Source organism: Neltuma alba, unplaced genomic scaffold, assembly GCF_004799145.2.
Source record: "Neltuma alba isolate B1F8T4 unplaced genomic scaffold, ASM479914v2 tig00010183_pilon, whole genome shotgun sequence".
Lineage (NCBI taxonomy): Eukaryota > Viridiplantae > Streptophyta > Magnoliopsida > Fabales > Fabaceae > Neltuma > Neltuma alba.
Genome location: NW_021635124.1, coordinates 110,439 through 182,527, shown reverse-complemented (window position 1 = coordinate 182,527; position 72,089 = coordinate 110,439). Strand labels below are relative to the sequence as shown.

Here is a 72,089-nt window from a genome sequence, read left to right as displayed (position 1 = left end):
GAACTGAAAATGGAAACTAAGAACATAATTGCTAAGCTTAATAAAAGGAAAAAGTTTAACGAGGACAATTGGGACATATAGTACTGAAAGGTCCAATACATCTTGGAGGAATAAGATGCTGTTGAACCTCTAACCACTGTAATGGTCAAACTTGAAGCTGGGAATATAGCCCAACATAGGAGAGACCAAGAGGCTTACCAAGTTTAGAAGAAGAAAAACAACATGGCAAGAATCACGCTTCTGAGTGTGCAATGGCTGATGACATAATGTTCGAATTCGAGAGGCACAAAACTGCACAAGCTATGTGGATAACATTGAAGGATAAGTTTGGTGGTACTTCTATCACTAAACTTAGAAGGTTAACGATTAAGTTCGATACCTACAAACTTAAGCCAAACAATCCTATGAAACAACATTTGAAAGAAATGGCCAACATGATCAGAGAACTTAAGGAAGCTGGACACATTTTGTCTGATGAACAGTAGGTGCAGGCTGTTATCAGATCATTCCCTGCTAGCTACGAGCACATGAAGGTTAACCTGACCCATAATGAAAACATCATTGCTTTAAACGATGTAGCTAAGCACTTAGATCTAGAGGATGAGCGTTTAAAGGCTTACAAGACCTTTGGACAAGCTTATTACATTGAGGATGCTGGCAGTTCCCAATCAAGACCCGATTCCAAGAAGGGCAAGAAGTTCCAAAAGAAAAGGAAGAATGGCGGTCCTCAACCCAAAAAGGAAAAGAAGCAATTTAAGAAGAAGGGAAAGAAAGGTGGGAAAAAGAAACTAGACCTGAAGATGGTCAAATGCTTTGCTTGTCAGAGAATGGGCCATTTTGCACGTGACTATTCAAAACAAGCTAAGAGCGAAAAGGTATTAGTGAATTATGTGAATTCACATGTTTCATATGTTTCTAGTATTGTTTTTCTAACAAAACCTATTTCTTCTTCTTGGATTATGGACTCAGGCTCCACAGACCACATAACTAGGGATCGAGGATCCTTTATCGAGTACCATCAGTTGCCGTATCAAAGCAAGTGGCTTTATGTTGGGAACAATATGAGAATCAACGTTAAAGGTTTTGACACCTGCAAATTTACTTTGCATAGTGGAAAGACCTTGATACTCTATGATGTGCTTTATGCTCCAGACATCTGGCAGAACTTGGTTTTTGTTTTATGTCTTTTAGATTTGGGTTTGATGTAAACTTTCACAGTAAAGTTACAGACATTTTGAGCAACTCAGTCCTTTATGGTTCAGCTTTTTTATTTAAAAAGTTCTTTGTTTCGGATATTGTTGGTAATTTTAATCATAATGAATGCTTTGTTATTTCTTCGAATAATGTTGACATAAACACCTGGCATGTTAGACTAGGACATATTAATCAAAATAGAATGATTAAATTAGCCAAAGAAAGGTTGTTAGGTGCTATTCTGAATATGGAAATGTCCTTATGTGAAAATTGTCTAGCTAGTAAGGCAACAAGAAAACCTTTCGGGAAGGGAACAAAAACTGAACATCTATTGCAATTAATCCATTCTGACATATGTGGTCCAATTAGTGTGAGGGTGAAACACGGAGTTTGGTATTTTATTACCTTCATTGATGATTTTTCATGATATGGTCATGTCTATTTGATCTCATATAAGTCTGAAGCTCTTGAGTGCTTCAAGTGATAAATGAAGTTGAGAATCAAATGGATAATAAAATTTAAGCATTACGCACTGATTGAGGTCATGAATATTTATTTGAACAATTCAAATAGCTCTGTGAAGAGAAAGAGATAATTAGACAACTGGATATCCCTAGCACTCCATAATAAAATGGAGTTGCCGAAAGAAGAAACAGAACTCTTCTAGACATGGTTAAGTCTATGATAGCACAAGTAAACCTGTCAATTTCATATTGGAGCGATGCTTTGTTAATAGCAACCTTCATACTTAACTGTGTGTGTAACATCCTAATTTTTAATCTCTAAGACTTAAGTAAATATGTGAGTAAATATTTATTGACATCACTTTAATAGTGGTTAATTATATATGCAAACAATTAAAATATTTATGATCATATGTGTGTGTATATATAACTATTTATATATGAACCGATAAATAAAACAAAAAGATTAAGAAGTTCCACATCGACTAAATGATATGAAGATATGACTCTATAAGCCTATAAATAGGTTGTAGTAGGAAAGAATTAAAAATAAATTAAATATTTTTGCACAAAACTGAGACTGTCTCAGTAAAGTGCCATGTGCAAGTTCGTAAACTGTTGGATCGGGCCGAAATTTGGTCTTCCAGTCTGAGACATCTATTTTGTTAATTTCAACAGTTGGATTAGTGATTCAATATCTGAGATATGATATTTGGTTTGACGATCCCAAGTTTAGGGTCTTAATCTTTAACTTGTAAGCACTTGTTAGACAACAGGTAACGTGAATTCTTACTTGTTTTCTCCTATCAGTTCCTCTAATAGGAGTTTTTAATTAAATTGAACCCTTTAGGATAGGCTTGAATAATATGGAATAGGAAAGCTATTTTGAAACTATCAGAAAACTTTATAGACATTTGGAAGTTGCTTGACGGGAGTGATTTGTAAAAAATGAATGCATTGCTACAACTTTGAGACTGGATAGGAGCCTGATGAGTGATTTTTGGATGAAATTGTGGACTTAGGATGTATTGTGTAGTCTGTTGTGGTGAAAGGTTATTTGTTCACCAAGGCGATTTATCCAAGCTGCTATTTTATTTGATTGTGTTTTATATGTTAGCATGAGCTTTTGGAATGATATGTTTATGCTCTTGATTATCTAAGAATGCTATTGCATGGTATGATATTAAGTATCTTATATGGTTAATATATGTTTTGAATCTCTTAAGATACATGTTCTTGAGATACCTGAGGAGAATTTAGAACTGTCATGACTGTGATTAATTCGTTTAATATTCGAGGAGAGGTGTGGTGATGGAGCCTGATATACACATATTACCACGTGGTTTGCCTCTATAGTGCGCACTATGGTTGGCCTATTAGAGAGGGCAGTATCCCCTCATTTGCGACACCTAAGGAGTATCCCAAGGCAGTATTCCCTGAGGGCAACATCCCTGTCAGGATACTGGGCAGTAAACCCATTGGGGTAGAATCCCCCTTTTCTGGAGGAACCCATGGCCCGCGTGTGCTCTGCTGACTTTGGCCGGTCTGCATCACACGCGTGGAAAGCTCGTGAGAGTCATCAGTCACATGATTAAGAATTAGCCCATGGGTTCAAGTTGGTGGGTATAAGGAGGATATAAGGCAGGAATCGAATGATGAATAATGATAATGAATGATGAGTAAAGCAAGCACATATGTTGATATTTTCCTTTAGCTTATATGTTTATGATATATGGTATCTGTTATGTGATAGTAACATATTTAATGATTATCTTAATTGTTAGTCCCACTTGGGGCTCTTAGGGATGCTGGTAGGAGAGATGGGTTGGAGTTTTTGTTACTGAGACGGTAATCTCATTCCGTTACATCTACAATTTTCAGGTAAGCGTAACAGAGGAGCTGCGGCGGCGAAGGAACCGAAGGTGTGAGGTCACCTTCATTGGTGATCACACCCCGATCTCTGGTTATGTTTAGTCATTAATTATTTGCCACCTAGGATATCCTTATGCTCCTCTTTTTATATTATCAATGTTGAAACATTTATGATTATACATTTATGAGGATGTCTTCGAAATGAGTTAAACTTAATTTTGTTAGATTAATTGTGACAAAATGTGTCAATCAGGTATATGAAAGGCTTTTTATAATCATGTTAGGGGTATAATCCTTTCCTAACATGGTTATGCATAATGGGTAAGTATAAACCTTTTATAACCATGATATGTTATATTGCTAACTGTATGTCTTATTCTTTTATATCATGGTTATGTCATAATGAGTAAGAAAATTTTGAAATAAAGTTTGTAACTTGTTTTCTTTAATTACCATAGTAATGGTGTTGACATTCCTATATTGTATTAAGTATGGCAAGTTTCTAGATAGGGTGTTACATTTTGGTATCAAAGCCTGGTTCAACTCTACGACTTATGTTGTTGTTGATTGCTGTATTGTATTCGTTTAGGATGGTGGCAAATAAACATGAACAAACATAACTTCCCGCTAACTCCTTTTATTTTCCCTTTATTGTCCCTTGTTTGCTTTCTGATATGTTTCATCCCTGTTAGTTTTCCTCCTTAGATAAGGAGGATGGCTAGACTATTATGAACCGGTACTACGAGCACCACTCCAAGGCATAGGTAGTTGTTTTCATTATTAAATGTTTAGGTGCTACAAAATAGTTCAAGTTTAGGGAAAATAAGAGAAATAATGTTAAACTTATTTGAAAAACTCAAATGTTAGGGACAAAAAAAAATGGAATGACAAGTCAGAGACATAATAAAGTATGAGTATCTTTTGTACTAAATGTGATAGTTAAGCTTCATAGTAATTTTAACGACAAGGTTGTATGGGGAGTGTGCCTTCAATATTAAGGTAGGACTATTGATGTAAATAGATCAAGTATTAACAAAAATGTAAACAATTGTTTATAAGAGACGTTATGTTCTAAATTAGATTATTCATAAGACAAGTAATAAATATATTCCTCATTGTAGGTTCTCCTCGTTACTTCTTAGAAAACTATTTCATTATAAAAAGCTATTAAAAACACATTATCTAATATTTTCTTACTTTTGAGGAGAAAATTTTTTGGAGCTCTATGATCACAAAATAAATGTGTACGTATAAATATATATATATATATTTTGTGATGATGTGAAATTTAAAAAAATCTTTGAGTTGTTTTAGGCCACAAAAAAAAATAGCATCGAAAATATACATGTAATGAGAAACTTAAGGAACCAAGAATTTAGCTGCAATTAAAGCAACTTTGTAGCATAATGAGTAATTTAAAATTATCTTCTCTCCTATGTGTTGGTGCATTCTACTTGCAATTGTAAATCGTGTGTTGTTGTCTAAGACATGGCTATACCTTCCCCTTTTTCTTTAACATAATTGATCAAAAAGAGAAAGGGGGAGAGGGAGAGGAATTGAAGTGAGTAAAAAGGTATAGGTTAACTAATAAAAATAATGGCAAATGAGAGGAACAATCTTGTAAATAGAACTTAAGGAATAGGCATGGGAGGGTAAGTAGTTTGACTTAAACACAAGACCAAGATTGATAGCAAAATCATTGTGTTATTATTGAATAATGAGTATTTTAAGTGAATAGAAAGTTGTTCTATGCATGTATTTAATTGTGTTTCTCATGAAGAACCTTTTTTTATTTATTTAAAGTTTACACAAGATTATGCTGATAAGCCAAACCATTGTGTGAATGATAATTTTATTTTTTTATTGTGTTTCAAATTTTTATATTAAAATAATAATAACAATAACATATAAATGTTTTTGAAGAAATAGTTTGAAAACCTAACAAATAGGAAAATGTTCCTATTAAATAAATTCTTAAAGCTAGATATGAAAGGTGTTTTTTTTCATATAAATCAAGTGATGTTATTTCATATGTTTTATACTGAGCAGATTTATCTACGTTTTGAAGGGAATAATTGTCAAACACTTTATTTAAAAAAAATTGTGTTTTCTCTTTTTATTTTTTATTTATTTTTAAATAAGGTATGCAAGTTTTTAAATAAGTACAAAATTATGAAATATATTTTTGCACTGAAATGAGTTTATTAATGAGACAGAATATGAGTTGCAAATACTTATAAATTCTGTACTCAATTAAAAAGTGTTATGAACAAGTGACTTTGAAAAAAAAAAAAGATTATTTTGGGTAGTTAATAATATGGAAGCATTATTTTTGTGTTTGAGGTAGTTGCCTTAGATGAAAGTTTTTATTTTTTATTTTTATGCTTGAGTAACCATTTTGATTAGTATTTAGATATAAAAGTATTACTATTAGTGTTAATTTTGGATATCAACTATACCTGAAAGTTGCCAAGCATGATTTTGGAGGATCATTGAGCTAATTGTTAGATGTTTTCTTTTTCTTTGGTTTTCTCAAAAGCTTATTGCTTGTCTTTGTATCTCCAAAAAAAAAAAAAAGTGTTATGATTGGTAGTGATAGGTCATGATAAATTTAATAAAGTTACTACACCTTTTACGAACTTTAAAAAAAATAAAAAAAAGACATACACCGACTTAAAAGATTTGTCAATTTTCATGATAAATTACCTTTATTTTCATTCTTGTTTTGAAGGATGACTTTGTAATAAAAAAAAATTCATAATTTTTCGTATGCATGTATGTGTATTTAATATATAGTTGAAAGCAGGTTAACTTGAGGTTTTGCTAATCTTAGGCTTAAGTGTATTGTTCCCATCAATTAACATGACAATAAACATGTAAAATCAATAATTCAAGGCATACTGTCTATAGTTTTTTAGTCCCACGTCATAGCTGTATTTTTTTATTAAAAAAAACAACTTCAATATTAGGTGATGAGTGAAATATACAGGTATGAATGAATTGATTCTTTTAATGATAAATATCATGTTAGAAGTTAGAGACCAGAGAAAATAAAATAACATATGTTGATGGCTCATAAGATAATGTTAAGTTATATTTCTTGAAAATATGTGTCTATATCTTATAAACTTAGTAGTAATTCTACACACATCTTATATGTTTAAAGTATTATGAGAATTTACTAAATATTAGAATCAAATAAGGATTTTCAATCCTTTAGGATGCCTTGAAAAAAAAAAAAGGTAACCTAGAAAATTTCTGTAAGATTGAAAGGAAGTACATCTTTAGATATAAAATTATTTAATTATTTTTCTATGTATGATCTCTATCCTTCAAGGAATCTTTAATTGTGAAGGTTATAAGAAATTATTTTTAGATACTTAACAACAAAGGTATTAAAAAAAAAACAGAGAGAAAGAAGATAGAGAATCATAATGAGTACGAGTTAATTATAGTATATATATTTTTTAATTTAAAATAGAGAAGAGGGGAAAAAAAAGAAATATAAAAATAATATGGTTAATGGATTCTCTTTATAAAAACTACTTTTCTATTCACTTCGTGTTCCTAAATGGTGAGGTACTCTTTTGTCTAGGAAAAATATCCTATTATATGATTGGGAGTTAGTTGTTGATTTTGACTTTCATAAAATATTTTAACAAATGAATTGGTAGTTATTTTTATTCCTTTAATAACCTTAGTGAAAGTTGAATTGGAAGAAAATTTTATAGTAATAACTACCTACTTCTTATAATTTTTTTTTGGAATAGTAATATATAGAGTATTAAAGTGAAATACTTGGATTAAAGGATAAGGATTATTCAAGACCGTAGTGAACGACTATGATTGAGTGTGGGTGGTAGCTTCCACAAAATATTGATATGAGTTTATAGATTAACTCTTAAACTAGAAAAATTTATGAAGAAAGAATTTTAGTATTTGGATAAATGCTTTCTTCCTTATTCCTCACCGATAATGAGTATGTGTAAGGCTCAGTTACAATATATGATGGTAATAACCCTGGTTGTTATAAACTATTATGTTAAATGCAGGGGACAAAAAAGAAAAAGAAAAAGAAAAAAAAAGAGAGTGAGAGAGACATTATTATTTAGGAAGGAATATTTACATCTAAATGTTTATGACTTTTGTCATTCTGTGTGTGGATGTGAAACTTTTCTTTTTACATGAAATTAACATAAATAAGTTGAAAAAGGCAAAGTAATTTGGTTGAGATTTTTGGCAGATTAGTTGAGAATAGCGCATTGAAATTGTGATTCCAAAGTTATGCGAAATATATATGTATATAACAAATATATATGATCATGTCAAATGAGAAAAATTGAAGGAGATTATATACGATAAAGCCAGAAAAAAAAAACAAAGGGAGATTGAGAATGGTATGACAAGCTTATTTGGGAGCTAAATTTTGGGGACATAATTTCTTTTTGGAGGGAAGAATTGTAACATCCTAATTTTTAATCTCTAAGACTTAAGTAAATCTGTGAATAAATATTTATTGACATCACTTTAATAGTGGTTAATTATATATGCAAACAATTAAAATATTTATGATCATATGTGTGTATATATATAACTATTTATATATGAACCGATAAATAAAACAAAAAGATTAAGAAGTCCCACATCGACTAAATGATATGAAGATGGGACTCTATAAGCCTATAAATAGATGGTAGTAGGAAAGAATTAAAAATAAATTAAATATTTTCGCACAAAACTGAAACTATCTGAGTAAAGTGCCATGTGCAAGTTCGTAAACTGTTGGATCGGGCCGAAATTTGGTCTTCCAGTCCGAGACATCTATTTTGTTAATTTCAACAGTTGGATTAGTGATTCAATATCTAAGATATGATATTTGGTTTGACGATCCCAAGTTTAGGGTCTTAATCTTTAACTTGTAAGCACTTGTTGGACAACAGGTAACGTGAATTCTTACTTGTTTTCTCCTATCGGTTCCTCTAAGAGGAGTTTGTAATTAAATTGAACCCTTTAGGATAGGCTTGAATAATATGGAATAGGAAAGCTATTTTGAAACTATCAGAAAACTTTATAGACATTTGGAAGTTGCTTGATTGGAGTGATTTGTAAAAAATGAATGAATTGCTACAACTTTGAGACTGGATAGGAGCCTGATGAGTGATTTTTGGATGAACTTATGGACTTAGGATGTATTGTGTAATCTGTTGTGGTGAAAGGTTATTTGTTCACCAAGGCGATTTATCCAAGCTGCTATTTTATTTGATTGTGTTTTATATGTTAACATGAACTTCTGGAATGATATGTTTATGCTCTTGATTATCTAAGAATGCTATTGTATGGTATGATATTAAGTATCTTATATTGTTAATGTATGTTTTGAATCTCTTAAGATACATGCCCTTGAGATACCTGAGGAGAATTTAGAACTGTCATGACTGTGATTAATTCGTTTAATCACTACAACAAAATGTGTTATTTACCTCTCTCGTTTATGTCTGTTTTGCAAAACAGAAGAGACTTCATGTCTGTTTTAAACAAAACAGACGTGAATTCACGTCCGTTGACCCAAAACAGACGTGAATTCACGTCCGTTTACCCAAAACAGACGTTACTTCACGTCTGTTTCTCTATAACAGACGTGAAGGGGCTTCATTTTTAAAAAAAATTTGCCCGCAGCAGCTCGCATCAGTTATCTATCAGATTTGCATGTACCGCGCGCGAAGAACTCCAGCTCGCAGCTATCTCGCGCCCAACTTTCATTTTCGGTCTCTCCCTCTCATTTTCCTCTTGTTCGTGAAGTAGCCGTGAGCTATTTCAACTTGTTTCGGTCTCTCCTTCTGGTTTCAGCTCTTCAAGGCCGTAGCCCTCCCTCCATTGCGTCGCGCGTTCTGCAGTAGCCGTGTTGCAGCAGCTCGCCGTTGAAGCCGTGAAGATCTGCGTGTACCGTGAAGAACCTCCAGCTCGCAGCTATCTCGCCGTTGAAGCCGTGAAGCTCACACGCACTGTAGGCCGTTGATTTGAAGGCACGCCCGAACAGTGAAGGTAAGTTTATTCAACCATTGCATTGTGGGTTTAGTGTGTTGTATGATGGGTTTGAGTAGCTTGAGGAGTTTTGAATTGGTTTCTGAGGTTGCTGTTTAAATTTTTACTGAAGAATTGTGTTTAGATAGTTTTAAATTTGTATATATTGATTGGGTAGAAATTTTAATGATTTCAAGCTTGTTAATCTTGTTAGAAAAATAATGCATACAAGGTGTTTGTCAAAATGCCTAAGAGGGATTGCATTAGATAGTTTGCTATATGTGTTGAATTTAGATTAAGGATTGGGTATACATTAAATGATTAATGAAAAAATTGCATTTAGATAAGTTAAAATTTGTTTACATTGATTGGGTAATAGATTTGAAGTTTGAAATCATTTGCTTGGAATTGGCATGATTTATGTTGTAATTGGAATGAATCGGATTCAATTGATATCATTAGTTTTGAATTTGGTTAATGTTTATTGGGACTGTGCTGAATGGAATTAAATTGTTTATAATTCCTTAGGTAGTAACGGAATGGATCATAATTGGATGAATGCTTTGAGAACAAGTGATAAATATGAGAACGGAGTAGAACGATTTATTGAATCTTTTTTTTTAAAAAAAACAGAGTACATTCACGTCTGTTCAGCGAAAAACAGACGTGAATTCAGGTCTGTTTCACAAAAAACAGACGTTAATTCACGTCTGTTTCTTTTAAAACAGACGTGAATTTACGTCTGTTTTTTTGAGAAACAGACGTGAATTTACGTCTATTTTACACATGATTAAGACTTAGTCCATAGGTTCAAGTTGGTGGGTATAAGGAGGATATAAGGCAGGAATCGAATGATGAATAATGATAATGAATAATGAGTAAAGCACGCACATATGTTGATATTTTCCTTTAGCTTATATGTTTATGATATATGGTATCTGTTATGTGATAGTAACATATTTAACGATTATCTTAATTATTAGTCCCACTTGGCACCTCTTAGGGGTGCTGGTAGGTAAGGTAGGTAGGAGTTTTTGTTACTGAGACGGTAATCTCATTCCGGTACATCTACAATTTTCAGGTAAGCGTAACAGAGGAGTTGCGGCGGGGAAGGAACCAGAGGTGTGAGGTCACCTTCATTGGTGATCACACCCCAAACTCTGGTTATGTTTAGTCATTAATTATTTGCCACCTAGGATATCTTCATGCATCTCTTTTTATATTATTAATGTTGAAACATTTATGATTATACATTTATGAGGATGTCTTCAAAATGAGTTAAACTTAATTTTGTTAGATTAATTGTAACAAACTGTGTCAATCAGGTATATGAAAGGCTTTTTATAACCATGTTAGGGGTATAATCCTTTCCTAACATTGTTATGCATAATGGGTAAGTATAAACCTTTTATAACCATGATATGTTATATTGCTAACTGTATGTCTTATTCTTTTATATCATGGTTATGTCATAATGAGTAAGAAAATTTTGAAATAAAGTTTGTAACTTGTTTTCTTTAATTACCATGGTGATGGTGTTGACATTCCTATATTGTATTAAGTATGGCAAGTTTCTAGATAGGGTGTTACAGTTTGCCCTCAAAATTAGTCACTTCCACACCCTACGAGTTATGGACAAAATGTAAACCAGATCTAAGCACCTTAAGATCCTGGGGTTAGGGGTGCATATCCATGACAGTTCCCACAAGTATGAGAAATTGGATCATAGAGGAAAAAATGTATCTTCACAAGGTACTCTGAACAATCGAAGGGATACGTTTTCATAGGTGAAAACGAAGATAGAACGGTGACTGAAATAAAATCAAGGGATGCAACATTCATTGAGGCTGAATTTCCTAATAGAAGAGATGTTGATGGTATTGTTTCTCTTTATGAGACATAGGAACAAGATAGTACAGAACAAATTGGTAAACCAGAGTTGTCTAGGTGTGTCAATCTGAGTGGAAGCTAAGAAAGGTCAACACCGAGACTTGAACAAAGAAAGAAAGATAAACAAATAGCTCCTGTCAGAAGGAGTAATAGGTTAAGTATTCCCAAAAGGCGCTTTCAAATAGAAGGCGAATCTTTCTTAGTTACTCCAAAAGGCGATGATGAGCCCTGTTTTGTACTAGAAGCCTTGTCAAGTCCTGCCAAGGAGGAATGGAAGAAAGCGATGGAAGAAGAAATGGACTCGATGCGAAAGAACTAAGTTTGGGTGTTAGTTAATCTTCCAAAAGGGCATAAAGCCATTGGGAACAAGTAGGTTCTCAATATTAAAAGAAAAGTGGATGGATCAATTGACAAATATAAGGCTCGATTAGTGGCAAAGGGATACACACAACAAGAAAGAATAGATTATGAAGATAGGTTCTCACCTGTTGTGCATTTCAACTCTATTAGACTTATTCTGACAATAGTAAACAGTTTAGACCTGGAATTACATCAGATGGATGTAAAAACCACATTCCCAAATGGTGACCTAGATGAAAGGAGAACAAAGTTTGTAAACTTAAAAGGTCCATTTATGGATTGAAACAATCATCCAGACAGTGGTATTTGAGGTTTCACAAAGCAATAACCTCATATGACTTCCAGTTGATAGAGGAAGACAACTGTGTCTACATTAAGCGGTTTGAGGATAATTTTGTTATATTATCCTTATATGTAGAGGATATACTATTGGTCGGAAATAGTCTAGATTCAGTGGTGGCTATTAAAAAATGGCTTTCATCAAATTTTGAAATGAAAGATATGGGTGAAGCAGAGTACATACTTGGAGTTAACATCTAAAGAAATCATTCAAAACGAATCCTCTCTCTTTCACATAAGAGAATTACATCAACAAGATGCTTGAGCGATTTAACATGAAAGATTATAATCCTATGAGTACTCCTGTTGCTATTGGAGGGGCTTTGAGTCCTGACATGTGTCCCAAAACCGAGTCTGACAAAAAGAAGATGGAAAGAGTTCCATATACCAGTGCTGTTGGTAGTCTGATGTACACAATGATGTGTACAAGATCAGATATCTTCTATGTAGTGAGATTGGTAAGCAGATTCCAGTCTAACCCCGGTGAAACACATTGGAAACAGTGAAGAGGATCTTGAGACACTTAAAGGGCACTTCTAATTATGCATTGTTCTATGATGGAAGCGATTTGTGTCTTGTTAGGTACTCTGATGCTGATATAGGTAGAGATGAAGAAGAATGAAGGTCAACTTCAGGTTATACCTTCTTGATAAACAATGGCGCCATATGTTGGAGCAACAAGAAGCAAACGTGCATTGCCTTACATTCAATGGAAGTTGAGTTTATGGCATGCACTGTTACGATACAAGAGGCTTTATGGCTGAAGAGATTTATAGAACACCTTGGATTTGGAAACGAGAGTACCAATATGGTGTTAGTATACTGTGACAAAACTGCAGCCATCGCCTATACCAAAGATCTCAAGTATCACAGCAAGACCAAGCATATTGACATCAAATATAATTTTGTTAGAGATTATATAGCATAAAAGATTGTTACTATACAATACATTTCAACCAAATGTATGGTAGCAAATCCCTTGACAAAACCAATAAGTGAAAAAGTTTTTAAGGAACATGTGTAAGCCCTTGGCATGCGTAAAGTGTAATGTGTAAACCTAATGTAATACGCTTTATGTTTAGTGAAATTATAATTTTCAATCATTACTTTATATGTCTGTATGAAAGTATACAATGTCTAGTATGTCGTACAGGCTGAAAAGATTAGCTCTCTCACACGGGCAACGGCCTTGCCACTCAGATGGAGTGAGTAAAGATGAGACATTTGTGTTCATCAATAAAGCAGCAAAGAATGCTAATATGGTAGGGAAGAAACACAAACTATATGTCGCCTTGACTGAAGTGTAGCAAGTCAAGATGAGATCCATATAAATAAAGTCAGATCGAAGCTTGGAATCCCACTTCCATAATACCTGTAGCCAGATGACAAACTTTTCAATGTTGACGTCATAGAGATCAGTAAAGTTGAAGAATTTCAGTTTAGATACTGAATGTGTCTGGACTTAAGTCTGTACGATGTTAATGATAAGTACAAAACAACATACGCTCTTATGGTAAAAGAGTAACACCGTAGCATGTATTTCATACCATATGTGCTAGGAGAACCGTAAAAAGGGAAGCAAGTGAAAGATCCCTGCTTCATTGCTGTGTGAGTCCCAGGGAGGAAAAATCCCCCCATTGGTATCCTTTGACTTTGAAAATATCATGAAGATGTGTTTCAGTAACTGCTACTTTAGCATGTGTCCTACGATCATGATAGATGCAATCTAAGGTATTATGCTGGGAAAGTGACTGATTCATATCAAAGTGATATTTAGGCGAAAGAAAGATTAACTGCAATATACACACCTATGCTAGTGTCTATGACATGTGCCTTGTAACATCCTGAGTTTTATCGGGTTCTTAATAGCCTCTTTTAGGTTGATTTTGAGGATAGATTAGCAATTTAATCTTGATCTAGGTGTTTGGGTTGAATTTGAGGTTTGTTGAAGGAATAGGTGAACGTACCCCTCTCAGGGTATGTTCGCCGCGGCGCACCGGGAGTCTTGGGGACGCCGCGGCGAAGTTGTTCAGGTGAGCGAGGCTTTCCTTTCGGGAAGGTTTCGCCGCGGCGAAGGTAGGGGTATGCCGCGGTGAATGTTTTCTGGGCGAGCGAGAGTTTCCTCTCGGGAAGCTTTCGCCGCGGCGAAGTCGGGTTTTCAGGCGAGTAATTCCTCTTCGAGATTAGTTCGTCACGGCGAAAGGTCCGGAATCTATATATTCGCGGGAGGAGTACAGCGTGCGGAAATTAGAAAAATCTGAGGTAGAGAGAGAGGCTCTGTTAGGGTTTCGGTATTTTGGCTTGGAGGGGGCATTTCTAAGGATCCATTACCTCAAGTAAGTGATTTTAACCTCTAATCTTCTTTCTTTTTTGGAATTTCTTGGAATTTCTAAGGATTTTTGGTGGAACCCTAGGATTTTCTAGGTTGTGTTGGAGCTGAGGTTTTTGACCGATTGTTTTGAGTTTAATTGATTGCATTGGGTTAGTTTAAGTATTTAATCGGTGTAGTTTTCTTAGATTTAAAGAATCTTGAATTTTTGGAGTTAGGGTTTATGGAAATAGGTGATTTGGGATTGAGGATGACAATGTAGAGGTTGATTCTGAGTTTTGTTAATTGGGTTATGTTAAGGAGGGTTAAATTGGATGTTTAATCGGTTTAGAGTTGTTGTTGGAACCTTAATTGCTCAAATGGGATGTTTGGGTGTAGAATTCCTATAGTGGGTCCTTGAGGTTGTGAATTTTAATTGATGTTTGGAAAGGAATTAAGGTTTTAATGGATTGGTATGACTTTGGAGTGTTGCCTTGATAGATATACCCTTTGAGTTGGGTAGAGTTTTGATGGGAGATAGGAATTTTGTGTCCCCAAGTGTTGTTTTGGCCACATTATTAGTTTGAAAGCTAATATATGATGGTTGTGTGTTTGTGTGCTTGTGTAGACCAGTTGTGAGTCGTGGTAGTGCACGGGGCCACATTGTTGGTTTGTTATTCCTTACTCAAGCGAGAGGTAACCACTTTCCAATCCTTAGTACCTGCTTCTGTGGTATTGTGAGTAGATTTATGTTTTGTGCTCTAAGTAGTAATTATGTTCAAATTGTATGTTGTGTATAAAAAGGAAAACCGTCTTGTGGGGTTTCGACTAATGATGAATGAATTTTTGAATTGTGAAAGATATGCCACTGAATGAGGTTAATTGTGAAATGATTATTACTCTTTGATTTTGATTTGAGCATGATGCATTAATTGGGAATTGGTGAGAGTTTTGTCTGTTACTACCACGTGGTAAGGCCTCCATTAATGTATGATGGTTGTCTTAGTACGTCCCCCATAGTGGGCCTTTTTGGCTCCCTACGTCCCCCAGAGTGAGGGATAGGCCTTTTATTGCTCCTTACATCCCCCATAGTGAGGGATAGGCCAGGTTCAGCTCTTGAAAATCCCCCAAAGTGAGGGATAGGGTTGATGGGAATTGCATCGTTTCACTCGCATGAATTGTTGTGGCTATCTTGTTATTATATTATTTGTGAACTGCCCCCACTTGACACCTCATGAGCACCTATTTAGTAGTACCTAGTATTGGAAAGGTTGGTTACTGGGACTCCGTCTCACCCCGTGGTTTACAATGTTTTCAGGTGAAGGTTCCGGGCGTGGGCCATCGGGAAGAGACGCAGAGGCTTGAGCTTGGTTAGCTTTAGGCCTCTAGCATTTGTATATGTATGACTAGTATATATTGCCACATTTAGCACTGCTTTTTGATATATTTGATTACCCGGCCTTGTTGTAAACTGGAGAGAATGTATCTCCTTATTTTGGTTGGCCGGAGGCCATTGCTAGTGTTTTATGAGCTCTGGATTATTTGGTTGGGAATCATTTAGATGGGCTGATGTGATGTCTGTTGTTACCCGGGCCGGAGGCTCGGAGGCCCAGTAGATGTAAATGAATGTTTTCAGTTGCATGCAACGGTCTTTGAGTTGGAACCGAGTTTATATGTTAATTCGAAATTATGCAAATTTCTTCCTACTATGGTAGTTCTTTTAACAGATTTCCTTTTCTATCATAGTAGTGTCTTTGTGATGAGTTATAATGTTTTGAGGTTAAGGGGTCTTACATCCCTTATGACATTTTGTAGTTGTAAGTGTGGGCACTAGACATATAAGGAAGGTAATCTGAGTCAAACATTAACTCGAGAGGGATTAGATTTGTCATGAAAATGTGTATACAGGTAAATCTAGGACATCTAAGGCATAATTTTAAAATTCAAGCTACACAAAAGAGAGGTTGATCTGTGCTGGTCCTTTAAAAGGATTTCTAGTACAGGCACGTAAGTGAAGACGTCATGCCCACGTGGCCACGTCAAAGCACTAAGTATGAAATTAAAGAGGGAGAAAGAGACTAGACCCATGACATCTAATCCACCAAGTGTAAGTAGGAGATGTAGGAAAATGGGTCAGTCCACCCTTGGTGGATTGGACCCAAATCCATTTAAACTTGGGGTTCTGGCATAAATAACATAACATGTGGGTCGGAAACTATGATTTACTCCTTTTTTTTTTTGTTTAAACTGAGGCAGAAACGGTTACAGGAATGGGAATATGGAGGTAGTTTCTCCCTAATGGATATAAGTGAGAAAACTGCCGCACAAAGAAGGCTTCCTTCCCTCTCTGAGCTCAATCCTCCCTCTCTCAATCCCTTGTGCATTTGCTGTGAAACACAGTTTCGACTCTATCATTGTGATCAGACCTCTACGTGGCTATCTGTATTTTATCCAATCTCCAGGTATGCCCCAAACTCTATACTCTTGATCTGCTCAAAGCGATGCTTGCTTGATGGATCAGCGAAACAATTTATCATTATATATACACACATATTTATATTTATATATTAGCAAAGTTGTAGAGTTCATTAGTTTAATTACATAGGGGTCATCTTATGGTTGGTGAGTAGCGGTGGTTGGCAAGATTCTTCAAATAGAGATATATGGCTTGTGGGACAAGTTGTTAGAAAGGGTCAATTAAAACCACGGAAACTCCAAACAAATAATAATGATAATAATAATAAAAACAAATATGGTAAGTATTGAATCACCCACCGGGTGGCTTTGTATATTATGTCAAATCTCGTGGTTTTGACTTTTGGAATATTACAGCGCACTACATTTTGAAATACCCGAAAATTTTAAAAGTTAAAGTACGATTTTATTTTTTATTTTTTTAAAGAGCACATCAGCACAATGAGTAACCTCAAGTTAAGGGTGAGGCACTCGCACCTCTTATATATGTTAAAATAATAGTAATATCACCATTCTTAGTTGACTATGAATCACAAAAAACCTCAAAAAATTACAAAGAAACACCTTTTAATAAAGTTAATATCGATTAAGTCCCAGATTATATATCAATAAAAGCCAAAAGAGTAATGTTATTTCTTACTCGTATATATAAAACACCCAAGTCACCATTTTAATGAACTACTTTAATTGGCTGTAAGATGATTATTAGATCATCATAAATATCTTAGTTTTGCTTTTAAATATTTTTAGGGTTTCAATTTTACCACGTACTTGACTTAATGATTGAATTACCGATTGCAGTTATCATTCTCTCTTAGCTTTCCTTGTGTTTTCTTTTCAGTTTTGCTTTCCCTCTTTGATTTATTTTCTTTTCTTCCCAATTTCTTCCTTTTTCTGACTCTTTTTACATCAAGTAAACAATTAAAAACTACTGTATTTGTTTGGAGAAATTCTAGAGAAAGAACACTGAAATCAGTATTCTCTAATATAGGCAACTCACACTTTAAAATGATAGAAGAGGAAAAAATTCCAAATCAAAATTTTGAAATTTAAGAAAAGTGACAAAAATGCCACTTTATGAGTAACAATTTAGTTGGGAATAACAAATCCTGATTGTAAAATAACAAGTTTCAATTCAGGATTAACATGTTTTTTTTCCTAATACATAATACGTGAACTAATTAAAAATGATAATGATTCATCTAGGAATAACAAGTTTTAATTGTGAAATTACAAGTCTCGATTTAGCATTCACAACATGTTTTTTTTTTTCTGATGCATAACATGAAATAATATATTAATTAAAAATGACGATGACTCATTTGAAAATAACAAGTCCTGATCATAAAATTACAAGTCTTGATTTGAGATTAATATCAAAAAATTTCAATGGGATTAGAAAATGGGCATTTTTGTCATCTCCCTTGAATTTCAAAATTCTAATTTGGATTTACTTCATTCTATATCATTTTGAAGTGTTAGGTGCTTGAATTAGAAAATACTAATTTCAGAGTTGTTTTTCTAGAATTTTTCCTATTTGTTTGACTAACAACTTGTTAAATTGTAATATCTTAACATCTAATAACTTCAATACTATTATTTACAAACTTTCACACAATTTATTAGTCAACTTTTGATATTGACAAATCCTCTACAAATTTACAACCTAAATAATACTCCCTTCGTTCCTTATTATAAGAGACAAATAACCAAATCACGTTGATAAAAAAAACAGTTAAAATTAGTTGGGAACAATTAATATGTAAAAAGTATAATGTTTTTTCCCACAATGCCCCCATTAATAAGGAGAGAGAGTATGAGAGAGAACAATTAAATTATTAAAAGAAAGAGAAGTGGGAGGGAGAGAGAGTATGAGTTGGAGACAAAATAAATAGGGGTAAAATAGGAAATCAATACAAAAAAATAGAGACAACTTTTAAGTGTCTCTTATATATGAGAACATGCCATAAGCATCAAATGTCTCTTATAATAAGGAACGGAGGGAGTATGCAATACTACTTCCTTAACATATTTAGATAACTACTTTGAGAATAGTAATAAAATTAGTTAAATTGGTTATTTAATTTGTCACAAATGTGTATTGGTCTCCTTAAATTATCCTTTTCAATTACATACATTGGATGATTCGAATTATTTCCTAATGACAACCCCTTACAATCAATAGGGATGTTTTTAGGAAAAGATGAGAGACAAAATAGATAAATGTTTTATATATAAGACTAAATTCAACCTTCTAATTAGCTTTTATATTAAGTACCAAAGGTAGTAGTTTATAAATCATCCTCCAAAGTTTATAAATCTTTCTTTGAAAAATTTACAGCACAACTAATGCATCCGTGTTTTATAGGTGAATATATATATATTTTTTACGTTGAGTTGTAAATTAAAATAGTGTGATAAATTATAAGTCTTTCCCCAAAATTTGTAAGTGCTCCTTTAAAAATTTGCAACTCAGTTGACACACATTCAAGATTATAAAAGAAAATTGGGGATAAATCTCTTGAAATTTTAAATGTCAACGGCTAATTGCACCAATAGCAATGCCACCCTCCATCCTTAAATAAAGTCTCGGGTTTGAACTCGGTATTGACATGTTTATAGACTTGCGTATGTTTAAATTATATTAAATAAAAAAATTTAATTAGAAAATGGTCTCTAAGATGATAATTTGCACAAAACATTATAAGGGAAGTTAAATTGTACAAGGGAAAGACGGTTTGTATAAAATATTATCTAGACATAAAGAACTAATTTGCATATAGGGAAGATGACTTGCACAAAAAATATGTTTGGTTGCATAAAGAAAAATTGAGTTGCACATCGCACAAGAGAAAATGATTGCCCACAAAGGAAGTTGAGTTGCACAAAGTCCTTAGAGACCATAATTGCCAGTTACTTTCTCAATGAGAGATTTATCCCCAATTTTTCTTATAAGTAAATGTGTCCTTTACACTATCTGAATAATTATAATTAAAGAGAAAATTAATCTTTTAGTCCTTGAAGTATTGATTCACTTATATAACTCTTTTTTTTTTGGAGCTGAAGACTCACTTACATAACTTAATCCCTAAATTTATGACTTGTTAACTTATATAACTTGCTAGCCTACTCAGATGCTGACCATGGTGGATGCAAAATTGATAGAAAGAGCACAAGTGGATGATGCCAATGCCTTGGAGGATGCCAAGTTTCATAGTTCAGCAAGAGACAAAACACTGTAGCTATCCCGTCAACCAAGTTTGAATATGTAGCAGTGGCAAGTTGTTGTGCTCAAGTCTTATGGCTAAAGTAACAATTGTAGGACTTAGGACTCAACCTGAAACATCCTTCCTTTAACCCTTCAGAGTATATGTTTGGAAGTATTATGGTTCAAGGGATTTACGAAACAAGCTTGTAGATTGAAAATTTGTAATTGGCTCTTGGGTTACTGTTCATTGGTTAAATTCCAAATTTTTGGTCTAACTCTGAAATATCATAACTAATTATAGAAAAACTGTATTGAGGTGGTTTAAAATTCTATTTGAAGTTGTTTCAATTCTCCATAGGAAAAAATATAAAATTGGACTTAACCCTTGCAAATTCATATACTTTATTTGTTGAAGTTTATTGTTCATTTGGTAAAAATTGTACTTTCCAGTTTCTCTGTCCCAACTTTGATCAAACATATCTCTTACCACACATGTCTATTTTAAGTGATCTACTACTTGTTTTAAAGCATAGGATGTGCACTTTAACCATGCCAAATTTCATGGGCAAAATCAATCATTTCCCTTACTTATGCTTTGTTAGTATGTCATGACTCCTTTAGAGATGCTTTATCTTCCTAACTTGCATTAACAATTCATGATTAATTCTTTCCATGCATGATACCATTCCATTCATGCACTAACCATTCCCATACACTATCTCATTTAGAAGTACATGTCAATATCATCATATATTAATGCATAGGGTCCACAACATATTTATGAATATATCATCATAACATATTACATAACATAATGTAATATTTATTTCTATCTTCTTCTTTTCACTCTTGCACTTCCACTTTTTGTTTTCCTCCCCCATGGTCTTTGCACCTATTATGGTTGATTAAGGAAGAGTGAGATTTGAGAGAATCTTAGTAGTAGATATTACCATCAATGCATACAAGATGGATGCAAGTATATGACATGCTTTCTTGATCTAGCTCATGCTTGCTTTTAACATTTTCTCATGCTTAATGTTTCATATAAACGTGCATGGCCATAGAAAACATCAATAAAATAGAGCATCATAATTGCATTTACATCACATATCATCATCAAATCACACAGTGCATATCAACAACACAAGCATACACATCAAACATACAAGAAAGGTAAGTTCACTACCTTTTATCCTTAAGCCTTCTTCTTGCTCCTTTTTGCTTCCAACCATTAAGGATGCTTACTCAACCTTTTCCATTCCTTTTACTTAATGCCTTATGGCCCCAAATGTATCAACACATCATTTATGTTCATTCATTAGAGCCATGGTAATCAACAACATCAATACTTTATTTGCTTTGAACTCTATTAACTTCTAACTTTTGAGCTTGATTTTCAACTTTTCTAAAATTAATTCCACATACTATTCCTATACAATTTTATATGTAGAATCCATTTTCAAGTTTAAAATAATCAAAATCAAACTCTTTTCCCATGAACCAGCCTTAACTGAATAGTATGCACTTGGAGTCCAAAATTTCTATTTTCAATTCTAATGCTTCCAAACTTGTTTTCTTACCTTTACCCCACACAATTTTTTATTTTAAACAAATCAAAATCATCAAAATCCAATCCTAGTCCCAAGAACCAGCCTTGGTCAAAATATTACTTAAGTTACATAATCATGAATTTCAACCAATTTTAACATAAAACCACTTGATTCTTCTTCCTTACAAGCCTTTAAACATTATTCTAACATCAATTTCATCTTGCCCTATTCTTAAGAATTTTGTGCAGCATACCCTCCAAGGGTTTCAAGCTCTAAAAAATTGTTAAAATTTATAACCAAGCTCAACAACAACAAGAGTGGTGAAAACTATATCAAAAACCATGAACATACCTTGTTTAGAACTTGATCTTGCATAGGATCACTTGGCCTTTCTCTCTCCCTCTTCTTTCTTTCTCTAGAATTCATTTTTCAAGAGTTTTCTGAAGGTTTCAAGAGCCTTGGATGAAATGAGGGGAGGGGAGGAGTATTTATAGAGTTTAAGAACAATTCCTAGCCAGTGATCTTGAAAATATGTGGCTTAATCTTGACCATCTATTTTCCCTCTTTGTCTTATGATGACAAGTGTCCCTATGACATCATGCTTACATCATCTTGATGATATTATGCTTATGTCATCAAACCATATGTCTTTAATCCAACCATACACATGTCTTATATCTGACCATACACGTATCTTGCATCCAATTGTGCAAGTATTTTTCATCTAATTGTACACTTGTCTTTCATCTAATCATACACTTGTCTCTTCCATGTCCCTTTATCATTTTGGCATTAAGATAGAGAGAAAATTAATATAAAATTCTTGCAAAATACAACCCTTGGGCATTCTTCCACCTATCTTGCCATTCTATACCATATATAGTACTTTTTTGAGTCCTGACTTACCCAAGACCATTGGGACATGTTATGGTACCATTTTCTCACCCCAAATAAGTTCACATGGCATTGTATAACGTGCCTAAAGAGGAAGTGATGCTCTTCCCTTATTCTTCTATTAAAATAACATAACTAATAATATTTATTTCGGAGTGAACTTGACCGAATTCTTTCTACTAGTCCACGACTCTGAGAATTTGTCTCCAGGTACAAATATTATTTATTCATCATGAGGAATTTTTCTTAAATCAAATGTCAACTTCTAGATATTTAACTTTGAATTTTCTTGGATAGTGTGTAAATCGACTTTAAATTCTATTAAAGCCAATCTCTTCGCTTTTCGGGGACAAAATTATTTTAAAACCTGTGATTCCTCAAGTATTTTCCCCATTCTTGTCCAATTATCTGAGGCCTCCTTATACTTTAAATAATTCATTTTTGATAATATTCATAATTAGCCAAAACCCTAGGAATTCCACGAATTCCTTCCAGAACTTCACATACAGGCCTTAACATACCATTTCCTATTTTTCTGGAATCTTTTGGTATAATTTTTATTTTTGCCTCTACCAGCCTGAAACTTTGCAAAATTGCAATTTGCTCCTAGTTTGGCGTAACCTCATAATTCACCTCATTGGGGCCTCTAACATAACCTTTGGCCTATATTTATCTTTATTGCTCATTCCTGAATCTCAAGACTTCACTAGTTTCTAACTTTCTCTTTTTTTCAATTCCAGTAAACTTTTGCTTTGCAATTTGATCTCTGAAAATCCTTCTATCCCTCAAGGGAACCTTTGGGACCTCAGCTAAAAAGAGTCTAGTAGTCTACCTATTTCAGGCTAATTCTAGCACTTCTAGACCCAAAATTTAGGATGTGACACAACCTCAAGGAAATTCTGATTTCTTTTCATAATACAAGCACCGTAAGTCTCTCAAAGAACTCAGTACATCATTCCTAAACCAAGCATATCAATATTCATCATCACTTTATCCAGGATCATGTATAAAAGAAGGATGTGAAGGTTGAGTTTGTCTCCACAGATTTTTAGGTTGCTGACATCTCCACAAAACCTCAGGCATAACTTTAGTTCAATTACATAAAAAGAGAATTGCAAATGGTAAATCCCAATGAGCTATAAGAATTTCTAATCTTATTTACCTAATTTAGTTACTCAAGTTATTTAGTCTATTGATTTGTTAACTAACCTAGGCATTAGAGTATTTAGAAATTTGTTTTGCAGGATTGCTCTATTTTGACCAATAAAAATAGACATAAAGAAAGAAGGAAATTATCGAGTCAATATTCAAAGCCATTTATGAATAAACAACTCAATAAGGGAGTTTTACAAAAAGGTTATTGATGAATAAAGAACATAAGACAAATATCTTAAGGAAAAGGAGCAAATTATCAATAAACAACTCGAGAAACACATTTATTGATATAGTTTGAGTTCATGATAAAGCAATGAAGAATTGAAAGGAGAATGCACCAAAAAAGACCTATCAATAATCTTATCAATAAGGCAGCTTATCAATAGAGTTATTGATAATTATTTAGTTTAATCAAGTTATTTTTAATTTTTTCCAATTCTTAAAGAAAATTTTTTCAAAAGAAATTCTTGATATAGTTATATATAAAGGTATTGATAATTTGTCCTATGTTTTAGGATTTTTTGTGTTTTGAAGTGAGTCTTCTTTTATCAGTTATCGATAAACCTAGTGATAAAGCACAATATCGATAATATTATCAATAATGCACTGCATTTATAAAATATAATAGTGACTGTTAGCAAACCCTAACTCGATAATCTCGATTGCTCATTCTTTGCTTTCATCGCTCACCCAAAAATCTTCCAAATCTTACCATTTTCCTTCTACTTTTACCTATTCTAATCACTTCTAAGCCTTCAATCTCCTCACTCTTCAAATCAAAGCCCTAAAAGCTTCATTGTCAATACTATCAGAGCGAGTTTAAAATGGTAAAAGTAAAGAACTCATGAAAGGGTAGAAAGGAAGAGGAGCTTTATCCAAAGAAATAACTCCTCAATCCGCAACTCAATAGAAGAAAAATAGACCAAAAGTTCAGAAAGACAAGGGTAAACCTATGAAAAAGAAATCTGGAATGTTAAAAATCAGAGAAAATAAGGCCTATGCTCATTTCTCCTCACAAGACTTATCACCAAGCAAGAGGAAGAACAGGTCTACTTCAAAGCTTCCTACAATTTTTGAGGGATTTGAGACTAAATCTAATCCTAGCTTCACTAATAGAGATTGCATCAGTCCAGTCCCTCATCAACAGAGATTAAAGAGGTAGAAGAAAAATAAAGAAGCTTCTAGACCATCTCAACCCTCTTAGCCTACTCAATCAACACAGGTTCAATCATCTCAAGGTATTTCCTCCTATGTTCTTGCAAATACGAATGAGCTTTTTGGAAGGAAATATAGATGCAGAAGTTGATATGGGAAAGCATCAATCAGACTTTGCTCATTGAAAATTTTGCCTAGTAATGTCTATAAAACTGAGTCATTTGGAGGATCACAAAGTAAAATTTCCTTTAGAATACTATGAGAATTGGCTAAGCATAGACACAAGCTATAGCCCAAAGGTTGTCAAAAGGTTTTACTGTAATATGGAAATTCATGACACCTTCAATAAGGATGGGAACCTAATCAAGAGTTATCTGAATATGAGTTTAAGGGGGATGCAAATTAAGTTGGATCTGAGATTGATCAATGCCTTGATAGGTGTTACACCTTACTATCATATCAACTTAGGGTTCAATTAGAACCATTTTAGACCACATTGGATGGTCTTGGATTCAAAATTTACATAAAAACGCTGATTTTCAGAAATTCACTATTCATTTGGTATGTTCCAGATTTCTGGCCCAATTGGTTCAAAATTATGTGGAAAGCTCTTTGAATGCTCTTTTAAGAAAAAATAATCTTGTGAACAAATTCCATTTAAAAAAGTGTTAGGTTTTTGTGGAAGTCACCACTGTCCTTTTGGTAAAAATCCTTTTTCCAGATTTTGAACCTTAATTTTGAAAAATCACCAAAAATCATGTAGTTGGCCATTTTTAATGTGCTTTCTATCAAATTGAAGCTTAGGATGTGATCTATAATCATGCCAAATTTTGTGATTTAAAACGTTTGGGAACTTAGTCAAAACGTCACTTCAAGTAGACGGTTTAGTTAGGGTTTCAGCACTGAACAACCAGATTAATTACATAATCAAGGTCAACGAATTTTTATGGTTTGGCATGTAATTAACCTTGAATATACAGCTTTCCCTTGGATGATTTAGCTCCTAAAAGATTAGATTTTATTTGGAAGGAATGAGATTTCAATAACACCCCAATAGCAAAATTAACCAACTATAGCATCAACAAGCATCATTATTATGCATAACCACATTAGCTACTATTGGTGAACTAGTATTCTTATAATTTGGAAATCTTAATCATGCAAAGACCAAACCAAAAAGCAGCCACATCACAATTAGCAAAGTTCATCCACATAATAGCATCAATCATGCAATAATCAACAATACAAAGTTAATGTTAGTAGTTAGGTTAAACTTTGCTACCTTGCTCCAAATGCTTGTGCTTTCTTTGTTTCTCTTCCTTTCCTTCACCAATGTCAAACCCTAACATGAAAAACAACAAAAAGGTAGCAAGATTACCAACCATATCATATAAAAATCAACAACATAACTCAAATAACTCTTAAACCCTTTAAAGCTTCCATCTTTGTTCTTAAATTTTTAGAGCTTGTTTCCTTAACCCTAAAAATTCTCTCTTGACTCATTTCTACATGATTTTTTATATAGATTCCAAATATGTGCCTGTATTTAAGAAAATAAAACTCCTTCTTTTAGATTCAAAGTGACCGAATACCTAGGGTTCTTTGTTCAAAAATTACAACTTTGATTCTAATGCTTCCAACACTTATTCTTTAGGTTTATCCTACTCGATTTTCCATTTTGAATACAATGGAAGCCTCAAAATATTGAAAAACTCATCCTAGGGTCTAGTTATTATCTTGGCCGAACAACATCTCATGAAACACAATAAAGAAATCTCTTCAAAAACAACCTACAACTACTTGAAACCACTTGGAATAACCATGCTTTGAAGTGTTCTAACAAGTTTGAACAACAAAACTTCCTCCCCTACACGATATATATTTCGGCCAACACCCAAGAAGAGGATAAGTAAAATTTTTCAACCATACAAATCATGAAAACAAGACATAGAATAACTTGGAACCAAAAACTAACCTTGAATCTTTAGTTGGATAACCAAAGTTAATCACTTTCTCTTGATTTCTCCTTCAAACTCTCTCTTTTCCTCTTCTTTCTCCCTTGGCCGAAAATGAATATGAAAATAGGGGAAGGATTGCTCTCTTTAGTGGCCAAAATATCTCAACCACCTCATTAAATGAAAATCCAAGTGTCAATTCCCTACTTAATCTTGCATTATCTTTCTTAATTAACTAAATCCAAAATTAATTAATTACCAAAAGTCAAAATCCTCTCCACTTGAGGTGTGACACTTGAAAATTTCAAATACTCTCCATTAGGGGCTTGACACATGGCAAAATGTGGGCCATTTGAAGTGCAAGACTCTAGTCTTCACTTTATCGATGTACTTTTACTCCGGGTTTAATTTATATTCTATAATTACAGTACTCTAAGCTCTGTAATTATTTTTTGTCAGATCCATAATTTATTCTTCTTATTTTTATATTCCCAAAATGCCCTCTTTGTCTTAAAATCAAATTCCCAATAATTAAATAAAAAGAAAAACTAATTTTCTTCTCTTTAGTGATTTTTCTATTTTTCAAAGGAATTAGGAGAAATCTTAGAAATTTGAGGGTCTCCTTTTTAATTCTATAATCTCTTATAATTCCTTGGGATGTCATACAAATTTTCTTGGAATTTTATTCTCCTTAAAAATATTTATTTGGAATTTTCCAAATAAAAGTCCTTAAATTAGCCTAAATTACTTTAAATTCCTTTATAATTTTTTTAAGGGTAATTTGGTCATAAAACCAATTATATAATCTCATATAATTTTCAAAGAATATTATCCTTATTTTTTTTTAATTTTCTGAGATTTGAAAATATTTTCTTCATAATTATTTTTGACCAATTTTCCTTAATTAATCAAATTTTCATAATTAACTTGGGAAAATCATAATAAATATTTTCCACCAAAATTCTTCTATTTCTTCTTATCATTTTGGGCCCTTAATTATTTAGGAATACTTCTTATTCTTAATTACCATATTACTGGATGTGACACTGGGAACCAATCAACATGACAAATCTCAAGACATGTCTCTTTCTAAGGCTTATATGATTTTGAAACAGATAGAAAAGTTCCCTGTAGATTTCTCTTTCTATCCAACAGAGATGTGTGATTATTTTAGGATAATCCATTATATCAATTCAAAATGCATGTAAACAAGTCAGGAAGCTACTCTTACCTTACTCAGGATGATTATAAGTTACTAGCAAGAATAGTGCGCAATGAAATATTGAATATTGGAGCTCTAACCTATAGTGAGATTAGATCTTTTTGCTTATGCAAGACAAAAGTAACTCCTCTACCCTACCCTCAACTAGTCTTTTATCTCCTCAAGCAATTTAACATCTAGCACTTGGAGGAAGGTGACAAGGAAGAGAAAATTTCGCTCAAATCCATAAAATGAGGATTCAATTGCCATTCACTGCTATTCAAAAGAAACTCCCAAAGGACAAAGAAAAAGAAAAGCAGCTAGTCACTAGTGCCTCAAGAGCTCAAGATAAGGCTCAATTTTCTGCTGGACTTGGTCAATCCACTATACCATCTTTCTTTAGTGCCACCCTACAGAATATGACTCTCTTTGAGCTACAGGACTTTAAGGGCAGAATGTATGGAATGAGAAAAGAGGTCGTGATATAACGGGGTGTATAGATTGAAAGTTGGAATGAGACTTTAAAAGAATCTACCTCTTATAACCCCAAACACAATAAATAAGACGGATGATCGAGGTTGAACCTTAAGAGAACATGTCTTTTATAACCCTAGTTATAAAGACGTTATAAGATTGATCACTCCCTTGATATTGTCAAAGTATTCTCAATAGAATATGAGGATGCAAGCATGGCTTATATAAAGAGAAATAAAATTTTCATATTATTAATTATTCAAATCATCTCTTTTGAAAAGAGTACATATCAAATTATTTATAATCTAAGACTCCTAAAAACCCTAGTGAAAACCCTAATTAATGACCTAAGCCCTAAAAACCCATTATAAGCTATTAGAGCCTAAAACACTAAATAAATAAAATGCATCAAAAATAGATGCAAAAATACAATAAAATTAGGAAAATCATAAGACCTTCTTAAATGCTTTAACTCGCTAGTTATAATAGAATAATCTAGGTCACTCACTATCTAAGAGGATCCTATCATTAATGAGAATGATCTTATTTAACCATCTACTAGCTAATGAAAAACAAAGTAGCTAAGTCTTCACCTTCAAGAAGCAATCAATATAAAATAGGAAACCAATTAAAACAAATAGAAAACTAATTAATGCCATGTAAGACCGCTCTTGATGCTTCTTGAATCTCTTGAACTTTTCAAATGGATTTTCATAAATGTTATTCACATCCAATAGCATATATGGGCTTTTAAGACATCCATTTGATCTTGAATATGGATGAATCACGTTTTTGGAACTCCCATGGTACAAAACACAATGCATTTAGGCCCTAACTGGAAAGACTATACCTCTAATGGACTCCTCCATGCACATATAATTATGTTAGGCCTTTAATAACATGGGAATTGGTTCAAATGCTCCTTGTAGGGTCTTAGAATGTGCTCTTGCCTTTCTCAAATGACTCACATGCCATGGCGGCTTTGAGAGTGGCCTTTTATGTGTCACGTCAAGTTTAGCATATGTTTATGTCATCCATGTCATTCTTCATGTAAGCATTCTCAATCCACATACCCAGTGAACATTTTGTAGGTTGTAACCGTATGGGCAGTAAGAGTAATCAATTGATGTACTGTGGTGCCAAGAGCCCATTATAAATTTTAGAGTATAGTGGAACTCTCAGAGAAGCTCTGAGGACTAGATGTAAGTCAAGTAACTAAGACCAGACTAGTATAAATTGTTGTGCATCTTGATTTATCTTCTCATTTGATGATATCCTTCTAACTTGATCTCCTTTAGTTTATGATCACTATTTTAGGTTTAAAATTTTTATTATCACTAAATTCACCCCCTTCTTGGGTGTACTATCATTCTAATAATAATTTGTGGGTCTTCCTCTAAAATTTATCCTTCTTTCAGAAATTTACACTGCGAAGACACTTTCACTTATAAACCATCAATACCCTGGTTAAGTTGCAAATTTCTTTTTGTTTTTTTTTGAAACAATATGATTTTATTCAAATTATGTAAAAAAAATTACATATAAAAGGTTGGCTCATCACAAATGATTAATTTGAGCAAAGCCCAAATAAACTAGAGGAAAATGCCAGCCCACTAAAACATAAAACAACAAAAACACATAAAAAGAGAGACACAAGAATAACAAACCATGAAAGGAAAACAGAGAAGACGAGAAGCCTGGGTTTGGTAACTAAATTAAGTAAACTGAAAATATAAGATCAAACAAAAGTAACAAGGGGTTTAGAAAAGCTAGAAATTCCAAAATTGGATTTTTGCTCCAAAACCAAAAAAAAACAGAAGAAAAAACTAGAGCAAAAAATGAAATCAGAGCACCAAACCTTGAAGAAAGGCGACACAAAGAAACCCATGAGGGAAAATAATATAAGAGCCTAAGAATATCTTAAAAGTAGGCTGGGAGAAAGGAGATGAAATAAGGCGGAGGAACAAAGAGAGAAAAAGGAAAAGATGTAACAAGTCAGTGGGGATAGGAAGAAAAGAAAAGAAACTATAGCACACAGTCGGTGGAAGGGAAAGGAAGGTGGTGGTGGATATGAGGCTAAAGGAAGGCTGTAGGCAAGAGAGTGGGGCGGTGAGGCGACGAGAGAGCATGTAGTAAAAAGATAGTCAGTAAGCAAGAAGAAGGTGTAACGATGGAAGGCCGGGGGCCTTGAGATAGAAAGGAGAAAGAGAGCGGCAAAAAAGTGAGCGATCGAGGCAGAGAAAGAAAATGAGAGGCGGCGATTGAAGTGGGAAGCGTCACAAGACGCCAGAAAAGTGCCAGAAGGGCGCGGACAAGAGAGATTAGACAAGCTCTCCTTCAAAGAGCTTCCAAAGGTAAGCAGGTTGTAAATTTCTTAAAGGATTTATGCATATCAAAAGTTGACTTGTAAATTGTGCGTGAAAATTTGTTAAAAATAATATATATAAACTATTAATATTAAAGTATTAATGTTTTAATGAGATATTATTTTTTATAACATTTAATAAGATATTATTAAAACAAATTAAATTTCAGATTTGAGGTTTAACCTCTTAAGGGCGCTATATTTACGAGATCATCGGAAACTTGAATTGATTAAACATTTTTACTTTTTAAACATAATCCTCATAACACTGTTCATTGGCACGTTTAAAATGTTTTACCAATTTTGAAACTTCGTAATGATGGTGTTTAAATTTTCAATTTAAGCTCTTGGAGTCGATTATATGACGAAAATACTCACCGGCTTAAACAGTATCAAACTCATCCTCAATTCTTGCTCGAAATTAATTTCGTACCTTACCCTTATAAATTCCAGATTTGAGGTTTAATGTATTTCCTTCATGTCTGCTCATTCACTTGGTAATCCAAGGCCTTAATTGTTAGACAAACCATAACGAGTATGTGTATATCCAAAACAATCATATGTAATTTTACAATCATCGAAGTAACAACAATAAACCTGTGTAAACCTCTCACCACGTTAAATGAGCTGATAGAGCAAATCCACTACGCTCTCAATCTATATTGGAGCAATTGAAAACACAAAACCCTATTAATAAAAAAGATGTCAAGATCTCCATCTGATTGGGTGGCGAGCACAATGATGAAATTAGGAAGAGCCATCATCAGTTAGGAATCTTAAGACCAATGTATTAGGTTTTTCATTGGTTGCTCATTCAGCTAGCCATAAAAGACATAACTTAGCATCAAAACAACTTGTTCAACAAGTATAAATATATCAGAATATTAACAATTTGTTACTAACTTATCCAATTATACTGAATAAATTTAATCATTCAAAAACAATTGACTCTCCCATATGTAAAGCATGAAACTTAAATATATATTTAGTAATGTACTTCATAATTTGCAGCTTTTCAGATTATCATTCAAACATTAATTTGCTTAAGAATACTCGTAACATATGTCGCAATAGCATCGCCCATTCCGTGCACATGAATAAGGCTTTGCCTTAGCGATTAAACTAGAAGGAATACTCATCATTTTCTTTACATGATGATCGCATTACAAACATATGGACAATCTGATTACATTCTTGTAACAGATTTGTTACACATGATAAATACCGTCTATTCATGGATGTTCAAGTGCTTATAATTATAGGTGAGATTACCTTGAGAATAATCCATTTATGCATTTATGTAATCTAAAAGAATACTGCACCTAAACAAATTTATATCACAACTTTTGAAGAGTGGCCATCTTGTCATTTGTAACACCTTGAGACATCGAAAACATGAGCAATATATGGATCACTCACATGTAAATTATAGATGACCCAACACCCAATAATCAAGTGCTATAAACGACAACGTTAAATTCTCAATTTGATCATGTATGTGATTATATCATGATATCTTATTTATCCCTATTATGAGACATGTTCATGGCAAATAACTCTTGAATTCACCAACTAAATTCTCCTTATACAAGCTATTTGACCCTTTTACTAATTCTCCTATATCTCCCCTTATGTCCAAAATGGAAATATTTTAATAATATTATAACTCAAGATAGATATTAGCATCATGTATATATGGAAGGAAATATGCTTAATATACGAGGTTGTATTTCACTATAATGAGTTTTCTTTTCTCATAGAAAAACTTCAGCAAATAATCTTCTTTTGTATTACTTAATGCTGAACATTAGTAACTTTACAAATACTCAAATGTTATTATTTTTCTTGGGATCTCACATATCTATCACGAAATATTGTCTTTACTTGGGATTTACTTCACTTATTGAAATGTGAAACTAAAGTCATACTCAATATTTGGGTTCTAACTGAATATCTTTATATGCATCAAGCAGTCGCTAGGAATTGTCAAATTTCAATAACCAATGATCTCAACTCAATCTATTGATTAGATTGAAACTACAAAATAAGAGTATCATCCATAAATTTTAAGATATCTCTTATTTATTGGGATGCACCTTCTATAATTGGTTGAATCCTTAATCTTGATATTCTTAATTTCAAGCATGATCAATTGAGAATTTTAAAAGAGCCTCATTATTGTTTTACATTTACCTTAACATGGTGAAAGCTATGTAAAACTAATGTTTCATGCTAATTAGAGGTTGTTCTTTATATGCAATCATTCTTAATGACTTTAGCCACTCCCATTAATTATGGCATATAATGGTCTACATGCTCCTTAGTGTAAACAATACATAAATTAGAGTTAGTAAAGTTAAGAGACTATCAAACCTCATTTTTTATGAGCCTTTTGACCCTTTTTTCATTGAGATATTTGATAATATATATATCCTCCACACAATTTGAAGACATCTTTTTCACGGTTAGTTTAAGCAAAATTAGATTTCAAATGCATCAATGACAAGTAAAGTATATCCTCTATTATCTCCATCATACCTTTCTTTATTAGCATATTAAATCTATATATGCTAATGGTCTTGAAGTTGGTAACCTGCTGACTCTCAGTTAGATTCTTATTCTTTTTTAAATTTGAGCAAAAAATTTAATACTTCTCTGATCTTAAATGTAAGACTTATTTTATAATGTAAATTGCCCTACAAAATGAGTCTTATATTTCAAACCGAAAAAACATATATTTTTCTAATAAATACTTAATCTTACATGTATTTATAAAAAATATAACTCATACTAACGAGATAATAAATTGAAAATCTTCACCAACAATAATAGAGATATCTTGTGCTCTATGAAGAATTACTTTATAATCAGCATAAAATGCACTGATTTTTATGAGAATTTTTTAAATTCGTTCCTGCCCATGAAAAACCCTTGGTGTTTTCTTCTATTCAATATGCACAATAATAACCAACTCTTAATTAAAATCATTGTGCTCATCATATATATTCTAAGGAGATTAATAATTCCTTCTCCAAGATTTTTCATCCCAAAACCATGATTCACTATCCCAAAAGTATAAAAATTTCGCTTTTGAAAAACGATGGTTTCCAATAACAATTGATCTTGTAAAAAATTCATGCGTTTGGATGATGGATCCATAGTTTTGGAGCCACAAGTGCTTTTCTTATAAAACCCAAACACCATAAATATAACCCCCCGCACCCACCCCTCCAAAATAATTTTGCGATGGTTTTGGCCCCGTAACTAGAAAATTGCAAAGAAATAATTCATTAATTAAAATATATAACCAACACTACGGTATTTATCCTCAAAATCATGCAGTGTAAGAATCCACGCATTACAAAGCTACACAATTAACAGCAAATCAGTCGCAGTCCCCAACACCGGGCCACACACAAAAGGATGTTGGTCTAACAAACTGAAATAACAAGTGAACTACAGGAAGGCATCTTTCTCAAGCAGCTTAACAACTTCATTTTGACTGTTGAGCTTTGCAACATCTATGGGAGTTTTGCCGTCCATATTCTGGAGAGTCCTGCAAATAGGACAACAAATGGAAAACCATGTATAATAGACAAGTAGAGTTAAATCAAACAAACTGGCAAAAAAATATCAGTGAAACAGGTTTGCAAGACAGGCTACTCACACTGCAGCACCATTTTCAAGGAGAAGAGCCACACATTCCTTCCTGCCATAGCCCGCAGCATAATGAAGAGCGGTGTTCTTGTTCTTATCCAAAGCATCCACTTTTGCTCCAGCCTCAATAAGAACTTGTGCACACTTCACCTGAAATTATATTAAGTTCAGTCATATGTCTAAAAAAACCCAGCATCCATCCATTTCTCAATAAAAAGAGAGCCTTGTCAATTCCTTAATACTCTAACAATGAGATTAGCTTTTGTTAGTACACAAATACTTGATAGGTGCCCCAAGAATAAGAAGCAAGGATTTATATCGCAGCCACAGCCACAGTTGCATCGTGGTTACTGAGATTGCAGGTGTTGGGAATGCTACAGTCATTCACGGTGGTGGTTGTTTCAAGTTGCATAAAATAGCATGCATACATACATATATCATAGCTCACATATGTACACACGCTGTATAATTCAATAAACGGAAATTCTACATATTTATTGATATATTATAGGTACAAGACTTCTCTAAATGTTTAATAGCTCTTAATAACCTTCAAGACATTCTAAAACTTTTATGCATTAGAGGATACGATGAAGAGTAGAGATTTTGGCAAGGAATAATCTTTAAAATTTTGACCAAGCCAATCATCTACCTTCCCATCATATTTCCAACTACGCGACAAGACAACATCATAACAAATCCAGAGTGAAGAAGCATGTCTAGGTACAGAAGATGTATTGAAAATTTAAGCAGCATACCTCTCCATACCCACAGGCAAAATGCAAAGCTGTTCTTCCCTCTGAATCTTCTTCATCCTTGTCAGCACCAGAGGCTAGTGCGTTTTTCAAGCCCTGATAGATGAAGAATGAAATTTTCAAGTATTTTCTCAATGAAATTTTTAAGCATTTTCTCATTTTCTCACTCAATATAAAGAAACAAAAAAAGTCACTGAATTCGACAAAGGGAGAACTAGACATGAAGTTGGATAACTGTTAACCAAATAAAAACAAGGGGAAATCACCAAAAAAATACCACTTGAATTTTAAAATCCCAAATCAAAAATTCCTGCATAAATGTGTTGTCATTTGCTTTTCAAGTGTAATCAATTGCTATTAAAGTGTAAGAGACAAAACTAATTTTGAATTTTGAAATTCAAGCGGTATTCTTTTGGGATTTTTGATAAAAACAATCAGATGAAGTAATAATGTCTCAATCATTTTACTTTTCTACTCCCTCAAAGTATTTGTGCCAAATTGCAAATAGACCTATTTTTTTTAGAGCTCCAATTTGAGATTTCTCCAACCAAGATAGAAAGATGGAGGATGAGATAAAAGGAAAAAAAATATTATCCATGAATTAGGAAAGGATCTGAATTGTTATTCATCTTCGAATAACAGGGGTACATCTTATTTTATGAGTTTATCTCAGCTATATTACCTGAATTATCTCAGATTCGAGTAAAACAATTTGGTCAAAAACTAAAGAATGTAATCTAGAAGCCAACAGAATGTGATACTAGCAAGTGCAAAAATAAATAAATAAATAAACCGGTTAAAAGCATTAGATAGCTAATGGGCCTTGGGCTTTATCAGCCAAAAATACTCCCCATCATGCTGGAGAATAGATGTTGAACATTACCAACTTAGCACGAAGTTCCTCAAATCTTACTATCAAAATAGCTTCAGTCAAAAGGTTTGCAACCTGAGCAATGGAGGTGGTGTAGGTTAGATCAATCACTCCTGATTCAATCTTCTTTATAAAGTGTTTATCAATCTCAAGTGCTTAAGTCCAATCATAAGGAACAAGATTATAGAATATTTCGAAGGCTGCCATGATACCACACCATACTTTCATTGGAAAGGGGGAATGTTAATCCTTAGTTCTTCGTAACAATCTAGGCATCCACATCCACTCACAAACTCCTCCAATGCTAGTGCTTTGAACTTGGCTTTAGTACTATTTGATACTACAAGTTTCTTACTCCAAGTAACAATATTACCCAATCAAACATATCGTGGCGAACAGTAGCAACCACACACAAATCATGCCCAATTAGGATCCATATGAACTTCCACACCACTTGCTCTTCCAATTGCAAAGAACAATGCTCCACAAGGGGGCATCTTTGTGTAACTCAAGTTATTATACACTGCTTCCATGTGTTCTTACAATATGTAAACTGACTTGCTACACTCAAAACTAATATCTGGACTAGTATGAAGTCACAATATTAGCTCCTCTACTAATCTCAGACATCTTCTCTAGTCTACTTACTGGTACACCTTATGGCACATGTTTCAATCTTGCAAGTTGCCTCCATAGGTGTTTTAGCAGGCTTGGCCCCCAACATTCCAGTTTACTCCAGCAGGTCTAGGTATATTTCCTCTAAGAAACACTAATAATCCCTTCACTAGGTCACGCCATTTCCATACTCAAAGTATATTAGTATGCCCCAGTCCATCTTGAATTCTGCTACTAATAACATCTTTAATATCTAGGTCTCATCCCATACCTAGTTAGGATTAGAAATTGCCACTTGCAATGTCTTTGGCAGCTCTTCATAAAAATTTAGTCACAAAAGCCTGAATTCTGGGTGATAATTTCTCACAAGAGATAGGATTACTAATGGATGTTTAGTGCAGGACCTTACTCCTTTCCTTGGTACACTAGGCCAGCCAAGATCTTCAGAATTTGGAACAAGGCTAGAATTTCCAGCTTTGCTTGGGAAAAGGTAATAACTCTATCATCTTCAGGCTTCCAAACTCTTGCTTGATCTCTTCTGGGGTAAGTCAGCATTTCCTTTGTGCTTAGCAGTACCCACCCACTATCAGTTAGGATTTTACTTCATTAGTTTAAGATTTTCCTATTATCCTGAAATTTTAATTTCTCTTTAAATTTCTTTATCATTATGTTGTATTCCAATGCATCGTAGGGCATAAGGACTGTATATAAATAAACTACCAACACCAATTAGTTCAATTCAGTTTCATGATTAATAGAGTTCAGTTACTCATTAATAAATATTCTGTTTTCATTGACCCAAAAAAAATCTTGTGTATTGTTTGATATTTCCTTCCCTTTCTTGCTATGGTCCCATAATAATAAATCAATGAATAACATGGCAAATCAATGAATAAACTTCTATATTATCTGTTTTGGAGGACATGCACATAAAAATAGTGATAAGCCTTGCCTCAACATCTCCAACGCTAGCAGTTTGATGAACTATTGATTCATCTTCATTTCCCACGTCTTCTGTTTCATCTTGCCCAGGATTTTCAGCAGAAGAAGCAGCATCTCCAGAAACAGCAAGGCCCATTGCTTGTCCCAACTTACGCAAAACCTCCTCATCATTCCAGTATCTAAAAGAAAAGTAATATGAACATTAAATCTCAATCCATGAAAACTCTCAAGACAAAATACAGTAATGTTTAGCCTCTAAACCTCATCATTGCAGTAGGACCACCAGTCTCTATCTCCTCTAAGATGTGTTTCAAAGATGGATCTTCCTTGATACGTGCCATTCTCTCCTCAAGCTGATCTTTATTTGATGGGTTTGAAAAATTTTCAAGCATGGAAGACATGGCAGGGTCCTGAGAGAAATAGCATATAATTTTTATTAACCAGTAGATAGGCCACATAACAGACAGGATAGAAGAGACAAATTGATTGATACCTGCATTAATGCATTACCCAAGCGCTCAGCCATGGTCATAAAATTAGGATTATGCATAACCTGTTGCAAGGTTGCCATGTATTGTTGATTATCAAAATTAGGGATGCTTTCCTGAGTTGCTGCACCCTGAAATGTTTTCTGCAGCTGCTCGGCCATTTGATTGAATGAAGGATCTTTTGATATCTGTTCAGCCAATTCCTTGATGCTTGGATCCTACACACACAGTCAAGTTTCTGTTAAATCTATAGGAACAATTTACAATTCCTTGAGATTACAAATTCGGACTCAAATTGGATTATCTAACAAAATCACCCCTCCCTAATTAAATAAAATGGAAAAATTAAGTCAGTTCAGATGAGTTGTCGGCCAGCAATCAAATGTTCCTCCAGTTCTCCTCATTAATATTTTCAAAGTAGGTCATTTGATGACATCAAGGATATGAGGACGATTTAAGACATGAAGAGACAAAGCATCACTACAAACTAATCCACAAAGACAATAAATACGATCTGCTCAGCAGAAACAATACTTTGTTCTTCTGTAACTGCTCTAGGAACACCCTAAAAGGAAATAAAATGTTAGTAAGGATTGGGCCGTGGGCCTCAAAACCCTAACCCTAATTAGTGCTGCAGCCTAAAACCCTAATTAGGGTTAGTTATTGCAATTTAAATTTCAGATATAATCTAGGATTTAGGGATATTATTCTGTTTTATCATTCAAACCAGTATCTTTTTTATTTTCCTAGAATTTCGGCCTATCCCTAAGATTACAGCCTTCTATCCTCATCTAGATGGGGCTGCTATAACCTATTTATATTCTACTGCTTCATTCGAATAAAATTAATTCAGAACTATAAGAGTTCTTCATGGTATCAGAGTAACATGATTAGATTTGGTATGGGCCTGCCTCATGAAGGCCAAATAAACCCTAATCTAGCGTCGACAAACCCTACTGGTTTGGTGGCCAATATGACTAGCAACCTTAGTGCATCCAAGACCCATCCTTCCTCTATTACCATTTATCACCTCAATGGTGAGAATTACCTACAATGGGCGGCTAGTGTGCTACTGTTTGTCATGGGTAGAGACAAGTACAGATACCTTACTGGAGCTGCAAAACAACCAGCAACCACAGACGAAAAATATGCAAATTGGAAAGCTGAAAACTCAATGGTGCAAGCGTGGCTTATTAACTCTATGACTACAGAAATTAGTACACACTTCTCTTTCTTTCCAACAGCACGAGAAGTATGGGAGAAGTATGGGATGCAGCAAACGAGGCTGCCAGAGATATGGTGTGATTATTGCAGAAAGAAAGGTCACACAAAAGAGATTTGTTGGAAGATGAATAGAAAACCTCCAAAGAGAGGAAAGCAAGGTCGAGGACATTCAGGATCTATTGAAGGGAAAAGAGAATTAGAATTCACCAAAGAAGAACTAGATCTACTTAAAAGATTCCTAGAGAAGCATGATTCTCAAGAGAGTACAATTGCAGTTGGGTATATAGCCCACAGAGGTAAAACAATAATAGCCCTTAAAGCTGAAGTGCGTCATAAAAGATTGTGGATTGTGGATTCTGGAGCTACTAACCATATGACTGGAAATTCAGAATTATTGACAGATATAAGGTCGTGTCCCTTCAATATATTTGTAAAAGTGGCAGATGGGAAAGCCTTGAAAGTCAAGGGACTAGGAACAGCATATATAACACCTAAAATTTTTTTGTGCAATGTTTTCTATACCCCTAGTTTAAAATGCAGCTTGTTATCTGCGAAAACTATAACTCATAGTAAAAAATGTGGTGTTTATTTCACCTCTGTTGAATGCATTTTTCAGGATTTGGAGAGAAGGAAGACGATTGGCCTAGAAGATCTCTACTGTTTGGAGGTGCAAGATGGTTCACTGAAATCCTACTCTCATTCAAATGCTGTAAAATTTTCTTTATCATTATTTACTAGATGTGAAAATAAAGAGGCACTGTTATGGCACTATAGACTAGGTCATCCCAATTTTCATTACATGTCAAAGTTGTTCCCTCATCTTATGAATAAAAGTGATTACTCTTTCATTCGTAATATTTGTGAATATGTAAAACAAACCAAAGCAACCTATAAACCCCATTTCCATCAATTTTCAAAACCTTTTCATCTAATTCACAGTGATGTTTGGGGAACTTCTCGAATTCTCTCCTTATCCCACGCTAAATGATTTGTTACCTTTACTGATGATCACACTCGCCTCATGTGGGTCTTCCTTATGAAAAAAAAATCTGATTTGCCTTCCATTTTTATCAAATTTTACAAGATGATTGAAAAACAATTTCAAACCCAAATTTTAACTCTTCACAGTGATAATGGCCGAGAATATCTAAGCCAACACCTCCAAAATTATCTCTAAGACCATGGCATAGTTCACCAAACCAGCTATGTTAATACCCCCCAGCAGAATGGAACAGCAGAACGCAAAAACAGACACATCCGAAGTCACTCAAGCCCTTATGTTCCCTCACAATGTTCCCAAATGTGGGAAAGTGGGCTAACTATTAGTGGCCCATGAACCAATATTTTACCCTAAATCTTCCAAGATCATTTAATCATAAATGCTGTAACGGTTAGATTGAGATAAAATCTGACCATCCCTGATTATTATCCTATCCCATGATTTTAGGAGCTGTTTAGGGAAACCAAATCAGATCTACAATAATTAGGAATATTCTCCCCCATCCTATAAATCATGTAAAATGCTATTCATTAAATATACACAGTGAATCATTCAGAAAAACTAATATGGTATCAGACCATTGATCTGGAAAACAATCTCAATCGCATTCGAAGTTGCTCTTTTGCAGCCACACGCCTTCGTTGTTGAGGGTAGCAACTCCGATCCCTCATAGCAAGCGATGCCAGCCCTAGTCCCTTAGTTTGATGCGTTCTCCCAATTTCCGGTTACCCATCGCCTAAATGGGCATAATTACCTATAATGGTCCAGATACGTGTTGATGTTTGTTCAGGATGAAATAAGGAGACCTATCTTACTACAGCTCCACCAGTGTCCACCGACTCCTAGTTTGCAACATGGTGTGCGGAAAACAACCTAATAATGGCATGGCTTATTAACTCCATGGCTGCCGATATAGGAGAAAACTACCTTCTCACCACCATAGCCAAAGAAATCTGGGATTCTGCTAGAGCTACCTATTCTGTCACTGAAAACACAACAGCTCTGTTTCAAGTTAAGCGACAACTCCATGACCTAACCAAAAGTGATCAAACTATTACCCAATATTATATTGCTCTAATGAAACTTTGGCAGCAGGTAGACCTCTATGAGGTCCATAAATGGCCCAGCACTGCAACAACCATGTATTACAAAAAATTAATGGATCAAGAATGATGCTATAAGTTTCTTCTTGGTCTTGATGATTCCTATGAGGATGTGCGAGCAAGAATCATGAGTCTCAAGCCACTTCCATCACTACTTGAAGCATTCAACACTGTTAAGTTTGAGGAAAGCCGAAAGGTATTAATGACTGCCTCTAATATTTCCTCTACTTCAACTAACTTTTCTATTCTCGCTGTCAATGGCCTACAAAGTGATCCCAAAGCAAAAAAAGGTAATTAGTGGTGTGACCATTGTCATAAAAGTGGTCACACCCGAGAAGTGTGCTGGAAGCTACATGGCAAGCCTCCAAACATCAAACCTAGGGGCAAACCTGGCAGCAAGGGAATGCTAGTCGGTGTTAACTAATGAAACCATTAGTCATGATGAGCTGCTGTTGCTGTGCAAATTTTTGGATAAGCACCTGTCCTCTACTTCTAACAGTGAAAACACTACTCCTTCTGTCACTCTAACCCATGTAGGTACTGCCCTCACTCATGCTTTTCATAGTCTGACTACATCTAAAAATCTATGGATTATAGATTCTGGTGCAACTCATCACATTACTGGATTTAAGGAATTATTTTCTGACTTTAGTAATTTTTCCATACATAAAACTGTGGAAGTTGCTAATGGGCAATTTGCCCAAGTTAAGAGCTCAGGAACTGTGATTATTACTTCTAATATTACCCTGCATGATGTCTTATATGTTCCTAAGATTGAATGCAGCTTGCTCTCAGTACAACAGGTTGCTGAAAACTTCACTGTCTCATTACTTTTGATAACATTAGCTGTGTTTTTTAGGACTTGGCATTAGGGAAGAAGACTGGCGCTGCTAAAGTATGGAATGGCCTTTACTATATACAAGGCTCCTCCCTATAGAAGTCTATTTGTCACTCTGTCTTATCCCTTATGCCCCTTGATGAAATAATGTTATGGCATTCTAGATTAGGCCACCCTAGTCTATGCTATATGCTTTTCCAAATATTAATAATACTGCTATTGCTGAATTTCATTGTCATACTTGCTATTTTGCCAAACAAGTTCGAATACATATTCTATCCAGATTTTGCGAACCGATAATGGCAAAGAGTATTTAAATTCCTCTTTTACAAATTTTTTGGCCACTAATGGTATCCATCATCAAACCTCTTGCACCTACACTCCACAGCAAAATGGCATCTCTGAAAGAAAAAATAGACACCTACTTGAAGTAGCTAGAGCCCTCATGTTTGAAACAAATGTTCCTTCAAGATTTTGGGGAGGTGCTATACTTACTGCTACACATTTAATAAATCGCATGCCTTCCAAAGTCCTAAAATTCAAAACTCCTCTCTAGACACTTCTTGAGCATTTTCCCAACTCTGCCCTCTTTACCTAAAAAAGGTATTTGGTTGCATTGCTTTCATTTACAATGAACATAGAGAGAAACTGGATCCTAGAGCAATAAAATGCATTTTTCTTAGCTACTCTTCAAACCAAAAGGGATATAAATACTACTCTCCTATCACTAACTGAATTTATATTACTATGAATGTGAGATTTGTTGAGACACAACCATATTATCACAAATCACCCACTCAGGGGGAGAATCAGGGAAATGATTGGATAATTTGTGATTACTCTGACAAGCAAACAAAACCTTTAACCTACACAAACCCTTCCATGCCTCTAGATATACATATTACCCTACCATCTATACCTGTTACATCTCCAGAACCTCAACACAACCTCCAAAATAGCTCAGAAAGGACTGAACAAACCCCAACCAGACCTGAAAACCACCCAAACAGGCCTATACCTCAAAACAGAAACTTCTTTGAACCCCTGAACTCTATTTCTGATCAAGATATGACTGAAAACTCGATAGAATCACCTATTCACAGCATAGAACAACAAAACATTGAACAAAGGCCCACAACTAATCCAAAACAGCATCATGATTCTGCACCTGAACCTAGTCCTGAAGATCTCCATTGGCCCATTGCTTTAAGGAAAGGTAAAAGGAGCTGCACTCAGCATCCTATCAATAAGTATGTGTCTTATGATAAGCTCTCTCCTCATCTAAAGACTTTTGTAACTAACATAGAAAATGTGAAGATTCCTAAGAATTTCAATGAGGCTATTTCAAATCCGAATTGGAAGCAAGCCATCAAAGAGGAATTAAGAGCTCTACATAAGAACAGAACCTGGAAAATTACAAATCTGCCTAAAGGTAAAACAATGGTAAGTAGTAAATAGGTATTCACAATAAAATATAATCCAAATGGGAGTATAAATAAATATAAGGCTCATTTAGTTGCTAGAGGGTTTACTCAAACCTATGGCATAGATTATCAAGAAACCTTTGCTCCTGTAGCAAAACTCAACACTGTGAATGTACTATTGTCTATCGCTGCAAACTTGGATGGTCTTTACATCAACTTGATATTAAAAATGCTTTCCTAAATAGACACCTAGAAGAAGTTTTTATGGAAATTCCTTTGAGGATGAGAAATTCAGAAAACTTTGGGATAATTTGCAGGTTATACAAATCTTTGTATGGGCTAAAACAGTCCCCCAGAGCTTGGTTTGAGAAATTCTCCCAAGCAATTAAGGGGCAAGGCTAACGAACAGGTAATGATGAGAAAGAAATTGCGAGGCTAACGGAAAATTTAGCAACAAAGTTCGAAATAAAAGACCTCGGTCCACTATGATATTTCCTTAGGATGGAAGTGGCACGAACAAAAAGGGGGATAACTATATCCCAACAAAGATACACACTGGACCTCTTGAAGGAAACAGGGATGCTAGGATCTTGGCTAGCCAACACGCCAATGGAACTAAATCAAAAGCTGACAATAAAACCCGATGGAGAAGCAGTAAACAAAGAAAGGTATCAAAAGCTAATGGGGAAACTCATCTACCTATCCCACACTAGACCTAATATTTGTTATCCTGTTTGTGTAGTAAGCCAATTCTCAAGTAGTCCCCAAAAGGAACACATAACAACAGTTTACAAAATCTTAAGATATCTGGAAAAAAAACTCCAGAACAGGGACTATTCTTTGCAAAAGGTGACTCTAGAGAAGTGGAACTCTTCACAAATGCTGACTAGGCAAGCTCTAAAAGGGATAGACGGTCCACCACTAGTTATTGCTCCTATATATGGGGAAACTTAGTAACTTGGAGAAGCAAGAAGCAACCTGTAGTTTCAATAAGCTCAGCAGAATCAGAATATAGGGCTCTAGCTCTAGGTATTTGTGAGGGGATACGGCTTGTAAGGCTTCTTAAGGTGTTAAAGATGGAAGGCAAGGTACCAACAAATGTGTGGTGTGATAATCTCTCAGCAATAAAAATTGCCAACAATCTTGTACATCATGATCGCACAAAGCACATAGAAATAGATTGTCACTTCATCAAAGAAAGAATTGACAACAAAGTGATTGACCTAGCCTACATACCCTCAAAATATCAGATTGCAGATGTGATGACAAAGTCCTTATCAGAAACAAGCTAGGAATGATCAACATCTATTCACCAGCTTGAAGGAGAGTATGGGAAAGTGGGCTAGCTATTAGTGGCCCATGAACTAGTATTTTATCCTAAATCTTCCAAGATCATTTAATCATAAATGCTGCAACGGTCAGATTGAGATAAAATCTGACCATACCTGATTATTATCCTATCCCATGATTTTGGAGCTATTTAGGGAAACCAAATCAGATCTACAATAATTAGGAATATTCTCCCCCATCCTATGAATCATGTAAAATGCTATTCAGTAAATATACACGGTGAATCATTCAGAAAAACTAATACCAAACAATATTGGGGAGAAACTATCCTCATAGCCATGCATCTTATAAATAGACTACCCTCCAAAACCCTCAACTTTAAGACACCAATGGACCTTCTTACACAAGCCTACCCAAACACTTTACTGGTCACCAATCTTCCTTTGAAAGTTTTTATATGCTTAGCTATGTTTATCACAAAGGAGGAGGCAAATTTAAAACCCGAGCCATTAAATGTCTATTTTTAGGATATTCACCATCCCAAAAGGGCTACAAGTGCTACTCTCTCTCACTTTGAAAATACTTTGTCACCATGGATGTTAAATTTGTTGAGGATCAAGCATATTACACTAATCCTCCCATTCAAGGGGAGAGTATGGGGGAATGGGAGCCTTTACACCATGATTAGCCTAGTATTACCCCAGAACCCAATCCTATTGAATCTAATCCTAACTTTACAGCTTCACTTGAACCTGACCTAAGCCCTCCACATCCTGAAATCACAAGCCACACTGAACCTGAATCTGTTTCCACTCCAGAATCTAACCCAGAATCACCATCCCCTCCATCTGAAACTAGAATAGTGCCTAATGACGCCTTGTCGAACAATATAATGGAGGAATTTGAGATTGAAACAGAGCATACTGAAGAGGAAGAAGTCACTCAAAACAGTAGGGATCTTCCTGATTCACGGCAAGGTCAAGACTCAACTCAATTGCACTTAGAAAAGGGTAAGACAATGTACCATGCATCCTATTAGTCATTTTGTTTCTCATGACAAGCTATCTACTTGTATGAAAAGTTTTGTGACTAAACTTGAAAAGAAAAAAATTTCTTCTCATTTTGATGATGCTGTCAAAGATCCAAGGTGGAAAATTGCCATTGATAAAGAGCTTAAGGCTCTAGAAAAGAATGAGACGTGCACTATAGTTCAAATACCACTACGAAAGAAAGCTGTAGAATGTAAGTGGGTCTTTACAATAAAATACAATTTAGATGGATCTATAAACAAATTTAAAGCCAGACTTGTCACAAAAAGATTCTCCCAAACTCAAGGTATTGATTACCATGAAAAATTTGCACTAGTGGCAAAATTGAACACTATTTGAATATTATTATCCCTAGCTGCCAACCTTGATTGGCCATTGCACTAAATAGATGTGAAAAATGCATTTCTAAATGGAGATCTTGAAGAAAAAGTTTATATAAAGATCCCTAAAGGGCTAGCAGAATATGGAGATCTCAATAAGGCGTGCAGATTACATAAGTCTCTTTATGGTCTCAAACAATCACCAAAAGCATGATTTGAGAGATTTACAAAGGTGGTGAAGAGTTCAGGTTATATTCAATGTCAATCTAATCATACACTATTTGTCAAGTACTCAAGCATGAAAGTTGCTATTTTAATTGTATATATTGATGATATTGTGATGATTGGAGATGATTTTGGAGAAATAGAAAGGTTGAAAAAGACTCTAGCCACTACATTTGAGGTTAAAGACCTCTGACATCTAAGGTACTTTCTTGGAATGAAAATTGCTAAATCAAAAAAAGGCATTTCTGTCTCACAAAGAAAGTACACACTTGATTTGCTCAAGAAAACAGGAATGCTTGGAGCTAAACCTTCACCAACTCCTATCAATCCGTCTGTTAATCTAGAATTCAAGAAGGATGGTGTGGTAGTTGATGCAGAAAGATATAAACAACTAGTGGGAAAACTTGTCTCATATTAGACCTGATATAAACTATGCAGTGAGAGTGGTTAGTCAATTCTCAGCACAACTACAGGAACATTATATGGAAGCCATTTACACAATACTCAGGTACTTAAAGATGACACCAGGAAGAGGAATTTTCTTCAAAAAAGGAGCATCAAGGAATATAGTGGCATATACCGATGCAAATCATGGAAGAACACGTGTTGATAGAAGATCAACAGGGGAATACTCTACCTTTGTTTGGGGTAACCTTGTAACTTGGATAAGCAAGAAACAAGCCATAGTCTCAAGAAGCAGCACAGAAGCTAAACTAAGAGTCCTATCTAACAATGTTTGTGAATGTTAGAAGCCGTGATCCTCTCCCTCATCTTCTCCCTTGATTTACTCTATTAATTACCTAGAATAAGTTCCTGATTTCTTGTGATATTGCATTATTACTGATTGATTGTAATCTCTTTGCATTATTATTATTGATTGTAACCGGATTGCATACTACCATCCGGACTCTATAAATTGTACTCAGATCATATGAAATAAGATATATGAGTGAATTTACATACTCCACAAATATGGTATCAGAGCTCTGGGTTCGGTCTGAACCCAGAAAAGCTCCTTAAACATCTGCTGTGAGCCAGAGAAGAGAGACAGCACGGGGAGAGAGAGAGAGAGGCGTCCTCAAACTGGTGCAAGAAGAGCTGCGTGGATGACACCACCCCTCCAGTCCTCACCGGCGTCCCTTGATCGGCCAGTCCCCAGAAGCCGACGTCGAACGGAGCTGCGTGTGACTCTCACGCGCCGTCACAAGCTCTGCGCGTGTAGTCCACGCGCCGCCACGCCCCTGACACTGTTCCAACGCGTGAAGCCCACGCGCTGTCGCCAGAGACCTCCAGTACCTTCCAGAGACCCAGAAAATGGATGACCCAGAATTTCCACCACTTTTTGGATCTATTCACAATATTCCAAGGGCCCTCATGTCCGGTACATCTTCTAATACTCAAGCTACTCCTTCTAAAAACTCCACTGCAGAATCAGACTTGACAATAGCCACTGAACCTCAAACTATAGGGGTAGCTCACAAACTTAATGGTAGCAACTATCTCCAATGGTCTCAAAGTGTCTTAATGTATCTGCGTAGGAAGCGTAAGGAGAAGTATATCAATGGAGAAGCACAACAACCTTCACATAATGACCCCAAATTTGACACCTGGTTCGCTGAAAATAATCAGGTGATGTCTTGGTTGTGCAATTCAATGACCCTCGAAATCAGTGAAGGATACCTTCTTGCAAGCACAGCCAAGGAAATCTGGGATGCTGCTAAGCGGACCTACTCTACCCTCGACAACACTGCAGCCTTATTAGATCTCAAGAGGCAACTCAAAGATTTGAAGCAAGGCAACTTAACTGTAACACAATACTACAGTACTCTGACAAAGATATGGCAGCAATTGGATCTCTTTGAAGTACATCCTTGGAAGGATATAGATGATGCTAATTACTACAGACAATTGGTGGAAAAGGGACGAACATATGAATTTTTGTTGGGCTTGAATGATGTGTTTGAAGAAGTGAGGGGGAGAATTATGGGACTGAAACCTCTGCCATCCCTATTTGAAGTCTTCAGTATGGTTAAGTTCGAAGAAAGCCGAAGACACCTCACCCAAGGTAATCTGACCCCAGCAGAGGACTCGGCATTGGTGACGAGAGGGTTCCAGACATCAGAGGGGCCTGAGAAGAGAGGGAACAAGTGGTGCAATCATTGTAACAAGAGAGGCCACACTAGAGATGAATGTTGGAAACTACATGGAAAACCAACCCAAGGGAAGCAGAAACGAGAAGATAGAAAGAGCCACCACACCTCATTTGAAGAAAGAGGTGACAATGGAGACCAGTTGACCAGAGAAGAGCTTCAAATGCTTCGTAAGATACTTGAAAAACAAAACAAGTCAAAATCTGTTCCCAACGTGAACTTGATACAGTCAGGTAACTCCATTATAGCCCTTAATGCAATGGTAACTAGTGATGAGACTTGGATTATTGACTCCGGTGCTACCGATCACATGACTGGTAATAAGTCCTTCTTCAAATCCCTCAAATATTGCCATAAGAACCTTAGGGTAAAAGTAGCAACTAGACTATATATTAAAGTTGAGGGTGTTGGCATTGTGGCTCTATCTGAAGATCTGGAAATCCATAATGTTTTGTTTGTCCCTGCTCTTACTTGCAATCTTATTTCTGTGAGCAAATTAACTAAAGGGCACGTATGTCGGGTGATCTTTGATGATGTTAAATGTGTTTTTCAGGATTCGACCTCGGGGAGGAAGATTTTGACTGCTAAAGAATGGGATGGACTCTACTACTTTGAAGGAAAGGATATGAAGATAGCAGGAGCAAAGAAAGCTATGGTTAGCTCCAATTCTCAGAATAAAAATGTAATGTTGTGGCATCTAAGATTAGGCCACCCCAGCTTTGATTATATAAAGCATGTGTTTCCAACTTTATTCAATAAAAATTCTTCTCCTTTCCAATGCGAAACGTGCCAAATTGCAAAACAAACTCGCGCCTCTTATCCCAAACATACTTACAAACCTACTGCCCCGTTCACAATGATCCATACTGACATTTGGGGACCTGCCAAAACCAACACCCGAACAGGCACAAGGTGGTTTATCACATTCATAGATGATCACACCCGGGTCACATGGGTTTACCTTATGAAAGAGAAATCCGAAGCCTTACAAATTTTCAAAAACTTTTGCTCGTTTGTGAGAACCCAATTCCAAACTCCCATCAAAGTTTTGAGAAGTGACAATGCCAAAGAATACGTGAGTGGAGCCTTTAGGGAATTTCTTGAGCAGGAAGGAATCCATCACCAAACCTCATGTGTCTATACCCCCCAACAAAATGGAATTGCTGAGCGAAAGAATAGACATCTTTTAGAAGTAACTCGAGCTATTATGATGGAAAGAAACGTTCCGAATATGTTTTGGGGAGATGCTGTACTGACCGCAGCTTACCTTATCAATCGCATGGCCTCCAAAATCCTCCATTTCAGTACCCCTATTCAGAAATTCCTCAAGACTTACCCCACCTCACCTATCATCAATTCCATTCCCCAAAAGATCTTTGGGTGTGTTGTCTTTGTTCATAAACATAATGGAGGCAAACTAGGTGCTAGAGCAGAAAAATGTATTTTCCTCGGGTATTCCTCCACCAAAAAAGGGTATAAGTGTTATAGTCCTACTACCAGAAAACTCATCATCTCCAAAGATACCGTCTTTTACGAGGATGACGCTTACTACCCCAAATTACCCATTCAGGGGGAGCACTATGGAGTAGAATGGCTAATTACACCTGAACCTATAACCACCTCCAACCTACCTCTTAACCCTCTTGAATCTTCCACACCTCAAGAAGAAATCCCTGAACCAGAATCACAAACCCCTAGTCCTACACCTTCTCCAAAACACCACAAACACTCCTCACCCAATGGAAACCAATGCTGAAATTGATGCAGGGGTGACAGAGTACTCAAGTTCTCAATCAGGTAGTAGGTTTCCTTCCATTCCAAGGCAGCAACATGATTCCAATCCGGAGTTGGATCCTGAAGAGTTGGGATGGCCTATTGCACTCAGAAAGGGGGTAAGATCGTGTACTCAGCATCCTATTCAAAAATTTGTCTCCTATGGCAATTTATCTGCGCAAATGCAAACCTTTATGGTGAATAGTTCACAAGTGAAGATTCCAGAAACATTTCAACAGGCTATGACAGATCCTAATTGGAAACATGCTGCATATGAGGAGTTAAGAGCCTTGAAGGAAAACAACACGTAGGATATTACCACACTTCCTAAGGGCAAGAAAGCAATGGGCTGTAGGTGGATCTTCACCCCTAAATTCAATCCTGATGGAAGCATCAACAAGTACAAAGGAAGATTAGTGGCTAAAGGGTACACTCAAACCTATGGGATTGATTATCAAGAAACGTTTGCTCCTGTGGCAAAATTCAACACCATCCAGGTACTCCTATCTCTTGCTGCTAACCTTGACTGGTCTCTACATCAGCTAGACGTGAAGAATGCTTTCCTAAACGGAGATTTGGAGGAGGAAGTATACATGGAAATTCCAGATGGAGTAATAGCTCCACCCAACTCAGTTTGCAAATTGAAGAAATCATTGTATGGCCTTAAACAGTCTCCACGAGCTTGGTTCGACAGGTTTGCCAAAGCAATCAAAAGGTTTGGTTACATTCAAGGACAAGCTGATCATACTCTTTTCGTCAAACACAGTGATGGAAAGGTAACGATCCTAATTGTGTATGTGGATGATATAGTCATAATTGGCAATGATGAGGTTTCTATCTCCCATCTCAAGAAAGCCCTGGCTAGGGAATTCCAAGTGAAGGACCTAGGACAAATGAAGTACTTTCTTGGAATGGAAGTTGCTAGATCCAAAAAGGGTATAAGTGTGTCTCAACGAAAGTACACACTTAACTTACTCCACGAAACAGGAATACTTGGGGCTAAGCCTAGTGAAACTCCTATGGAAGAGTCATGCAATCTGGAAGTGAAACCAAACGGGACACCAGTTAACTCAGAAAAGTATAGAAGACTTGTGGGTAAACTGATCTACTTGACTCATACAAGGCCTGACATTAGCTATGCAGTTGGAGTGGTAAGCCAATTTATGCATCAACCCCAAGAAGAACACATGGAAGCAGTATACAGAATCCTCACCTACCTCAAACTCAATCCTGGAAGAGGAATATTCTTTCGAAAGGGGAATACAAGGAGCATAGAGGTCTACACTGATGCAAATCACGGGAGAGCTGTGGATAACAGGAGATCAGTCACAGGATACTGCACTTATGTTTGGGGAAACCTAGTCACTTGGCGAAGCAAGAAACAAACAGTAGTCTCAAGGAGCAGTGCTGAAGCTGAGCTAAGAGCTGTAGCCCTCGGGGTATGTGAAGGAATGTGGGTGATTAGACTCCTGAAGGAATTGAGAATTTCCTATGAAGGACCTATGAATCTCTAGTGTGATAATCAAGCCAGCATTGAAATGACCAAAAATCCTGTGTATCATGACCAAAACATGTTGACATTGATCGGCACTTCATCAAAGAAAAGGTCGAAGATGGCACCATTAACTTGAACTATGTGCGTTCAACTGATCAGATTGCTGACATCATGACCAAGCCGTTAGCCAGAGTCAGGTTTAAAGGGCTTCAGAGCAAGCTGGGAATGGTTGACATTTACTCTCCAGCTTGAGGGGGAGTGTTAGAAGCCGTGATCCTCTCCCCCATCTTCTCCCTTGATTTACTCTATTAATTACCTAGAATAAGTTCCTGATTTCTTGTGATATTGCATTATTACTGATTGATTGTAATCTCTTTGCATTATTATTATTGATTGTAACCGGATTGCATACTACCATCCGGACTCTATAAATTGTACTCAGATCATATGAAATAAGATATATGAGTGAATTTACATACTCCACAAAGAGTGAAGGCATGTGGATTATCCGAGTATTAATAGAACTTAAATTCACTATTGATGCGCCGATTAAACTATGGTATGACAGCATGTTGGCAATTCAAATGATTCACAACCCAGTTCATCATGACAGGACTAAACACATGGACATTGATAGACACTTCATAAAAGAGAAGATTGAATCAAATATTATTGATCTTTCACACATAAAAACCTCATTTCAAGTAGCTGATATTCTTACAAGGCCTTTGGAATGGTCCAAGCTTGAAAATTTCAAAGACAAGCTGGGCATGTTGGATATCTACTTGCCAGCTTGAGGGAGAGTGTTAGTACTCAAAACCCTAACCCTAATTAGTGTTGCGGCCTAAAACCCTAATTAGGGTTAGTTATTGAAATTTAATTTTCAAATGTAATCCAGGATTTAAGGATATTATTCTGTTTTGTCATTCAAACCAGTATCTTTTTTATTTTCCTAGGATTTTGGCCTATCCCTAAGATTTCGGCCTTCTACCCTCATCTAGACGGGGCTGCTATAACCTATTTATATTCTACTGCTTCATCCGAATAAAATTAATTCAAAACCATAAGAGTTCTTCAAAAAATAATCTTTTTGTCCACTCACTTCCAAAAGAGAAAATCTCCACAACAATTAAGAATCATAATTCCATGAAAATTTCAGCATTGCTGCCCAACCATAGACTTCAAATCTGATCCAGCACCAAGAAGTGCAAACAAAATTATACTCCCTTTCACAAGACACACAAATGCATGCATACAGGGCAACCATCACTAAGACAGCAGCCTTACCAGTAAATAAAGTAGATATGATAAATGTATAACAACAATCAGAGGAAAGGATGCAAAACGGTTTACATTAAGCAGGCCAGTCATTGCTGAGAAATCAAATGGGTTGGGCGGAAACCCAGTTGCTGGTGCAGAGGCAGTTCTTGTCTGTCCTGATTGCTGCTCTTCAGACACAGTTGCTGGTGTAAAGGCAGTTCTTGATTGTCCAGACTGCTGCTCTTCAAAGGATGTTTCATTTTTGGAGCCTTTGTTCTCTGTTGAAACATCGTTGTCATCTAAGAATTATTTTGCATGAGTGAAACTAACAAATTTTCAAGCTTCAAGAACCCATAGATATTATTCTCAGATGTTCACAGCATTTGCAAGAAAACATAAACGGGCATTTTCACCCCAAAAAAGGAAGACATAAATAACAGAAATAAGTGCCAAGGAAGCAGTTCCCAACAACTAGCAATTTCAAGAAAGGGCATGTAACACTTGCGAATTCAAAAAACCCAAGGCAATTATTCTCAATTCCTCAGACTATTAATAGGAAGCATAAATGATAGGGCAAATACAATATAGACAAATGGCAAGGATATAATGCGCCAAATTGGAAATAAACAGATTATAAATAGCAACTCCAAGAAATGCCTTGTTCTACTAGTCAAGCGCACATCCCTAAAAAAGGTGCACCATCATGTATTCTCAGGAAAATCAGTAAAGAAGTACCAATATAAAGTCATTACAAGCATTTTGTATGAGTCCACGGCCTTCCACTCCATCTTGTGTAAACAGGAAAAGATTATTTAAATCTAGTTTATCATTCAATAGGCCCATGACTAATGGGTGAAGCAGCATTCAATTAATCGTGAGAATTGAAAAAAATCTGAGGATGGAGTAGAACTGGCAGCAAGTAGTATGGAATAAGATACACTAGGCTGAGAGAAATCATCAGGCTTAGCACTCAAGGCGCAACAAGCTTGGCCTCAAAACCTCCAAATTATAATATTTGATGAGGGAAAGATGACAGAATGATACCTGACTATCCTTTAAAACACTCAAAAATCATATTTTGACACTGTTTCTTCAATGCTATTCAATTTCCTTTTTAGACGGTTAACCTAATTTTAGAGGATGCAATAACAGCAAACATTCTTTGAGTTTCACAGCACGGTCCCTAAAGAGTAAGCTTAGTTTTCTCACACTACCATCTCGCAAATACTTAATATACTTAGAGAAACAACCATAGCAACACCTTTAACATTACTCTAGCTAATCTCATTCCAACAGCTCTTTGATAATTCAATTTTTTGAAGCCCCTTCAACATTCTCTTTGAAGCTCTAATATACCCAATGCACAGCACCTTGAGGTCTTGAACCTCTTGTCCAGTTATACCTTCAATCTTGTCCCAGCCATCTTGGCTCCCGGACCATTCAGCATCACAAAAACTTGTATTCCAACCAAAAAATATTCACAACTCTGTTGGTGGGAAAGAGAGAAACAAAATAAAGACATGGCCGTCCCAACAACATTCCAAATCAAACCACAGAGCCAAATCAATTAGAGCACCCTCAGTAGTCAGATCGTACCAAGAGATAGACACTACTCTGTGGCTTTTTTCCCCCTTTTGTGGGTCATCTTTTAATGAAACTGGGAAAATATATCAAGGCAGATGGAACTTGTTAGAAACAAAAATCATCTTGCAATTGGTAAAGAATATAAGAAAAAGTTACTAAGTCATCCTCTGGCCTAACTATGGATGAACCTACACTGGCAGCATGACAAAAGGCATGGAAGATACAATTGCTAGCATGAAGTAGAGAGGGAAGCAGAGGAGGGAGACTAGACAGACAGAAAGATAGAAACTGTTCCATTCCAGTTGCATCAACCTTAGCCTTTAAAACATTAAATCCTTGCAAGTATTATTCACCAGTTCATTCACTTCTCCTATATACTAAATGGGTCATAAGTCATAACAGAAGGAGTTCACTAACTTGAACGGATTATTATTAAGGTTTCCTAAAAGAAGTCAGTTTTGGACTTGGTGACTTCAAAAAATCAAACTTCTTAATATTCTCATTCCTCCTCAATAAAACTCAAAGAATCAGATCCTATAATCCTAGCGAAACTTTAAGCTAAATAATAGGATCATAAACCAGAATTTCAATTTATCGAACTATAGATTTGGATGCTGTATGATTACCAACTTTGTAAGAGATTTAACGATAGATTGAGAAGCTCTTTTGTACGGTTTGGAGGAAAAGAGCAACACAGCCATAAGAAGCCTCAACACCTCTTGCTGGCTGAGACAGGGAGCCTTCATCCAGGCTCCCCTTTGCCAGGACCTTGGGCACATTTCTCTTCGGTTTATTTTACATCGACTTTCATCCCTAAAATTCCTATTCAGATAGTCATACAATCAGGTTAACTATTTTAAATCAGGTTAACTATTTTAAAGCAAAAGAAAAACCTAAGCACGGAAGGAAAACATGAATCCCAGCTTCACTACATAGGATGCGGAAGAGTGGTCATCCACTTCAATAGATGGCTGACGTGCCCAAACATCGTGTAAATATTAGACAATTCTAACATACTGAAATAGACAAACAATCCAGTAACATATTGAAGGTTTTTTTATCCCCCTTTTCCCTTCCCATTATCACTGCACCAACTCTTACGAGCTGCTCCAAACAAGATGCTTCGTTGATTAATAACGAATCAAAAATCATATAGACAGGAAAATCCTATGATAAACATGAAACCTCCTTGATGCAGAAATAAAGAAACCAAGCCGTCCCAGGAGGATACGTACAAGCCGAACACACCAAAAAAAAATTAAAAAATAAAAATAAAAACACATACCAGCAGGCAAATCCTTTTGCGAATTTGAAGCCATAGGAAAGAGCTGAAATGGAAAGAGATATTCAAATGATTAAATCGTAAATTAAAAAGCATCGACGCGGATATAAGAAAAGCGAAATTTGAATCCTCACAAGAGAGATTAAGCAATCTCAGTGCAAAGAAAGCAAATGACGACCGGAATGGGGAGCGAACGAAATCCAGAAGATAAACCAAGACTGGTGTCCAAAGCGGTGGATCAAATAAAAAGAAAGGTATGCTATAGTGAAATGAACTGCACTGAGCTGTGCAGGGTCTAGGGTGTACTTTAGCGAATTGAAAAAATAAATAAAAATTAAAAATAATCGGTGGGCCCTCTGATCCTCATCCGCTGAAATGAGTGGCTTACTGGCTATTAGCATCACCAGAATCGCATGCGACCCATTCTCGCCCCTCACCCCTCTCTGTACTTCGGCAGTTTCCCTTTTTCCTTCAACCAAGGGAAAATTAGGGTGTGGTCCTGGGAGTGTAATTACCATCAAATTCTAATGACGCGTAGGAGATTATCAATTTTTACTCATGGATTGTTATTAAAAATTTTTAGTAGTTATGTTATTTTTTTTATTTTTTTATTTTTTTGACCGGAGTTATGTTATTTTTTTAGGACTCTTGCAGTTCTCCATTAAATCAAAGGTTGAGTAACTTACACTGCAACAAAAACTATTGAGATCTAATTTGTTCTATCAACTTCCTTTTATAATAAGTGGTTGATTTAGGATATAAAAGTTAAGAGAGCTTAGTTAAGTGATTAGCACCAATGATAAACTCCCAAAATAAGAACCATGGATAAGAGGTAAGAGTAACAGATTTTTTTAAAAAAAATTTCATGTATTTAGAACTCAAAATCAAAATAAGAATGAAATAATAATTGAATGATTCACTCAAAAAAAAAACAATGGAATGATTAGTTTCAAATATAATTTAATCATGCATTTAAATCTTATACATCACTCTCAGTTAATTTGTAATTGAAATTCTTCAATTAGGCTGTAATTGAAATTCTTCATTGATCATTATGGTAAATGTTCACTCTTTATTGATAATCTGTTCCATAATGTTCCTGATCCATAATGACTTTAATAAATGAGGTTGATTTTCAAGTTCTATCATTCCCAATTAATCGATAACTTTATCGATTAATCTACTTTTCAATAAACTATTCGAAGAATTGATTATGTGATTATCTGATCTTTGATTTATAATTTTCACTTCTTGTATTAAATTCAAGGAACATCATCTGTTCTATTGTTCACTTCTATTCCTTGATGAAGAAAACTTATTTCTCTACACTACTACAAAAATTACATTTAATGGCGGTTAAAATAAGCTTTTTACAGCGGTTTTGAGACTGACATCTATGCCATCGACGTAAAATATAGAGGATTTCACGACGGTTTAAGAACCGCCGTGATATGCAACTTTTCACGGCAGTTATATAAATAACCGTCGTGAAAATTTATTTTTTTTTAGACTACGTTTCACCCTACTGATCAAGATGGAACGGCAGAACAAAGCCTCAAAGGAAGTCTCTCACCAGTTAAAAGCATTCTGATAGAGTAATAGCATCACTTAGCTTCATCTTCAGCTACCAAATCGAAGCAACTAAGATTTAATAAAGATAAAATCAAAGACTCATATCTGATAAAATCAAAGACTCAGATCTGCTAAAAATCATATCTCTTTAAACTCAGATTAAACATCATATTTTTAACCAAAGAAAATAATCATATCAAACCACAAAACTATGAAATCCACAGAAAGAATGGAGGTAAAAACTCACAAATAAGAATGAAGAGGATGAGGCGACGACAATGGCAACAGCAACAGCAATAGCGACGGTGATAGAAGAACATGGCAGAAATGATAGAAGCAATGGATAAAAGCCGATAAATGTAGGAGGAGGGAGAAAACAAAGTGAGGATGATATGGGGGACTATGAGCTCTAACTCTGAAAAATGAAAACTATCGCACGATAGATTTTAAAATTCTGATAGATTTTTTACGACGGTTATTTAAAAAACCGCCGTTAAAAGTATTAACGACGGTTTTTTAAATAACCGCCTTTAAAAGTCCGCCTATAATTATAGAAATGCCATCGTCATATTTTTTACAATGTTTTTTCTAATAACCACCGTAAATTGGCGTCGTAAAAACTCTTTTTTGTAGTAGTGCTACCAAGACATTTTTGCAGGTTACGAGGCTCAACGATTATATCATAGGCTCAAACTACCTTTGTCAGAACTGCATTTATTACAAACAACCATTGCAGCTGCCAACATATGCAAATGATATCTCAACTATTACAAGCTCTTGTATCTAACGGAAAGTTGAAAGTCTCTAACTATAAAAACCGCGAAGAGCGTTGAATGAGGTAGTGAATAAGCTAAACTACCAACTATCGAATTAATTTTCCGCATTGAATACTCTATTTTTCGTTCTAAGCTTCAGTTTTATCCTATATGTAACACCTTATGTTTGCGACCTTATATTGTGCCAAGTTAAGATATTTGGAAACGCAATTTAAGGTTACCGGGTTGAAAAATCTGAATTTGAAAATTTCTTTTCCCGCATTACTATTCACTGTAACCTTAAACTTGGCATAACTTTGGAAAATCATAACTAATTCTAGAAAAATCGAAACAAAGTCGTTCCAAGTCTCACTCGAAACTCTTAACATCATCTATCAAGGAAAAATGACCTCAGGTTCCACTTTAATCAGAAATGCATCCGATTTTAATTTCGAAAAGTACTGTTCATTTGGTCATTTTTCTATTTTCCTGGATTTTTGCCTAACTTCGAAAGGGCATAACTTCTTGCACAGAGCTCTGATTGTGACTCTTTACCACTCATTTTAAAGGAAAAAATAAGATCTATTTGCATGCCAAATTTTAGGGAAAAAGTCAACCATTTGGCCAGGGTCTTCGTTGGTCAAAGTTTGGTCAAATCTAGACCATTTTTATCCCCTTTTTCACTAATTCTAACACCATTTCGTTTTTCACTATGAGCATACCATAATCACATATAGAGGTGCTCTACCATTAATATACACCCAAGAAGGTTATCATATCATGTGTTCAAAATCAGAATATGTTTACATGGCTTGAAAGAGAAAGGTTCAAAACCGTATAATACAATACATAACTCATAACTTCCTCAAGCCATGATTATTTCTTTTCCCTTCTCCTTGGAAGTAGTGGCACCTAGGATATCATGTTATAGGAAGAATGAGATTTCATAGAAATCCCAGTAGTATTGAACATACAACCATCAAGTCAACATGCATAAGATGTCATGCTACATGCAGTAAAATAACATTGCTAGTCTTTATGCCATGCCATAACCATTATGTATCCATGTCATCATATCATGGAGCATATAATCATTCTGGTCAAAACTCAATCATGCAAGAGCCAAGGCATAAATTGCAAGGAGTTCACATCATCTGTACATAAACATTCTCATGGCACATAAACACACATAACAAAAACACCAAATGCAAGTCAACAAAATAATTGCAAGTTCACGCTACCTCAGTTCCTCGCTTAATGTTTCCTCCTTGTTTCCTTGCTTGAGATCCTCCTAGGTTTCCAGAAAATTGCCTATCAACCATACAGTAAGGGTATGGTAAATTCCATATCCAGTATACAATTCTTTCTTTATATAATGCTACCCTTGTGCCTTTCAATTTATAATTTCTGCATACCTTTCCTAAACCTTTGACCTTGGTTTGACTAAGCCTTTTAAGGTCTTGGAATTCTTCCTTAATCCATGATTAATCATGCTTTCTTGGTTAATCATTAACCCTTAATCCTTAATCCAATATTTAATTAAGGTCCTCAAGTCACATAGTCATTAGTACAACATAATCTTCTAAGATTAAGTCACTAATCCCTTATGGATTAACCATTAATCATTCTCTAATCAACATGATTAACCTTTAATCATTCCTTAATCAACATGATTAATCATAATTAATCATCCTTCAATTAGCATAATTAATCACTAATTACTAATTAATCAAGGTAGCTAACCTTAATTACTTACTAATCTTTAATCAAATAACATGGTTAATCTTAGCTATCACTAAACCATAATTAATCAAGGTAATTAATCCTAATCTTCCTCAAATAAATAATTAACTAAAAATAATTAACACTTAGGGAGGTAAATGTACCTTAATTAGCTTTTAATCGGCAATTAGAGGTGTCTAACTTTGCTTTCTCCCTTTCTCTCTCTTCTTTCTTCCTTTCTCTCTCCTAGAACTCAAGAACACAACATTCCCTCACATGCAAACCTCTTTGGCCGAATTGTTCATGAAAGGGGGATATTTATAGGCTTTGATTTTTCAAAATTCCAAAAATGCCCTTCGGGAAAAAGATACGATCTCGGCCGTCTATTTTTTTCTACTTTACACATGGACAAATCCTAGAGCACACACCACAAGAAGTTGACACATGGGTGGACACCTAATCATCATGTGATTTTCATGTGGAAATAAAATATTATTTTAATGTTTTGTCTCTTATTTCCCTTTATGCCCTTGAACAATTTGGAAAATTTCAACTTTGTCCTCCCCCTTTATTTTTGGCCGAAATATTACTCTAAATATTGGGAGAAAAAATGACTCATCCAATATTCAGTGCAGTCCACTGATTATTTGTGTATTTTCGGTCCGATTTTCCAACAATCCTGTCCAATTTACTGTCACAAAATTTTGATTTCAACACCTCCTTAAATTTCCCTCATTCCAAGGGTATTCCATGATTTTTCTTAAGTTTTACCTCCCTCTATAATTTTCTAAATTTTATTCCGTCAAAAATCACTATTCTACCGATAATAATTCGGTAATAAATATTCTTTAAACTAACCTCTGCACATCCAAAGGTGGGAAGTAATTTTATAAATTAGGATAATATGTCGCACAATTTATCCCTATTTTTCCTTGAATTTTTGAGGCCTCTATATATTTTAAATAATGGAAATTGGCTAATTTTCCTTAATTAACCAAAAATTCCAATAATTACAAATAATTCCCTGATAAATTTTTTTTAATCATATATTCACCTTCTAAGCCTCAAACATTATTCTATACCCTCCTTTCTATTTTTCATGATTTTTTGGGAATTTTCAGGAATTTTGGACATTATTTCCAATACTGCCCTTTCTTGACTGATCTTTTCAAAAATGACCGTTATGTCCCTATCCTGATTTTTCCCCATAGCCTGGATCCTCTACCGGTCTACTATATTATTTGGCCTTAGTCAGTCCCAAATCATTCATCAATTAGGATAAAATTATCAGGGTGTGAGACCCTATACACTCTTAAGAGAGAGTATGTAAATTATTTATTACTTTTAACGAGTGACTCAAGAGTCTAGGACTCTTGAGATGATTATAACCTTACGGGAAGTAAGAAGGAGTGATTGAGAGTGAATTCAATTACTGTACTGTAGCACCGATAGCCCATTAAATCTTAGGATATAGTGATAAACTCAAAGGTGTTTTGAGAACTAGATATAGGTCAAGTGGTTGAAACTAAACCATTATAAATTCTTGTGTATTCCTCTTTTGCTCCTCTTCGGTGAAATCCTTTTGAACTTATTTCCTTCCCCTTATTTGGTTATTTAATTTTTAAAAGGCAATTTTTTTATCACCTAATTCACCCCCTTTTGGGTGAAACTACCATTAACATTTGGTATTAGAGCAGGTTTCTTTGAAAAGGACTTAACTGTTTGAAGAGAGATCATAATGGCAAGATTTGGTGATAATGTACTACCCGAAGGATGCTCAGCAACAAAACCACTAGACTTCAATGGAGAAAATTTTACATTTTGGAAAATGAGAATGAAAATTTTCATCAAAGTGTTGGAATACAGTTTATGGGACGTGATAGAGCATGTCAACTATGTTCCCATAAAGGCAATTAACAATCTACTAGTTCCCAAGAGTCCAAGCAAGTTTGATGACGAGGATAAAAGACTTATTCTACTAAATGACAAGGTAATTAATATGCTAACATGTGTCTTAAGCCAGGAAATCACAAAAGAAATCTGGGAAGTACTAGAGATTGCTCACAAAGGAACAATTGGGGTGAAATAGAGCAGGCTCACACCATTACCACAGAATTTGAGTTGTTTAGAATGAAAGACGGAGAAAGCATTTGAGATATGGAAGTAAGATTCTCACACCTCAGTGGTGTCATGATTGCATTTAGTGACTCAACATGTTGACTAAGCGCCGTCATGATGGCCTTTAGATATTTCGTTTCTCATTTTCCCAGAAATATCATTAAATAATATTTAATCGGGGTTACCTTCTCCAAATTCTTTCTATCGGCTCATAACTCCGTTAATCTGTCTCTAGGTTTCATTCTTACCCTTTCATCACAGGAAATTCCTCTAATTTTTCTCAGGTTAAAAGTCAAACTCTAGACAGCTATTTTGACTTTCCCTGGATAGGGTATAAATAGGCTTTAAATTTAATTAAAGCTAACCTCGTCAGTTTCTGGGGACAGAATTAATTTTACAATCTGTGTAAATTCCTCAACTATTGTTCCCCAGTTTTTTCTGATTAATTGAGGCCGTCTCATAACTTAAATAATTCAATTTAAGTTACTATCTCAAATTGCTCAAAACCCTGGAATGAGTTCAGGGCATTTCTGTCATTTCTAATCTTATATCGGCTCTGAGATCCTATTCTCATTTTTCTGGAATTTTTCTAAGGCATTTGGGCCCTTTTTGCTAACTTTGAGCATTAGCTAACCAGAACTTTTATTATTTACAATTAGGTCCCTACTTGGCCTAGGAGTCTTTTCTTTGCAAGTTGGTCCCTCCTTAGGCCTAACCTTTGGAACCATTTCTTGCAAATTTCTGGTATAACCTCTGGCTCTTAGTTGTTTCCAGTTTGTCATTCTTTAGTCCCCAAACACTATTGTTTTACACATTTGCCCTTGGAAAATCTCTTTTTCCTTCTAAGGGATCTCCGAGACTTTCGTTACATTGGACTTAGTAATCATCCTTTCCTTGTGCTATTACTTGTATCTATGAGCTAAAATTTGGGATGTTACACATTTGGCTAAAGCATATCAAATGTCACAAAATCAACAATGCCACAAAATAAATTCCTTACTTCAAGCAATCCATATAAGTACATTACACACGTAAGATAAACAATCTGTAAGAATGGCTTATCACCAAGAGGGGGTGAATTGGGTGTTAATTAAAATTAAAAACCTTTTCACAAAATAATGAAATTCATAAGAAATTCTGAGTATAAAAATAATGAATTAACATAAGCGTAATCATAGCAGTAAAATAATTTACTTGGAAATATAAAGAGGTAAGAGAAGAGAAGATGTAAACTGTGATTTATCCTGGTCTGGTCCGTACTGACCTAGGTCCAGTCCCCAGGCTCCTCCTAAGATTTTTAACCCACTATCTCCCTCAAGTTTAACATGGGTACTCACAAGTTTGATCTGGGCACTTGTGACGCCACTTACAATCCTTACACTAATCAATCTATTCAACAGCAACCTCACACTGAGGTAAATACTCCCCCTTACATATCGTAAGGATACAATCTGATACTAATAATGAAGATTGAATATTTCTTCTCTCAAAGAAGTTGTAGATGAATCTTAAGCACGTTTGGGAAACTCTCCTCTTTATCTTACGAATACATATGTTATAGTCTTTGAAGTACAGAGAAAGGGAGTTTTCTCTCAGAGCTCTAGATGAAAATATGTTGATTCGGCATTTTAGCATTTGATGTTGTAAGCTCAGACTCTCCTCTATTTTTTTTTTCTTTTTGAATGCTCTTTTATTTATAGATGATGTTGAGCATTTAACCGTTGAGCATTTTCTTCCTGTTTGGCTTAAAGAATATGATTGTTGAAACTAGCTGTTGGAAGCTTCTAACAAAAGTCGATTCTTCGCATCATAAATTTGTTGTGGCTTTATACCTAAAATAATCTTCTTCAAATCAAGTGATAAGTATCTGATAATCTTAGAAACAATAAGTTAGAAAACATGAAAGCAATCATCAGATATTCAGATATTCAAAAAGTAAGATGAACTTACTTGATCAGTGCCTTGATCGATAATCCTTTGATGGATCATATTATCGATTAATTATAGGAGAAATAGACTTAACAGATGTATGCATTTATCAATTAATTTATGGATCAATAGATGATCGAACATGTGATCGATAACTAATGAAACATAGATCCAGTGACCTTTAAATGGATTATGCAAGGATAATCTTTTTCAGGTTACGTTTGCCTTCGTATCCTTTCAATAGAGAGTTATGTGTAAAAGGAAGGCTGAGAAAAGTTTAAAGATAAAAAGATAAAAGTTTTTGAAGATCATTGTGAATAGCTGTTTTGAAATGAACTGGTGCAATGATCGAACAATTGATCAAAAACTATTTGATCGATCATATTATCGATAAAGCTAAGTATGAGAGAAATAGATTTTTCAAAGAGTGTTGATCAAATACTTTATCGATAAATGGTTGATAGGAGAACTGATCGATAAAAGGCTTAAGAAAGATTCACAGTGAAGTCACAGAATATATGATGATCGAGTAAGTGATCAATTAAATATTAATTGATTAAGTGATTGATAAATGATCATTGAAAACTTAGTTCAAAAGGTCAGGACAAAGCTTGATCAATCACGTTATGTAAAAATAGAAGTTTTAGAAGTTTATATGATCCATCATTTTATTAATAAGTCAATGATCGATCAGGTGATTTGAAAATGGCTTAAAACAAGTAAGTGCAGTGAAGGTGATGATGATTGATGATTTGATTGATACATGACTGATCAATCAATTGATTAATTAAAGATCTTGATAGAGTACTCAAACAGAACACATTATTGATAAAACTAGTAAGTTATCATGCAATGATAGAGCAGGTTATCAATTAATGTCTAATTGATAAATGGTAAATTAACCAGAATATGAAGTGAGTATGAAGACTTTACCATTTACTTGTGTTCTCATCGATAACTCGTTGATCGATCAAGTGATTGATAAATCTTTTGTTATGAGTGAGGAAATTCAACCTTTTTCCTGACAGCTTACCCATAATCGATTAAGTGATCGATTATTTCCTGCAACATCTTATATTAAACAGTTATACCAATAATTGATCAATTGATCAATCAATTTAGCAAGTTATTGAGCAGAGTAAATTATCTATCATGTGATTGATAAAACTTAACAGTATATAATTTCAGAATATGCAGTCAATGATCGAGATGATCTGATAAAAGCTTAACAGTTACTTAGAGAAACTTACAATTTGTCTGATGGCTTATCAAAAACCTTATTTATCAATCAAGTGATCGATAAATACATTTATCCATAACGTTATTTGAAAACCATTTATCCATAACGTTATCTGAAAGCCATTTATCCATAACATTATCTGAAAGCCATTTATCCATAACATTGTCTAAAAACCATTTATCCAACAGGTTATTGATAAAACCTTAATAATGCATATGAAGATAAAAGAGAAGAATTGAAGGGATAGTACTAGTAACTTGATAAAGTGATCGAGTATGTAGTTGCTTGATCAGGCTCGAGTAACATCTGATAATGGCTTTTCATTTCCTCTTTCTTCTAGTGTTATTACTCAATAATATGTTTGAGTAGCATGTTGCTCTAGAGCTTAATCGCTCTATGTAGAACTTCTGGTCTTTGCCTTAATAAATTCAAATTCTGATTCAAGCAAAATGAAGGTCAACTTTGAGTGATCATGAATCTTCCAATTCAACTCCAAAATTTTGCAAATGACCTATCCCTAGAAAGCTCTTTGAGTCTACTTTCTAATGCAATAAGAACCACCTCAAAATTCATTATAGTCACAAAGTTATCTACATCACAGTGACTAAAGGTTAGAATAAAGGTGTTAAACCCAATTGCAATGTTTTGAACAACATATCTCTCTCATATGAAACTCTTTGAGTTGATCTTGGTGTCTATGAACTATGTTCTGAGTCTAGTTTCATATGAATCAAGTTTCCCCTCAAACAGATTTGTGGTTTAAGAGATATTAGAGAAATACCGAACCTATGTCAGAGTTGAACGAAGAACAGACCATAACAGAGTATGTGTTTGCTCGATAAATTGATTGATGAGTGTCTACTTGAGCTGTTGATCGATCAATGCCCATGAAAATCATCTCTAGAACTTATTTTCAATATGAGGGTGACTCAATATATGATGATATAACTTTCGGTTTATGCATTTTAGTTTCTGATTGAGCAATTCAAACTTCTGATTGAGCATAGCAACCTCCAATATCACATCTATGAATTTGAATCTTGATATTTTCATTTGATCTTGCAAATTCTTCTTTTCTCAATCTCTCTTCTTCTTCTTCTTCCTCTTGATCGTTCTCTATAACTCAAAGTTCAACACAATAACTCCTTTCTTTTCTTGAGGAAACTACACAAGATATTAAGTACAGTAGTTAGTCAAAATATGAGATAAATAATTTATGTAAACTTTTTGCTCTATTATTTGACATAATCAAAACTAATCATCATATCTAACACGATCAAATTACAATTCAATGCTACCTTTTACTACTTCAGATTTAACCATGTGTCCAAACTCTAGAGTTTTCTAACAGTTATCCCTTGATTTTGCATTTTATTTAATTAAATATAGAGCTGTCTAGAAGCTGCATGAACTTGGGCTTGGATCAGGCCTAATGTGGGCCCCACAAATGGTTTAGGCTGGCCCAAAAAGATGGCCCACAATCCAAATCAAAATTCCAAACCATTCCGACACTTTATTGGTTATTATTCACTAGTAACATTCCATAATTTTTTCAGACATCCAAAAATTCATTTCTCTCCGTGATAATTCACCTTTTAATATGAGAATATGACTGGGAAATTTTCAGAATTTTTGCCAATCTCTAGGTGTTTACTTTGAATTTTCTTCAATTAGGCCTCTATCAATGTCATTGTGAGAAAATAAATTTTCTAAAATTAATTCATGAGCTTCCAATGCCTAAAACTAATTTTATAAATTCAAATATATATTTAGATGATTTAGCCATCTTTTTTCCAAATTTACTGAGACCTCTAAATAACCTAAATAATTATTTTTCTCTGATTTTTGAATAATTTCCCAAAAACCTCCGTTTACTGGAAATTCTATAATAGTTTACTTTCACAATAATTCCACCTTTTGGGCCTCAGCAGAGTTTCCAAAACCTCTACCTTACACTTTTCCCATTTTTGAGAAATTTTCTAGAATTTTTCTCAAATTTTCCTGTTTTGCTCTTACTAAACTGATAATTATGAAAATGCCTGCCCGAACCTTATTGAGGTTTCACCTCAAAAGTTGTTTTGTCTCCCTATGTAACCTCTTTATTGGCCCTCATACCAATTTTTAATTCCCTATGTCTAGGTGAGATTTCTTGGTATGTGACAATTCCTCCCCCTTTTAAATAAATTTTGTCCTCGAAATTTAGAAACGATATACATGAACAATTCTGGATATCTAGTCTTCTTATCATCTTCCCTTTCCCTAAGCAACTTCTTAGGTTAGATCCCTCTAGATAACTTTGGCCATCAAGATTTTCATAGCTGTTTAACCTGTCGATCTATCACTTTTATAGGTTTCACCTCGAAAGTGAGGTTATTCTATAGCTCTGTGTTTTCATATTCCAAAATATGAAAGGGATCTGACCGATAGTTTTTCAGTTGAGAGACATAAAAGACGTGAATTTGACTGAGGTTGGGGGTAAGGCCAACTTGTATGTTACCGAGCCAACTCTTAAAAATTTGGAAGGGTCTTCAGCTTTACGTATTTTGTCTTTTAGGGTTTGACCCATTCCTATGGTTGATTCCTCCAACCACAATTTCTAGTAGCCTCTTGCTTATGTCTGCATACCCTTTCTATCCACTTTATACAGCTAACGATCCTTATCAATCATCTTTATTTATTCCCAAACTAGATCATCATTTTTGGATTGTAAACTCTTCTAATACTTAATTCAATCTTGTTAGGATTAAGGTTTTGATGTTAACAAAGTAAGTAATTGTGTTTTAGTATGTTGATCGATCATCTGATGGATCAAAGATTTATCGATAAGCTGATAGATAATATCTCTGTTCAATAAAGTAACTTAGCAGAAACTTTGATCGATAACTTGTTAGATAATGTGTTGATCGATCAATTGATCGATCATTGTTAACTTAGTTGTGTATGAAAGTCAGGAGTAAATTATTGATTACTTGATCGATAATCAGGATGATCGAATATCAGGATACAAATCTAATAGGTAATTATCAATCACATGATCGATAAACAGATTATCGATGAGAAGACAGATAAAGGGTAATGTGCTCTACTCATTCTATGTTTTGCTTTAGTCGCCATTTATTGATCACATGATCAATCAGCCATTTATCGATAATATGATCGAACATTGCTTCATAACTCTGCATGCAGGTATTGATTTCAGTAGCTTACCGATCACCTGATCGATCAGAGAATTATCGATCACATGATCGATAATCAGCACATCGTTTTTAAATCATGATTCTTCGATCACGAAATCGATAATCTCATTATCGATAATATGATCGATCACCGCACTTCATGTTTACCTAGTTTTCACATAACGTGATCGATAAATTAGTTCTTTGATTTGACAAGAATAAACCTCTTTATCGATAACATTATCAATCACCTATTCGATCAACCTACATAGCCTGTGTTTTCACTGAATATACTTTTGCTTATTGTTTATTGATAAGGTTATCCATCATCTATTTATCGATAATGTGTTTGAAAATTAGTGGCTCAAAATTTATTTCTATAACACTTTGATTATCGATAACCTGATCGATCAATAAGTGTTTGATCACTTGTTCGATCATGAGGCAATTTCAGATTAAACTTTAACTAGTCTCGATGTTTCTCAAAATTCATCATCTACTTCATTAGAGCTTTTCTCAGCCTTTATAAATGTCTTAATTCACTATTTAAAGAGTTTCAAAATCAAAAGTGACCTTGATCTTCTTTTTCTATGTATACAGTATGATGTCACTATTTCCTTTTATCGATCACTTGATTGATAAATCATTGATCCATCACTTGATCGATAAACTTAGTTATCTTTTTCAAAAGCTTTTACTCTGAATAATTGATAACCTGATCGATCAAGCAGTGATTGATCATCACTTCGATCAAGCATGATCAGTTATTACTTAGCATATTTAACAACTGATTGATTCTAACCATAAACTATGAATGTTCATTTTATCATTTGTTTGGTTCTACTTGATCTTATTCTGCAAAGAAAAACTTATTGAATTAATGTATTTTTGCAGATTACGAAGAAAAACTTAACGGCTCTCGAACGGTTGTCCAAGTAGCTTGTAACCTACTTTGTTAGAAGCATTAATGGCGGAAACCGTTGCAACTGGAAAAACACGCAATCGGACTCTCAACGGCTAGAAGCTCTTCTGTCTAACGGTTACTAAACTACCTCAACTATAAAAGGCGTGAAGAAGCATTAAATGAAAAGATTGAATATGCGAGCTACCCTTTGTTGATTATTTACTGTTGCATTCAAGACTCTGTTCTTCCTTAACACCGAACGTCAGTGATTATCATTTATTCACTCTGTAAGAGAGTTTACGTTTTCATCATTAATCACGTCTTGTGTGATACTCAAGAGTGTGGACTCTTGAGTGGGTTTTTAACCTCACAAGAAGTAAGGGGGAGTGATTGAGAGTATCAATTACTGTATTGAGGTGCCAAGAACCTGATCAATCTTGGAACATAGTGAAATACTCAGAGGTGTTCTGAGGACTAGACGTAGGTCAAGTGGTTGAGACCGAACCAGTATAAATCCTGTGTCTTCCTTTCTACGGTGAAATCTTTCTAACTCACACTCTCTGTTTCTGATAGTTCATTGTTTTAATTTCGCAAAATTTTTATAACTCACCCAATTCACCCCCCTCTTGGGTGAGATTGCCACTAACATTTGGTATCAGAGCAGGTCTCTTCAGTAAAGACTTAATAGTCTAAAGAGAGATCCCATGGCAAGATTCGGAGACAGTGTGCTACCCGAAGGGTGTTCAATGTCCAAACTGCTAGGCTTCAACGGTGAAAACTATACCTTGTGGAAGATGAGGATGAAAATCTTCATCAAGGTGACCGAGTATGGATTATGGGACGTGATAGAGCATGGTAACTACGTCCCGATGAAAACAGTAGACGGACAGCAAGTACGTAAGAGTCCCAGCAAGTTCGATGAAGAAGACAAAAAGTTGGTGAACCTAAACGATAAAGCCATCAACATACTTACCTGTGCACTAAGCCAACGAGAATACTTCTGAGTTTCTAGCCTGGAAACCGCAAAAGAAATGTGGGAAGTACTGGAGATAGCTCATGAAAGGACCACCGGTGTAAAACATAGCAGAATCAACACTCTCACCACAGAATTCGAGCTATTCAAAATGAAGGATGGAGAGAGTGTCTGAGACATGGAAGTCAGATTCTCGCATCTCATAAATCATCTCACGACACTCGGAAAGAAGTATAGTCAGGAGGACCAAGTGAGAAAAATTTTAAGTGGTCTCACAAAAGAATGAGAGTCGAAGGTAATAGTAATTGAAGAAACAAAGGGAGAATCAATTGGCTCTATTGCAACGCTATTCGGAAGCCTTGCAGAATATGAGAGCAAGCAAAGATATAAAAAGGAGATGAACGAGAAAAACTGTAAAAGTATCGCTCTCAGAACTCAAGAGAGCGAGATGACAACGAAGAAGACCTAGAGGATGATGAAATAGGTCTTATAGTCAGAAGATTCAAGAAATTCTACAAGAGTAGAGTCGGAAGGAAGTTTCGGTCAAAATGTAGAATCTTAACATCTCAGAATGAGTCAAAAGAATCAATCATCTGCTTGGAATGCAAGAAACCAGGACACATCAAAGCAGAGTGTCCCCAGCTATCCAAGATAAAGGATAAAGAAAAGAAGAAAGAAAGATTCAGAAAGAAGAAAGCCTTTGTCACATCAATCTGGGGAGATAGTTCTTCAGAAGAAGAAGAAAGTGATGATAAAGAAACCGCCAACATCTGTCTTGTGGCCCAGGAAGATGAAGAATTAGAGACAGATGAGGTAATCACTTCTGAACCCTCCTATGATGAATTACAGTCTGAATACAATGCACTACATTTGGAATTAGTAAGAATTGCAAAAGAGTTGGTAAGCTCCAAGAAAAGAATAAAGTTCTTGGCGGAACAGTAAACGAAGCTGAAGGACAACGCAGTCCCGCCTCCAGTATGCATGGAATGTGAACAGAACAAAAAGAAGGCCGAGGATCTCACAAAAACCTTAGAAAAATTCACTAAGGGTAGTGAAATGCTCAAAGTGATTTTGGAAGTTCAACGGTGTTCGATGGATAAAACCGGAATAGGATATGACCCTGTTTAAGATAAGACGAAGGGAAAGAAGAAGAGTAGTGGTCGATTCGTATCTTACATTCTTTAGAAATACTATTCATTCCTCTAATCCTTTTGCACTTTGCTCTTATTGCAACCGTAAAGGTAACACAACCTCTTCTTGTTATCACAAGAAGAAAGGAATTTACGAGACATTGAAATAGGTGCCCAAAGGTACTTATGTGCCTAGGACAACTCATACTAACCAAAAAGGACCTAAGAAGGTATGGATACCTAAAACATGATTGTGTTGTTGTAGGTATGCCTCAAAGCATCCAGAATGAACAAATGGTACATCGACAGTGGATGCTCCAGACATATGATGGGTGATACTGAGAA

General features: G+C 35.0%; 1 protein-coding gene across 2 annotated transcripts; it reads right to left on the bottom strand.

Moving 5' to 3' along the window:
* Positions 1-34,145: 34,145 nt before the first annotated feature.
* On the bottom strand, positions 34,146-56,505 carry LOC114754698 (ankyrin repeat domain-containing protein 2A). 2 transcript variants are annotated; one of them, XM_028943511.1, is made up of 9 exons: positions 56,360-56,505; positions 56,229-56,271; positions 53,453-53,658; positions 38,214-38,426; positions 37,982-38,130; positions 37,731-37,899; positions 35,296-35,388; positions 34,548-34,687; positions 34,146-34,436 (listed from the first exon to the last, which is right to left on the bottom strand). In XM_028943511.1, the coding sequence occupies exons 2-9, from the start codon at positions 56,260-56,262 to the stop codon at positions 34,337-34,339; spliced, it is 1,104 nt and encodes a 367-aa protein (XP_028799344.1). In that variant the 5' UTR covers positions 56,263-56,271; positions 56,360-56,505; the 3' UTR covers positions 34,146-34,336. The 2 variants fall into 2 exon arrangements, with proteins under 2 accessions (XP_028799344.1, XP_028799345.1); XM_028943512.1 differs by having other exon boundaries at positions 53,453-53,637; positions 56,360-56,503.
* Between the last annotated feature and the right edge of the window lie 15,584 nt (positions 56,506-72,089).

Excerpts from the sequence above, each read along its gene's own strand:
- LOC114754698 (XM_028943511.1), bottom strand. The coding sequence starts at position 56,262 with ATGGCTTCAAATTCGCAAAAGGATTTGCCTGCTG. Across the intron at positions 53,659-56,228 it reads GCAAAAGGATTTGCCTGCTG|ATGACAACGATGTTTCAACA; the intron begins GTATGTGTTTTT and ends AATAATTCTTAG. Across the intron at positions 38,427-53,452 it reads CAATGACTGGCCTGCTTAAT|GATCCAAGCATCAAGGAATT; the intron begins GTAAACCGTTTT and ends CTGTGTGTGTAG.